Below are 61287 nucleotides of genomic sequence, written 5' to 3' on the forward strand. Positions count from 1 at the left end.
CCCCATTATCCCAGAAACCCGAGACCCACTCCAATTTGCATATCGCCCAAACAGATGTTGCAATCTCTATTGCACTCCACACTGCCCTTTCCCACCTGGACAAACGGAACACCTATGTGAGAATGCTATTCCTTGACTACAGCTCAGCGTTCAACACCATAGTACCCTCAAAGCTCATCACTAAGCTAAGGACCCTGAGACTAAACACCTCCCTCTGGAACTGGATCCTAGACTTCCTGACGGGCCGCCCCCAGGTTTTAAGGGTAGGGAACAACACGGTGGCCCCTCAAGGATGTGTGCTCAGTCCCCTCCTGTACTCCCTGTTCACTCATGACTGCACAGCCAGGCACAACTCCAACACCATCATTAAGTTTGCTGACTACACAACAGTGGTAGGCCTGATCACCGATAACAATGAGACAGACTATAGGGACGAGGTCAGGGACCTGACCATCTGGTGCAAGGACAACAACCTCTCCCACATTGTGATCAAGACAAGAAGATGTGGGCTACAGGAAAAGGAGGACCGAGCACGGCCCCATTCTCTTTGATGGGACTCTAGAGGAGCAGGTTGAGAGCTTCAAGTTCCTTGGCGTCCACATCACCAACATACTAAACTAACATGGTCCAAGCACATCAAGGCAGTCATGAAGAGGGCACGACAAAACCTATTCCCCCTGAAAAGATAGAAGCTGTTTTTCAGTCTCTCAGTCCCAGCTTTGATGCACCTGTACTGACCTCTCCTTCTGGATGGTAGTGGTTTGAACAGGCAGTGGCTGTTCGGGTGCTGTAGGTGTCTTGGAGGGCAGGTATTTTGCCCCCATAGATGAGTTGTGCAGACCCCACCACCCTATGGAGAGCCTTGCGGTTGAGGGACGTGCAGTTGCAGTACCAGGCTGTGATACAGTGGAAATTAAACTTTATAAGCCTTTTTAAACATTGAATACACTACAGGTTTGCATTTCCTGCTGTGCAGTAAATTTCCTGCAACAACAGGGTGATCAAAGTAAGTTCTGGACCATCCATGTTTCAGATTAGCACTGTTCCTGTTGGACTATACAGGAGTATAAAGTCAGCACACAATCCCCATCCCGCCTCTCTAACCTCTAGAGGGCAGTGATGAGACCCTATCTCCTGTGAAAGGTCCTGGGATTGAGTGGTGGAAACAACATAAATCACGCGGTTCTAAAATTCTAAAACAAAGACAAATTCAAGGACATGGCAGACCTCCCTCGGTTGAAGGAATTAGTCTGTTTTTCATCAGAGATTGGCGCTGTGGACATTTTTTAACATGACAAATCCCAATCCGCCTGCCATTGCATTTACATTTTAGTAATTTAGCAAGACACTCTTATCCAGAGTAATTTACAGTAGTGAATGCATACATTCCATGAAGCACTACCACACTAGGGTTAGTTTAAGGCTAGGGTTGGGATTTCTTCACTGTATCAGAACTATTGTCCAGGGTTTGGTAAGATGATTTGGTAGCAGTAATGTAGATCCAGCCCCTCTGCTGCTGCTAAACTCCGTGGGGTGCTTTTAGAATGTTGTTCAAAACCTTTGAAATCTTCTCATCCTTATTTTTCCTTCGTGTTGTTTTGATATTTGACCCAGCAAACGATGTATGCTGCAGCAGAACACATTGAAAGTTAAAAGCCCTTCACAATTCACAATGTCTAAAAGATTCACATTTTATCAGTACTTTTTACCCCTCGATTTATTTGCTTTGAAGTGCCTCTTAATGCACAAATTAATATTTTGTTTCAGCTACACAAATAAATCCTAGCTTCAAAGCACTACTTGTTAATAATGAAACAGTACTATCTCGCAATAAGAAAGTCATTTGAAAACCATAGAGTAATTCTTCTAAGGAGGATCAGATATAAGTTCTACAAGAAAGCCGTGCGATAAACCACTCTGTGGACTCTGTACTATATCAATGTCACCAATGCCACTCAGTAGTTGGCTACATACCAATGCAAGGCTTTGTAATGACGGTACAATGGTACAACACTGTCACATCACCAGTCTTAATGGAGCAGGCATCTCCAGTAACACTAATAATCCCAACCTTACCTGTGAACACCATTACACCAATACTCTGAGCAGCACTATAAGTCGATTCAGCTTTCTGTAAGTCAAAGTCATCCCAGCAAACCAAAATTGTTTCTCTGAAAGTTCCCAAAACATTCATTAGGTTGTGGCCAATGTTCTCATAACTTAAAAACTGTCCAGTTGTGCTGATGATTATATAATGTTTGTATAAAACATTCACATGATGTTACAAGAACATTCCCAGAATGTTGAGCTCACGTTTTGTTTGCATCAGTATCTTCTAAAAACATTACTGGTACATTGTGTTATTACATTACCTGGAAACCTCATGAGAATGTTTGGGGAATGTTCTTCTGGTGGTTCTTACAGATGTTTTGCACAACATTTCTGTGAATGTTAGGAGACCATTACAAGTATATTTATTACACAGTTTTATCAAAAACGTTCTTTGAAGTTTCTGGGAATGTTCCCAGTTTGCTGGGAGAACTCTCCCTCCTCCTGGTGCTGAGAGGACTTAGCAGGACCAGAACAGTACCCAGGTCTCAGCACCAAGGCATCAGGGTGGAGCAGTGAGGGGACCATCAGTCGACCCACAGTGAGATATGACACCCTGAGAGCAGCCTGCATGTCGCTCTGAGCAAAGACCTGTTTGGCAGGCAGGTGGGTGCAATGCGGACAACGGATCTGCTGAAACCACGTAAATTGTGATACGCCATCCTCTGTTATCACATCGTTAAAGCGTATGCTCACAACACAGAGAGTGTCGACTGATGCCTCACAAGATTAAACTTGATAGATAATCTATGGGCTTCGTACAATTATTCAGGTGACATTTCATATCAACCAGAGGCAACAAAAAAACAGCAGTGAAGGTTCTGGAAATAATAAAGCAACTTCCTTGGCATCATTTCTCCAATAACCTCTGCCCAAAATTGTTTTCCACAGGAAATTATTCGACTTTGTTTTCAAGGCTAATGTACATTTAATGACGGTTTATCATTCAATTGAACAAAATCAGCATTTCATTACACTTCAACTTCACTGCTCTGTTCTCAAAAGGGAATTTTGAAAAGTGGTGCGTCATGTGCCTTTTGAAGGCCAACCATTATTAATGGAGATATTTTCTTGATTATCCAGCCTGCTGTTTATTAATAAAGGGAATATCATAATATATATAAGATTTTCACTAAGACACTGGTAGTTTAATTTGTTGAGGTGCTACAGATCCTTAGACATACACAGAAGGCTCATAATAGATTTCAGTGCACTGCAAAATATCCAGACAGGATCAGGTTCATGATATAAACCTTAGCCATTTCAGAATGCCATTTCAGTAGCAGGCTCATCTGCGGATGTAAGGCTGATCACACCCAGAATAATTTTCCTCCCACTGTGTCAAAGCCTAGTGTTAAATGATAAGGAGAGCTTTGCCAAATGATTTACAGTGAAGAGACTCAAAGGAGAAGAGACTCAAAGGAGACCTCAAGTATCCTGTCTCTTCGCTGTTTGATCCCTGTGCTCTCCGCTCTCACTCATATGTGTTGGCCGGGGCACAAGTATTTCCCTTTCTTAATTTGTCCCATGACAGCTTGACATCCCCCATGATTACAGCTGGGAGTGTTTCCAGTACGTGACCTAACAAGTAAACACTGAGGCCTAGATGTTACTTCATGACTAAGAGGAAAGCTAAATATACAGTAGTCTACAAGCTTCACTCAGTCAACCTTACAGTCAGTCAACCCCAGATCCACCCCTGTGCATATGACTAAGCCATATGCATATGGCACCTCAGTCCACTGTCCCTACATGTGGTCTGTAAATGTGGGTAATTCCCAGTGGAGTGTGTTGTATGTTGTGGCTGTTTGTTCTTAAAAACATCCGCATCTAAAATAATGTAAAAAATGATTTGGTCATAGCAATTTGATTATTATCCTCATAGAAGATCACGATCGTAACTCAATTTTATAAACGTTCAATAAACCTGTATTGCATAGTGTATGATGTTAGCTATTTGATTAGCATAATGTTCAAAATTATAGTGTTTGTATTAGCGAGTCATTCCTAAATGCAGAGGTGCAGGTTGTAATTACCTTAGTTGTAACCAATTAAAGATAGTGTAGGGGCACTGAAACTCACTATATCATGCACCTCGTTAACACACAGGTCTTGTACTGTTTGTCTTACCTCTTTTAATCAGGCATTATACGGGTGGTTCTAATCCCGAATTCTGATTGGTTAAAACCTCATTCTAGCCGGTGTCTATTCCACAAGTTACCGCCGGCTAAATCTATGAAGTTAAACTGCCTATTTACTCTGTTCCAACTGACTGTGCAATCCACTGTCTCATCCCAGCCAAGTAATTTATAAACTTGATCTCCACTATAAAAAGCATCTAGACCAGTGGTTCTCAACCTGGGTTCGATCGAACCCCAGGGGTTCGGTGAGTCAGTCTCAGGGGTTCGGCGGAGGTCAAGACAAACATCCGATTCATATGATTCATGATGACACGCTCCGCTTGGCCATCATTGGCTGCAGGTGATCAAGATACATCGCTTGGCCTATCTGTGCTGCAGGGAATTTGGTGCGCTCAGTTTGTGACTGTGGTGATGGTACGTCTTGTGATTTCTTTCTTAATATTTTTATCCCTTCATACTTACTATGTCGAGCAAAAAAAGAAAGTGGTCGGACGAATATGTACAATATGGATTTACATGTATAACCGAACGTGATAGAAGTCAGTGTCCTAACTGCATGATTTGCAATGCCAAGTTGAGCAATTCTAGTCTAGCACCGGCAAAACTAAGAGAACACTTCCTTAAGCTGCATGGAGATGGAAAATACAAGAACACAACGCTCGCTGAATTCAAGGTGAAGAGAGCCAGATTCGATGAAAAGGCTACTCTGCCTGTTCTCGGCTTTGTACCCATCAACAAACCGCTCCTCACAGCATCGTACGAAGTTGCTTACCTGATCGCAAAGCAGGGCAAACCACACACCATTGGTGAAACACTCATAAAACCAGCTGTGTTGAAGATGGCAAATATCATGTTGGGAAAAGAGGCCGAAGTTAAGTTATCCCAAATTCCTCTTTCAAATGACACCATCAGCGACAGAATAGAGGACATGAGCAAAGACATCTTGGCTCAAGTAGTTGCAGATCTGATTTCAAGTCCGGCAAAATTCAGCCTTCAACTCGACGAGACCACAGAGGTTTCCAATCTAAGCCAGTTTGCTGTATTCGTGCACTATGTGAAAGACGACATGATAAAGGAAGAATTTTTATTTTGTAAGCCTCTTACAACAACAACTAAGGCAGCCGATGTGAAGAAACTTGTGGATGACTTCTTCAAAGACAACAGTCTTTCGTGGGATATGGTTTCTGCAGTCTGGTTTTGGTGCGCTAGTGAAACCCGATGCACCACACATTGTTACGCATTGTATTCTGCACAGGCATGCGTTGGCAACAAAAACCTTGCCTCCAAAACTGGCAGAAGTATTAAAAATTGTAGTGGAATGCGTGAACTATGTGCGAACTAGTGCTCTGCGACATCGCATCTTCAGTGAGCTGTGTAAAGAAATGGGCTCTGAATTTGAGGTACTTCTGTACCATTCTAACGTTAGGTGGTTATCCCGGGGACAGGTGCTGAATCGTGTTTTTGCCGTGCGTGTGGAATTGGCCCTGTTTTTGCAAGAGCACCAACATTGTCATGCAGATTGCTTCAAAATTCTGAGTTCATTCTCATTTTAGCGTACATGGCCGATATCTTCGCAGCTCTCAATCATCTCAATCAAAAGATGCAGGGCGGTGGAGTCAACATCATCGAAGCGGAGGAAAACCTGAAGGCTTTTCAAAAAAAGCTACCGTTATGGAAACGACGAACAGAGAACAATAACTTCGCAAACTTTCCCCTGCTGGACGACTGTGTAAGTAAGATCGAAGATGTATCTGGAATCGGAGACATTTCTGTACCCGCTGAACTGAAGCAAGCAAATGCCACGCACTTAGATGAGCTTGCAGTCTCTCGACGGATACTTCCCTACAAGAGAGTCATATCCAGCATGGGTGAGACAGCCGTTCACGTTTAGTGTTGAGACAACAGATGTCAATGATGAATACCTCGATGAAATCATTGAAATTCAGCAGAGCCAGGTTCAACAGCAACTCTTCAGAACAACGCTTTCAACGTTTTGGTGTCAACAAATGGTAACGTACCCTGTTATTGCTAAGAAAGCTCTGGAGATTTTCATACCGTTTGTTACAACATATCTTTGCGAGCAATCCTTTTCGAGGATGCTGGACATAAAAAAGAAGAAAAGGAACAGACTTTGTTGTGAAAATGACATGAGAGTGGCACTGGCCAAGGTGAAGCCGCGCATTTCTGAACTGGTCTCTGAAAGGCAACAGCAGAAGTCACACTGATTTGCAGTAAATATTCATTGTTTTTGTGTGAAAATGTTTTGATGATTTTGTTCTTTGAACACAGTGATGTTGATGCACGGTTCATTTTGTGCACCAGTCAAATATATACCTATGTTTTGAATTTGATTTTTTTTTTCAATTAAGAAGGGTTCGGTGAATGCGCATATGAAACTGTTGGGGTTCAGTACCTCCAACAAGGTTAAGAACCACTGATCTAGACATTATCTCATATTTCTTTTAGACTAACATTTAGCTTTCAACAACCAAGATTTGTATAAACCTTGCTGTCTGTCTCTCCGACATTTACTAAATTGATTCAATAGTCTAATTCGAACTCCAGTATACACAAAGAAATGTCAATTGAATAAAGGTAAAACGAAACGAAGTGCAGATACTTTGCAGTCTAACCAACTTCAGTTTGAAGTGATTGTGTTAGATGTGTTGTTGGCTAGCTCTTCTGAGCAACAGTGTCCTGACGAGAGAACACATTTTCTATGCCAGGCGAAATTGCGCCTCATTAGCTCATTTTGTTGTGGATGTATCGAAATGAATGTCACTAGAAAACAGCTTAAACAAATGCAAATGCACCTACTTTGCTGTTATTCTGGCTGCTTTCTGACATGGCTGAAAGTTAGCTGTAGTTGTCAAGCAAGGGATAAGAACATATCTCTCTGAGATATATAGGAATAGAAATGGTCAAGATGTCACACAGGGGAGGGGACATTTAGAGTAAACTTCGTCAAAGGGAATCTTTCTGGATCCACAGGCTCAACACACTGTCACCTCTTGGCGAAGAGTTCTACTTGAAACTGTTTTTATAGTGTCAACATGTCCACACTTTTTTAAAATCCTAATTAAAAAATGTATGTATATATATATACATATGTATATATATATATGTGATCGATATCTACAGTGATATATATATATATTACTGTAAATATGAATCACATTCCTTGTTCATATATTTTGAAAAACTAAATGCATGCTCCTCAACCGTCCGCTCCCCGCACCCACCCGCCCGCTCGACTAGCATCACTACTCTGGACGGTTCTGACTGAGAATATGTGGACAACTACAAATACCTAGGCGTCTGGCTAGACTGTAAACTCTCCTTCCAGACTCATATTAAACATCTCCAATCCAAAATTAAATCTAGAATCGGCTTTCTATTCCGCAACAAAGCCTACTTCACTCACGCCACCAAACATACCCTCGTAAAACTGACCATCCTACTGATCCTCGACTTCGGCGATGTCATTTACAAAATAACCTCCAACACTCAACTTAGCAAACTGGATGCAGTCTATCACAGTGCCATCCGTTTTGTCACCAAAGCCCCATATACCACCCACAATTGCGACTTGTATGCTCTCATCGGCTGGCCCTTGCTACATATTCGTCACCAGACCCACTGGCTCCAGGTCATCTATAAGTCTTTGCTAGGTAAAGCTCTGCCTTATCTCGGCTCATCCGGTCACCATACCAACACCCACCCATAGCACGCACTCCAGCAGGTATATCTCACTGGTTATCCCCAAAGCCAACACCTGCTTTGGCTGCCTTTCCTTCCAGTTGTCTGCAGCCAATGACTGGAACAAATTGCAAAAATCGCTAAAGCTGGAGACTTATATTTTCCTCACTAAGTTTAAACATCAGCTATCCGAGCAGCTAGCCGATCACTGCAGCTGTACATATATTTTTTTTCTATTGTGTTATTGACTGTACGCTTGTTTATTCTATGTGTAACTCTGTGTTGCTGTTTGTGTTGCACTACTTTGCTTTATCTTGGCCAGGTCGCAGTTGTAAATGAGAACTTGTTCTCAACGAGCCTACCTACCTGCAACCAATAGCTTGCACTACTCACTTCAGTCATTGGGAAGGAGATCAGTTCTACCATAAATAATTACTGAACATTAGGAGAATTGTAATCACAGAAGCTATTTTCTGCTAAGTTTTACATGCGAGTGCAAACAAGTCCATCCCTATACGGCCTTACCCAAGGGTGGAGATCATGCTTGGGACAGGTGGCAACTTTTTCCATGTCAGCTTTTCCACACTGGTGTCAAAATGTCTCATGTCTGCTGGGGTGGTCCAGAGTTCCACAGATTCCTGCATAGCATGTGGATTCATATCTGCTGTTCCCTGAGAACTGTCTAATATAATCCAACATTGCTTTACAGGAACGTGTGCCACTAAGTGATTGGCTTTATTCCAAGACTATGTGACAGTTGTACTTTATGCACTCATCACAGCGGTTAAACTGATGGTGTCTCTCCTCCCAGCTGGTCCATACGCTGATGCCTGGATATCCCAGGGGCTCTATCTAGGGACAGGATTCTTTCCTGACTATGTGACTAGACCAGGAAGAAACAGTGAACCTCGTTATTCCTAGTCAGTTCACAAGGTCAGTAAAGTCTCTTGGGCCTGCTCATATCTGCAAGTGCAGGGATACAGGACATCTGACTGAGCGACACCCTTAACTGTAGGGAATGTAGCAAGGGGCTCTGGATCTGTGCCCGGTGGTGGGTCCCCCAGCCAGCTGCATGGACCAGGGGCACAGACAGACAGGCCTTCTTTCAGACACATTGCTCCTTTTATGCCTCACACACTAAGGCATTGATCTAGGATGTCTATCTACGCTACAAGTCACAACTAAGGTCTGTGTGGAGTTAATGCAACATTTATCTTACAAAGGTAATTTGCATAATATAAATGAATAATGTCAACATATTATCGAGAACATTATATTCTTAAGTACCCGATCGCTCCACACAAAGTATGAAAACTTACAAAATATTCACATTGCTCTTTGAAACCTACATTCTTTGCCCCAGACACTTGGGTACTCCGTGAGGAAGTTCCCTGTAGGCCCAGTGGAGTTTGGATGGAGCACTAGTTTACTCTTTCCATCAGTGGGCTATGGCTCCAACAGTGAGGTTGATATGACAATGTTGGGATTGTATTCTGTGTATATGGTCCAGTGTAGCTCAGTTAGTAGAGCATGGCGCTTGCAACGCTAGGGTTGTGGGATTGATTCTCACGGGGGACCAGTTTGAAAATGTATGCACTCACTACTGTAAGTTTCTCTAGATAAGAGTGTTTGCTAAATGACTATTTGTTTTTATTTAAATGTACTAGGGGGAGGTGATTATGACAGGGCCTAAGAGTGAGAGAGCACAGCCTCTTCTGTCTCTCTCAGTCACTCTGGGGTTCTGCTCAGTAATCACTATCAGCCCTGGTCTGCCTGCTTGATATTCACTGCAGTCCTCCTGTACTGTTGCTGATCCACTGCCCAGTGTAAACTCTGAGACAGATAAGGGAATGTCAATGTTAGACTGTAGCCTAGTCATGCCAGGTTGGTTTGTGATTTTATTTTTTACCTTTATTTAACTAGGCAAGTCACAAGTTCTTATTGACAGTGACAGCCTAAGCTGGGCCAATTGAGCGCCGCCCTATGGGACTCACAATCACAGCTGGTTGTGAAACAGCCTAGATATGAACCAGAGTGTCTGTAGTGACACCTCTAGCACTGAGTAGCAGTGCCTTAGACCGCTGTGCCACTTGGGAGGTCCAAATGTATTTTGTATGGCATGAGGATGAATTTCAGAGGAATTGGTAAAGGCATAAAACAGATAAAACAGACACCAGGCTTGTGAAGTTCAGGTTCCTCTCAGATGTACATGTTTTACAGACCTCTTCTAGGCCATGCCAGTGAACATAGATCTCCTCAGCATGGTGTGTATGTTTCATAAGTTCAGCTGTTTAGCTATAGAGGGACTTCCTTGGAGCTACTCTGTTGAGATTAATGAATCCCCCCCGCTCTGACCATAGGGAGGTAAGGCCACCTGCGCCGTCACATTACAGACCTGCCGAGCCGTTTGAAAGCATCCTGTTTCCTATGAGTGCAATGCCCTTGGTTTCCTCTGACTCAATTTGACTTTGTAATGATTTACTTAGATATTCATCAGAGTCATTGTGAGGCACTATAATGAAAGTTATGCAGACATCATGATGTTTGTTTAGTATGATATTTACATCTAATTAAAGCCTGATAATCTGAAATAATATCTTACAGTACGTATTGTTACCATTGTCATCAAGAACCCCAATCATTTAATGTGCTGATGTACCTGGTGGACACATCAGTGAAGTAAGAAGAAAGTCAAGATCAATATTCACAAATCACTCTTTCTATTAACTATTAGGCTAAAGCACTCATGTGTGATTAAGAACACATAGGCCTAATGGTTTCATTGTTTGTACACCTGACACTGTTTGTTCTCCAGAGATGGACTTGATGTATAGGTTGGCTCAGACATTATGAGACTGGGGACCTCCTGAGTGGTGCAGGGGTCTAAGGCACTGCATCGCAGTGCTTGAGGAGACACTACAGATCTGGGTTCAATCCTGGGCTGTGTTGCAGCCGGCTGTGTCCGGGAGACCCATGAGGCGGCACACAATTGGCCCATCGTTGTCTGCGTTAGGGGAGGGTTTGGCCAGCCGGGATGTCGTGTTGCGCTCTAGCAACTCTTTTTTCCTCCAACACATTGGTGCTTAATCGAGCAGGGTTGTGTTTTGGAGGATGCATGGCTCTTGACCTTCGCCTCTCCCGAGTTGCAGCGATGGGACAACACTGTAACTACCAATTGAGGAGAGTAAATCTGGGAGACTATGATATTATGTTTGGTAGTGTTACATAAGATAGAAGGTTACTTAAGACAAAAACAAAAGGAAGGTCAGGGTGGATGGATGGGTGGGCGTATAACATAAACGTCTAGCTATCACGGACAACTTTCGAATTTGAGCTAATTAGCAACTTTGCAACTCAGCCGGCTAACCTCGCAACCTAGCTAACGTCAGCCACAACAAATTGGAATTCGTAACATATCATATGTTTTGCTAATTCGTAACAAATGTACAAATTGCAGTTCGTAACATATTGTATGAATTACAATTCGTAGCATATCATACGAAATGGATGATGGACATTCACAAATAAATACATACCATACGAAACGTAACATATCATACTAAATGGAGCATACGGATTTACATGCAGAATAATACAAATGTTCTGAGACCACGTTAAAATGATGGACAGTTATTCTAAGACTGTCATCTACCGGGGATTTTTAGCATTGCACTTCAAAATATATATAATTTGAAATGTCATAACCTTCAAATGATGGCAAAAAATAAGTCAGTTTTCCATCCTGGAAAAAATCCTAATCCAGAAGCCAGTGGATGGTCGCTTGGTATAAATGTCCTTTCAAAAAGCCTTTTTACAGGATCTTTCCAGCCAGACCATAGTACCTCTTAGGTTCTTGGTAAGAGTCTGCAGCATGACCAAATGTTTAACTCTACCACACATTACTTTGTTACTTCAATTATTGGTGAATATGTATCAAACCAGGTGACCTATTTTTCATTGGCATTCATAAACATTCCATTGTTTACTTTCTCTTTACTGTATATATCATTGATGAACAAATCATGTAATTGCAGATCAGAACTATTTATACAGCCCAGCACAGCTATAGCTTAAAGAAGAGTCCAGTCAACAGCGCCCTCTAAAGGCCCTGGTAGAGTCCTACTTACTGGAGCGCTACTCTCTGACAAACATAATGGACCAAGTCCCCAAAAATGTTTTTTCATGTAGGTTTAAGATTAATATACTGGACAGTAATGAGAATAGGAAGATATCTTCTTAATCTTCTGTTCATGCAGAAGGTTTTCATTGAAACTTAACTATTATGTGCTGAAGAAATGTATCTAATAAAATGATTTGATCTATGAAAACAATATAATTAATTACAGTTATAATTGAAATTGTAATCTTATGTTCTGTGCAACATATGTTAACTATCCTCCATGAGGACTTTTAACCCAAAATGGGTATGATACTGCATCATCCATCTTTTGGGGATTCTCTGTTATAAGAGAAACATATTTTTTTCCCACTACATTTGTGTAGTGATGTCACTTTATATGTCTTTGATAAATAGTTGCATTAAATTAACGTCATTAATTGACTCTTGCAGTCTATATCTTATTCACAGGTAACTCAGACCTCCAAATGTGCAGGCATAGGCATATAACTGTTCTAATACCTTTGGGTGCTTTTCCTGCACAACGCATCACCAGGGGCAAACTACCTGCCCTCCAGGACACCTACACCACCCAATGTTACAGGAAGGCCATAAAGATCATCAAGGACAACAACCACCCGAGCCACTGCCTGTTCACCCCGCTATCATCCAGAAGGCGAGGTCAGTACAGGTGCATCAAAGCTGGGACCGAGAGACTGAAAAACAGCTTCTATCTCAAGGCCATCAGACTGTTAAACAGCCACCACTAACATTGAGTGGCTGCTCCCAACACACTGACTCAACTCCAGCCACTTTAATAATGGGAATTGATGGGAAATGATGTAAAATATATCACTAGCCACTTTAAACAATGCTACCTAATATAATGTTTACATACCCTACCTTATTCATCTCATATGTATACGTATATACTGTACTCTATATCATCTACTGCATCTTTATGTAATACATGTATCACTAGCCACTTTAACTATGCCACTTTGTTTAGATACTCATCGTATATGTATATACTGTACCCGATACCATCTACTGTATCTTGCGTATGCCACTCTGTACCATCACTCATTCATATATCTTTATGTACATATTCTTTATCCCCTTACAGTTGTGTGTATAAGACAGTAGTTTTGGAATTGTTAGTTAGATTACTTGTTGGTTATTACTGCATTGTCGGAACTAGAAGCACAAGCATTTCGCTACACTCGCATTAACATCGGCTAACCATGTGTATGTGACAAATAAAATTGGATTTGATTTGATTTTAACTTGCACAATGATTGTTCTCTGCCACGTCCAACAACAAGTAGCACCACATTGTGGCACCACGCACAATTTCGAGCCATTTTTGGTTTGATCTCATTGTTCAAGATCAATTACTAATCAATTTGTTCTTTAAATGGCTTTAAATTAAAGTTATTAAGACAAAACAAATTGTGCCCACACTTTCAGCGTTAATGGTGTTGTATTATCATCCCACTTGGCACACAGTGGTTGAATCAACGTTGTTTCCACGTCATTTCAATTAAGTTATGTTGAACCAAAGTGGATACACATTGAGTTGAAGTATGTGCCCAGTGGAATGGCTTCATTCAAATGCTCAATTGCTCAATTTGGCGTTCACTATCTCTAGCGACATCACACATTTCCATGGTAATTCTGATAGTGTAATTAGACTTCAGGTAGGCCTACATACCATGACATAAAGCTTCATAACTTACATCATAAACTCCCTGTGCATGTGATGGAAATGATGTCACCATTGCACTTGATACTAAGCAATGTTGTGCTGCTCTTTTTATTGACTTGGCCAAAGCTTTTGATACGGTAGACCATTCCATTCTTGTGGGCCGGCTAAGGAGTATTGATGTCTCTGAGGGGTCTTTGGCCTGGTTTGCTAACTACCTCTCTCAAAGAGTGCAATGTATAAAGTCAGAACATCTGCTGTCTCAGCCACTGCCTGTCAGCAAGGGAGTACCCCAAGGCTCGATCCTAGGCCCCACACTCTTCTCAATTTACATCAACAACATAGCTCAGGCAGTAGGAAGCTCTCTCATCTAATTATATGCAGATGATACAGTCTTACACTCAGCTGGCCCCTCCACAGATTTTGTGTTAAACGCTCTACAACAAAGCTTTCTTAGTGTCCAACAAGCTTTCTCTGCCCTTAACTTTGTTCTGAACCCTTCCAAAACAAAGGTCATGTGGTTTGGTTATAAGAATGCCCCTCTCCCACAGGTGTGATTACTACCTCTGAGGGTTTAGAGCTTGAGGTAGTCACATCATACAAGTACTTGGGAGTATGGCTAGACGGTACACTGTCCTTCTCTCAGCACATATCAAAGCTGCAGGCTAAGTTAAATATAGACTCGGTTTCCGCTATCATAATCGCTTCTCTTTCTTCCCAGCTGCCAAACTAAGCCCGACTCAGATTACCATCCTACTCATGCTACATTACGGAGACGTAATTTATACATCGGCAGGTTAGGGTGCTCTCGAGCGGCTAGATGTTTTTTTACCATTCTGCCATTAGATTTGCCACCAATACTCCTTATAGGACACATCACTGCACTCTATACTCCCCTGGAAACTGGTCGTCTCTGTACACCCGTTGCAAGACCGACTGGTTGATGTTGATTTATAAAACCCTGCTAGGCCTCACTCCCCCATATCTGAGATACCTACTGCAGCCCTCATCCTCCACATACAACACCCATTCTGCCAGTCACATTCTGTTAAAGGTCCCCAAAGCACACACATCCCTGGGTCACTTATCTTTTCAGTTAGCTGCATTTAGCGACTGGAACGAGCTGCAACAAACACTCAAACTGGATAGTTTTATCTCAATCTCTTCATTCAAAGACTCAATCATGGAAACTCTTTCTGACAGTTGAAGCTGCTTTGCATGATGTATTGCTGCCTCTACCTTCTTGCCCTTTGGGCTGTTGCCTGTGCCCAATCATGTTTGTACCATGTCCTGTGCTGCTATCATGTTGTGTTGTGTTTTGTCACTTCTAGGTTAGACTACTGCAATGCTCTACATTCCGGCTACCCGGATAAAGCACGAAATAAACTTCAGTTAGTGCTAAATACGGCTGCTAGAATCCTGACTAGAACCAAAAAATTTGATCATATTACTCCAGTGCTAGCCTCTCTACACTGGCTTCCTGTCAAAGCAAGGGCTGATTTCAAGGTTTTACTGCTAACCTACAAAGCATTACATGGGCTTGCTCCTACCTATCTCTCTGATTTGGTCCTGCCGTACATACCTACACGTACGCTACGGTCACAAGAGGCAGGCCTCCTAATTGTCCCTAGAATTTCTAAGCAAAAAGCTGGAGGCAGGGCTTTCTCCTATAGAGCTCCATTTATATGGAACGGTCTGCCTACCCATGTCAGAGACGCAAACTCGGTCTCAACCTTTAAGTCTTTACTGAAGACTCATCTCTTCAGTGGGTCATATGATTGAGTGCAGTCTGGCCCAGGAGTGGGAAGGTGAACGGAAAGGCTCTGGAGCAACGAACCGCCCTTGCTGTCTCTGCCTGGCCGGTTCCCCTCTTTCCACTGGGATTCTCTGCCTCTAACCCTATTACAGGGGCTGAGTCACTGGCTTACTGGGGCTCTCTCATGCCGTCCCTGCAGGGGGTGCGTCACCTGAGTGGGTTGATTCTCTGTTGTAGTCATCCTGTCTGGGTTGGCCGCTCCCCCCCCCCCTTGGGTTGTGCCGTGGCGGAGATCTTTGTGGGCTATACTCAGCCTTGTCTCAGGATGGTAAGTTGGTGGTTGAAGATATCCCTCTAGTGGTGTGGGGGCTGTGCTTTGGCAAAGTGGGTGGGGTTATATCCTTCCTGTTTGGCCCTGTCCGGGGGTGTCCTCGGATGGGGCCACAGTGTCTCCTGTCCCCTCCTGTCTCAGCCTCCAGTATTTATGCTGCAGTAGATTGTGTCGGGGGGCTAGGGTCAGTTTGTTATATCTGGAGTACTTCTCCTGTCCTATTCGGTGTCCTGTGTGAATCTAAGTGTGCGTTCTCTAATTCTCTCCTTCTTTCTTTCTCTCTCTCGGAGGACCTGAGCCCTAGGACCATGCCCCAGGACTACCTGACATGATGACTCCTTGCTGTCCCCAGTCCACCTGGCCATGCTGCTGCTCCAGTTTCAACTGTTCTGCCTTACTATTATTAGACCATGCTGGTCATTTATGAACATTTGAACATCTTGGCCATGTTCTGTTATAATCTCCACCCGGCACAGTCAGAAGAGGACTGGCCACCCCACATATGCTCTTTCTAATTCTCTCTTTCTTTCTCTCTCTTGGTGGACCTGAGCCCTAGGACCGTGCCCCAGGACTACCTGACATGATGACTCCTTGCTGTCCCCTGGTCCACCTGACTGTGCTGCTGCTCCAGTTTCAACGGTTCTGCCTTGTTATTATTCGACCATGCTGGTCATTTATGAACATTTGAACATCTTGGCCATGTTCTGTTATAATCTCCACCCGGCACAGCCAGAAGATGACTGGCCACCCCACATAGCCTGGTTCCTCTCTAGGTTTCTTCCTAGGTTTTGGCCTTTCTAGGGAGTTTTTCCTAGCCACCGTGCTTCTACACCTGCATTGCTTGCTGTTTGGGGTTTTAGGCTGGGTTTCTGTACAGCACTTTGAGATATCAGCTGATGTACGAAGAGCTATATAAATAAATTTGATTTGATTTTGATTTGTTGCTGCCATGTAGTGTTGCTACTGTGTTGTTGCCATGTTGTGTTATTATCATGCTGTGTTGTCATGGGTTGCTGCCTTGATATGTCTTAGGTCTCTCTTTAAGTAGTGTTGTGGTGTCGTGATGTGTGTTTTGTCCTATATTTTTTTTATTTATTTTAATCCCAGCCCCCATCCCTGCTGGAGGCCTTTTGCCTTTTGGTAGGCCGTCATTGTAAATAAGACTTTCCTAGTTAAATAAACATTAAATAAAAAATAAACAATAAATTAAGAAGATAATTACTTGATAATAACTGCTCAATACATTCATCTTAGACCAAAATTGATAATTGTAAGCATTTGGCATGATGTTGAGCTAAAATGTTGTCATAGTAACGAGAGGGAAAAGGAAACAAGAGCAAAGTAATTACATTTATTGTATTAAAATCGAGTCAATGAGTCACATTATAGATAACACCTTAACTTAAGGTGCAAATAAAGTGATTCAATGTCACAACAAGAACTTGGATAAATCTCCAAGACATGATACTCCATCAGAGTAAAGACACACAGAATTGTTTGAAATGAACAAGGGTTTTACAATGAGAAAACATCTGCAGTAAATACATTTTTCAGGTAATAAAACAGATAAAATAGTGATAGTCACAGAGTGATGATAACATAATACCCAGTTTGGGTAAATCATCCTCATAGAGAAACATTGATGCTATAACTCGGGTTTAACATTATCAATGCTTCACAGAAGATACTGAATACAATGTAGTGGTAAAAAAAAAATGTTGCTTATACATTTTGACCTAAAAACAGATCTGTCATGGACAATCACAAACAGATTGATCCCATTTTTGGGTTAAAATTCCTCATCTAGGACCATTAAAGCTATTAAAGCTAAGCTTAATCATGAATAAAAACATGATCAACATAGTCAAGGTTACGATTTCAATGAACACGACAACAATATTGTTTTCATACCTTCCACATTTTTCTCAGAAAAATGCTTTTACTTCAAAACAACTGAAATAAAAAGTCTCAATCACTGCAAGACATTTAAAAATGCTATATGCTCAGATGATGAGGAAGATCTCTGATCACTGTCCATCACATTAATGTTAGACCAACATGGTCCATTGACTTTGTTTGAGAGTGGAGTTCCAGTCTGTAGGACTCAACCAGAGACTCCAGAGGGTGATGTTGACTTGACTCTTCTCTTTGCTGATGCTGGGCTGTGGAGCTGAACTAAGGCAGGTCCTGTTCTTATCAGAGGATGGATGCAGGCTCTAGACGTGGCTCAGCAGTCTTTTCTGGGTTTGTGTCTTCACCTCATCCTTGGTCAGGAAGTGCACAATCTCTTTTAATTGATTCTTCAATTTACCTTGTTCGTCAGTCAGGTGCTCATTCGAGTAGATCACAGCTGAAGTGATTGTAGGTTCCATGGTTGGATCTCTGTGCTGGCCTCTGTGTAGAGTGAATCTGATTCCTACTGGCTTCATCTCTCCTATATATAGTCCATAATCTTCATATGAATGTGTGGGTCTTGAGCTTGTTGGAGTTTCTCACAGTCTGTAGCCAATATGTGAGCTTGGGGGGGACAATGAGGAATGTGGAGCTGCCACATGCTCAGTGTTCTTATTGCTGGGGGACAATGGTCACGTCTCATGGAACAGGTGGAATGGTGAGGAAGGGGGGGGGGGGGGGGGGTGGAGAGAGACTCAGAGTGTTGTGTGAATCTGGTGACCGCCAGATCTGCTGCCTGATGTTGGAATCAATGATGCTGAGAGAGCAAGTATGTTTATTTGCAGAGAAATATTGCTTGTGGTTAAGTTCACAGGTTCGATATTGTATTAATATCATGAGGTCTCGAAAGTCAGAATTAGTAATTATATGGTCAAGCACTCTGGAGTCTAGAGGTAGCAGATGTTTCCTCTGTCTTGAAGCTACTGGTCAGTGTGAGTAGATAGCTGATAGCTGAGTCATGTGTGCCGTGATCAATGCACTACAAAAGCTGCTCAGTGAACCCTCAGTGACGGCTATTGGCTCTGTGTTGTATTATAGACAGAGTATGACATCACAGACCATCTGGATTCTGGAGGGAAACACTTGATTTTATCCTAAAAGTGTGCTGCAAGACATATACTGTACTTGATCAGTGTTCATTTCTACGTTATGTTTGTGCCCTGGAGAAACTGATGTATTCAGCTATTGTTTAATTCCCTTCTATAAGTGTGGCTATTCCCCAGTGACTCTGGGTGTTCCCCAGACAGACGGGTGCTGGTCGGACTGATGTTGATGATGACACTAGACTGAGACTCTGCTTTCCAGAGCTTTCCCACACTCTGCCCATTGACAGAGCTTCCACCTAACAACAGAAGTGTGCCTTGTTAAATGTTAATTCATCTCTATACAAGCAGTTCCCATTAAAAAAAAAATCTGACGTGCATGTATTAAGAATGTAGTAAATACACATATTTGGACTATCGGAAGATATAGACTTGTACAGCATATGGCCATTCAGAGATGGTCAAGAATGGACTGAAAGCTGAATATATTTCAAACGTGTACATTTTAGTTATAAGATTTATAATCTTCGATACAACATTCACATTTTAGCAGACACTCTGATCCAGGCATATACTTTCATACTTTTTTGTTGTTGTACTGATCACATGTAGGTAAATATTGTGTCAATGTGTCAACGTGCGGGGGCACCGGTGCCGAGGTAGTTGAGGTAATTATGTAAATGTAGGTAGGGTTAGTAAAGTGGCTGTTGTGTCAACGTGCGGGGGCACCGGTGCCGAGGTAGTTGAGGTAATTATGTAAATGTAGGTAGGGTTAGTAAAGTGGCTGTTGTGTCAACGTGCGGGGGCACCGGTGCCGAGGTAGTTGAGGTAATTATGTTGTAGGTAATTATGTAAATGTAGTTGTAGGGTTTAGTAAAGTGGCTGTTGTGTCAACGTGTGTCAACGGGGGGGCACCGGTGTCGAGGTAGTTGAGGTAATTATGTAAATGTAGGTAGGGTTAGTAAAGTGGCTGTTGTGTCAACGTGCGGGGGCACCGGTGTCGAGGTAGTTGAGGTAATTATGTAAATGTAGGTAGGGTTAGTAAAGTGGCTGTTGTGTCAACGTGCGGGGGCACCGGTGTCGAGGTAGTTGAGGTAATTATGTAAATGTAGGTAGGGTTAGTAAAGTGGCTGTTGTGTCAACGTGCGGGGGGCACCGGTGTCGAGGTAGTTGAGGTAATTATGTAAATGTAGGTAGGGTTAGTAAAGTGGCTGTTGTGTCAACGTGCGGGGCACCGGTGCCGAGGTAGTTGAGGTAATTATGTAAATGTAGGTAGGGTTAGTAAAGTGGCTGTTGTGTCAACGTGCGGGGGCACCGGTGTCGAGGTAGTTGAGGTAATTATGTAAATGTAGGTAGGGTTAGTAAAGTGGCTGTTGTGGCAAAGAAGGGGGCCGAGTGATAAATGGCAGAAATTGGAGTGACTCTAGGGATTCTGGGATAATGGTGTTGATGTGAGCCATGACCAGCCTTTCAAAGCCTTTCATGGCTACAGACGTGAGTGATACGGGTCGGCAGTCATTTAGGCAGATTACCTTAGTGTTCTTGGGCACAGGGACTATGGTGGTCTGCTTGAAACATGTTAAGCTAAGCTTTACCACTGTCACATAGCCCCTGATCCCACAGCCCTGGGTGCAATATGTGAAACATAAAAATAGCTGCTACCTATACATGATTTTGTAGCATTTTGATGCAGAGGTGGTATAATTCATATCTAGAATTCTATGATGAAAGCGTACTAGTGAAATTCCTTCTCACCCCTCATCATACAGGGTACAGGAGTCTGAGTCTATTGTCCCAAAGCGGGACTGTGAGTGAGTTTTCCTTGGTTTCCCACACTCTCTCCATTCACTCTCAATGGTGGAACAATAGAAGTGTGCCTTATTATAATGCATGATATTAGGTATTCAGTTCAGTCCAGTTTCTAGGCAACCATTAAAAATGCTTCAATTACCAAAACAGCATCTGGTCGTAGAGAAGGTTCCCTGAAAAACCTGGCTTGGAGGAAATTATTTTAGTTAAAGAACAGTCAGCACTATAGAGTAGCACATGTCTTGGTTCTGACCTAAATTGAATCAATGAGAGACAAGTGACATGTTGATTTTAGCCATCACCTTAACCCTAACCTTAATCCTACCCCTAGTTTTACTGTATGTCCACACCCCTTCTGAACCCTAACACTAACATCAACCCTAACTCCAGCTTCATGTCCACACTCTGTTTCAACCCTAACCATAACCCTAACCATAACTCCAGCTTCATGTCCACACCCTGTTTCAACCCTAACCATAACCCTAACCATAACTCCAGCTTCATGTCCACACCCCGTTTCAACCCTAACCCTAACTCCAGCTTCATGTCCACACCCTGTTTCAACCCTAACCATAACTCCAGCTTCATGTCCACACCCTGTTTCAACCCTAACAATAACCCTAACCATAACTCCAGCTTCATGTCCACACCCTGTTTCAACCCTAACCCTAACTCCAGCTTCATGTCCACACCCTGTTTCAACCCTAACCATAACTCCAGCTTCATGTCTACACCCTGTTTCAACCCTAACAATAACCCTAACCATAACTCTAGCTTCATGTCCACACCCTGTTTCAACCCTAACAATAACCCTAACCCTAACTCCAGCTTCATGTCCACACCCTGTTTCAACCCTAACCATAACCCTAACCATAACTCCAGCTTCATGTCCACACCCTGTTTCAACCCTAACCATAACTCCAGCTTCATGTCCACACCCTGTTTCAACCCTAACCATAACCCTAACCATAACTCTAGCTTCATGTCCACACCCAGTTTCAACCCTAACAATAACCCTAACCATAACTCCAGCTTCATGTCCACACCCTGTTTCAACCCTAACCCTAACTCCAGCTTCATGTCCACACCCTGTTTCAACCCTAACCATAACTCCAGCTTCATGTCCACACCCCGTTTCAACCCTAACCCTAACTCCAGCTTCATGTCCACACCCTGTTTCAACCCTAACAATAACCCTAACCATAACTCTAGCTTCATGCCCACACCCCGTTTCAACCATAACCCTAACTCCAGCTTCATGTCCACACCCTTTTTCAACCCTAACCATAACTCTAGCTTCATGTCCACACCCTGGGCCTTTTCTTCTTACATGCTGACCACACAGCTCACGTCTCGTGCCTCAACGAGATTCTGCGTTGCCAGGAACTAAAATAGAACTTGGTTATATTTGTGATGTTTGATGCACTGTACGTCCCACCTCTCCCATCTCCTCATTGGTTTTTAGGACAATATACCCATGTTCCATCTCCTCATTGGTTTTTAGAACAATATACCCATGTTCCATCTCCTCATTGGTTTTTAGGACAATATACCCATGTTCCATCTCCTCATTGGTTTTTAGGACAATATGCCCATGTTCCATCTCCTCATTGGTTTTTAGGACAATATACCCATGTTCCATCTCCTCATTGGTTTTTAGGACAATATACCCATGTTCCATCTCCTCATTGGTTTTTAGGAGCATATACCCACGTGGGTGATTGAAATATGAACTGAGGTCCACACTCCAGTACAATTGGTAGTGGTAATGCACCTTAAAGTGGTGTCCAAAAGCCATGCTAAGTCAGAAGAAGAAGCCTGAAGGAAGAGAGATTACTAGAAACAAACTCGGTTTACCCTTTTATCTGTGGATTAATTGTTGGAGTAGAGGACCTTGTGCATTTCAGGTAGGATAACAACTCAATGTTTATATCACAGGACAAAATAGCTGGCAACAGCAAGCTAGCTAGCTGAATTTCCATAAATGTTCATGCTTTTCGGCCTGTCCCAAAACTAATAAGGTTGGTTCAGAGTCTGTTTTGATATTTCAACATGTGATTCCTTTAGGTGTCTGACATGCTGACCGCACGCGTGATGGTGCAGCATGTGATCAGCATGTTAGACACATACAGCCATCACTATTTCTGTTTCTGCTCATTACTGGGACCACTGTAGATTACTTGATTGCGATGCAATATTTTAATCTTCCAAAACTTCATTACCAATCATTGCAAAAGTAAGTAAGACCTTATACAGTAGATCTGTGTTGTTGTCATGCAGGTGAAAGAGGACCCAAAAGCGACTTAACAGAAACAGAGTTTATTTAAATCCAAAACAGGGAATAACAAAAATCCTCTAGTCTGTAGAGGGGAATAACTAGAGAAGCGGCCACAGACTGCAGGTCGCTTCGGGTAGGCGCAGGCCGTAGTTGATAGAGCCACCTGCTCACACGCAGCATCTGATGAAGGCAAAAAACACGACAGGACAGGGCGAAACGCAATCACAGCATGGTGAATACAAAACAAGGAACCGACGGGACAGGAACGGATCACAAAGGAATAAATAGGGACTCTAATCAGGGGAAAGGATCGGGAACAGGTGTGGGAAGACTAAATGATGATTAGGGGAATAGGAACAGCTGGGAGCAGGAACGGAACGATAGAGAGAAGAGAGAGCGAGAGAGTGAGAGAGGGAGGGGGAGAGAGAGGGATAGAAGGAGGGAAAGAACCAAATAAGACCAGCAGAGGGAAAACGAACAGAAGGAAAAGCAAAATGACAAGACAATATAAGACAAAACATGACAGTACCCCCCCCCACTCACCGAGCGCCTCCTGGCGCACTCGAGGAGGAATCCTGGCGGCAACGGAGGAAATCATCAATCAGTGAACGGTCCAGCACGTCCCGAGACGGAACCCAACTCCTCTCCTCAGGACCGTAACCCTCCCAATCCACTAGGTATTGGTGACCCCGTCCCCGAGAACGCATGTCCATGATCTTATGTACCTTGTAAATAGGTGCGCTCTCGACAAGGACGGGAGGGGGGGAGGGAAGACGAACGGGGGGTGCGAAGAAAGGGCTTAACACAGGAGACATGGAAGACAGGATGGACGCGACGAAGATGTCGCGGAAGAAGCAGTCGCACAGCGACAGGATTGACGACCTGGGAGACACGGAACGGACCAATGAACCGCGGAGTCAACTTACGAGAAGCTGTCGTAAGAGGAAGGTTGCGAGTGGAAAGCCACACTCTCTGGCCGCAACAATACCTTGGACTCTTAATCCTGCGTTTATTGGCGGCTCTCACCGTCTGTGCCCTGTAACGGCAAAGTGCAGACCTCACCCTCCTCCAGGTGCGCTCACAACGTTGGACAAACGCTTGAGCGGAGGGAACGCTGGACTCGGCAAGCTGGGATGAGAACAGAGGAGGCTGGTAACCCAGACTACTCTGAAACGGAGATAACCCGGTAGCAGACGAAGGAAGCGAATTGTGAGCGTATTCTGCCCAGGGAGCTGTTCTGCCCAAGACGCAGGGTTTCTGAAAGAAAGGCTGCGTAGTATGCGACCAATCGTCTGATTGGCCCTCTCTGCTTGACCGTTAGACTGGGGATGAAACCCGGAAGAGAGACTGACGGACGCACCAATCAAACGACAGAACTCCCTCCAAAACTGTGACGTGAATTGCGGGCCTCTGTCTGAAACGGCGTCTAACGGGAGGCCATGAATTCTGAATACATTCTCAATAATGATTTGTGCCGTCTCCTTAGCGGAAGGAAGTTTAGCGAGGGAATGAAATGTGCCGCCTTAGAGAACCTATCGACAACCGTCAGAATCACAGTCTTCCCCGCAGACAAAGGCAGACCGGTAATGAAGTCTAAGGCAATGTGAGACCATGGTCGAGAAGGAATGGGAGCGGTCTGAGACGACCGGCAGGAGGAGAGTTACCCGACTTAGTCTGCGCGCAGTCCGAACAAGCAGCCACGAAACGGCGCGTGTCACGCTCCTGAGTCGGCCACCAAAAGCGCTGGCGAATAGACGCAAGAGTGCCTCGAACACCGGGATGACCCGCTAACTTGGCAGAGTGAGCCCACTGAAGAACAGCCAGACGAGTGGAAACAGGAACGAAAAGGAGGTTACTAGGACAAGCGCGCGGCGACGCAGTGTGCGTGAGTGCTTGCTTAACCTGTCTTTCAATTCCCCAGACTGTTAACCCGACAACACGCCCATAAGGAAGAATCCCCTCGGGATCAGTAGAAGCCACAGAAGAACTAAACAGACGGGATAAGGCATCAGGCTTGGTGTTCTTGCTACCCGGACGGTAAGAAATCACAAACTCGAAACGAGCGAAAAACAACGCCCAACGAGCTTGACGGGCATTAAGTCGTTTGGCAGAACGGATGTACTCAAGGTTCTTATGGTCTGTCCAAACGACAAAAGGAACGGTCGCCCCCTCCAACCACTGTCGCCATTCGCCTAGGGCTAAGCGGATGGCGAGCAGTTCACGGTTACCCACATCATAGTTGCGCTCAGATGGCGACAGGCGATGAGAAAAATAAGCGCAAGGATGAACCTTATCGTCAGACTGGAAGCGCTGGGATAGAATGGCTCCCACGCCTACCTCTGAAGCGTCAACCTCGACAATGAATTGTCTAGTGACGTCAGGAGTAACGAGGATAGGAGCGGACGTAAAACGTTCTTTTAGAAGATCAAAAGCTCCCTGGGCGGAACCGGACCACTTAAAACACGTCTTGACAGAAGTAAGAGCTGTGAGAGGGGCAGCAACTTGACCGAAATTACGAATGAAACGCCGATAGAAATTAGCGAAACCTAAAAAGCGCTGCAACTCGACACGTGACCTTGGAACGGGCCAATCACTGACAGCTTGGACCTTAGCGGAATCCATCTGAATGCCTTCAGCGGAAATAACGGAACCGAGAAAAGTAACGGAGGAGACATGAAAAGAGCACTTCTCAGCCTTTACGTAGAGACAATTCTCTAAAAGGCGCTGTAGAACACGTCGAACGTGCTGAACATGAATCTCGAGTGACGGAGAAAAAATCAGGATATCGTCAAGATAGACAAAAACAAAAATGTTCAGCATGTCTCTCAGAACATCATTAACTAATGCCTGAAAAACAGCTGGCGCATTGGCGAGACCGAACGGCAGAACCCGGTACTCAAAATGCCCTAACGGAGTGTTAAACGCCGTTTTCCACTCGTCCCCCTCCCTGATGCGCACGAGATGGTAAGCGTTACGAAGGTCCAACTTAGTAAAGCACCTGGCTCCCTGCAGAATCTCGAAGGCTGATGACATAAGGGGAAGCGGATAACGATTCTTAACCGTTATGTCATTCAGCCCTCGATAATCCACGCAGGGGCGCAGAGTACCGTCCTTCTTCTTAACAAAAAGAACCCCGCCCCGGCCGGAGAAGAAGAAGGCACTATGGTACCGGCGTCAAGAGACACAGACAAATAATCCTCGAGAGCCTTACGTTCGGGAGCCGACAGAGAGTATAGTCTACCTCGAGGAGGAGTGGTCCCCGGAAGGAGATCAATACTACAATCATACGACCGGTGAGGAGGAAGGGAGTTGGCTCGGGACCGACTGAAGACCGTGCGCAGATCATGATATTCCTCCGGCACTCCTGTCAAATCGCCAGGTTCCTCCTGAGAAGTAGGGACAGAAGAAACGGGAGGGATGGCAGACATTAAACACTTCACATGACAAGAAACGTTCCAGGATAGGATAGAATTACTAGACCAATTAATAGAAGGATTATGACATACTAGCCAGGGATGACCCAAAACAACAGGTGTAAACGGTGAACGGAAAATCAAAAAAGAAATAGTCTCACTGTGGTTACCAGATACTGTGAGGGTTAAAGGTAGTGTCTCAAATCTGATACTGGGAAGATGACTACCATCTAAGGCGAACATGGGCGTAGGCTTATCTAACTCTCTGAAAGGAATGTCATGTTTCCGAACCCATGCTTCGTCCATGAAACAACCCTCAGCCCCAGAGTCTATCAAGGCACTACATGTAGCACCCGAACCGGTCCAGCGTAGGTGGACCGACAAAGTAGTACAGGACCTTGATGGAGAGACTTGAGTAGTTGCGCTCACCTGTAGCCCTCCGCTTACAGATGAGCTCTGGCTTTTACTGGACATGAATTAACAAAATGTCCAGCAACTCCGCAATAGAGGCACAGGCGGTTGGTGATCCTCCGTTCCCTCTCCTTATTCGAGATGCGAATCCCTCCCAGCTGCATGGGCTCAGTCTCAAAGCCAGAGGGGGAGATGGTTGCGATGCGGAGCAGGGAAACACCGTTGATGCGAGCTCTCTTCCACGAGCCCGGTGACGAAGATCTACCCGTCGTTCTATGCGGATGGCGAGAGCAATCAAAGAGTCCACATCTGAAGGAACCTCCCGGGAGAGAATCTCATCCTTAACCACTGCGTGGAGTCCCTCCAGAAAACGAGCGAGCAGCGCCGGCTCGTTCCACTCACTAGAGGCAGCAAGAGTGCGAAACTCAATGGAATAATCCGTTATGGACCGTTCACCTTGGCATAAGGAAGCCAGGGCCCTAGAAGCCTCCCCACCAAAAACTGAACAGTCAAAAACCCGAATCATCTCCTCTTTAAAGTTCTGGAATTTGTTAGAGCAATCAGCCCTTGCCTCCCAGATAGCTGTGCCCCATTCTCGAGCCCGGCCAGTAAGGAGTGAAATGACGTAAGCAACCCGAGCTCTCTCTCTAGAGTATGTGTTGGGTTGGAGAGAGAACACAATCTCACACTGCGTGAGAAAGGAGCGGCACTCAGTGGGCTGCCCGGAGTAGCAAGGTGGGTTATTAACCCTAGGTTCTGGAGGCTCGGCAGGCCAGGAAGTAACAGGTGGCACGAGACGTAGACTCTGGAACTGTCCAGAGAGGTCGGAAACCTGAGCAGCCAGGTTCTCCACGGCATGGCGAGCAGCAGACAATTCCTGCTCGTGTCTGCCGAGCATGGCTCCTTGGATCTCGACGGCAGTGTAACGAGCGTCTGAAGTCGCTGGGTCCATTCCTTGGTCGGTTCCTTCTGTCATGCAGGTGAAAGAGGACCCAAAAGCGACTTAACAGAAACAGAGTTTATTTAAATCCAAAACAGGGAATAACAAAAATCCTCTAGTCTGTAGAGGGGAATAACTAGAGAAGCGGCCACAGACTGCAGGTCGCTTCGGGTAGGCGCAGGCCGTAGTTGATAGAGCCACCTGCTCACACGCAGCATCTGATGAAGGCAAAAAAACACGACAGGACAGGGCGAAACGCAATCACAGCATGGTGAATACAAAACAAGGAACCGACGGGACAGGAACGGATCACAAAGGAATAAATAGGGACTCTAATCAGGGGAAAGGATCGGGAACAGGTGTGGGAAGACTAAATGATGATTAGGGGAATAGGAACAGCTGGGAGCAGGAACGGAACGATAGAGAGAAGAGAGAGCGAGAGAGTGAGAGAGGGAGGGGGGAGAGAGAGGGATAGAAGGAGGGAAAGAACCAAATAAGACCAGCAGAGGGAAAACGAACAGAAGGAAAAGCAAAATGACAAGACAATATAAGACAAAACATGACAGTTGTAGTCTACAGTCAATATGTTGATTACAGGAAAGATCAAGAACAATAAAAAATGATTTAATTTCATTATTTGGGGATTTATTGACATTGACTCAAGGAGTCGCATCATAGACACCTAAATATAAGGTGAATAGTTTATGTGATTACACATCACAACCAGAACTTGGATCAATCTCCAAGACATATGATACTCGAACAGAGTAACATATTGTGCAAAATAAATTGAGGTTTCACATTGAGAGAGAACATTTTCTACCCGTTACAATAAACACATTATTAAAATAATTTGAGCAACATTTTCACACAAAGTCTGATCTTTAAACAAATAAATTATTTCTTATCACAGAGTGATGATAACAGGTACAATTCCCAGTTTGGGTAAATAATCATCATGGAGAATCAGTGATTCTGTAGCTCAAGTTGATCAATAACAAATGGTTAACTAATACTGGTACATACCTCACAGAAGATGCTCAATATAATGTTAATATGACCATATCGTTACAACAATTAAATTGTAACAAAATAGCTTATTCTTGATAAGTGTTGACCTTTAAACAGATCGGTAACAGATCATCACAAAAAGATGGAAGATATAATACACATTTAGGGTTAGAAGTCCTCATGGAGGACAGTTGAAGTTGATCATTAATAAGCAAATTATCAACATAATCAACACATGATGATGCTTCACAAAACAAAGGTTATTAACATTACAAAAATGCAGTGTTCGCAGATTTCAGTGTTTTATATTAGATAAACATGTTAACTTGTTCAGTACAACTGCAATGAAAAGTTTCAATCGAAACAACTTTTAACATCCTGCACAAGCAGAATATGAAGAAGATCTCTGATCACTGTCCATCACATTAATGTTAGACCAACATGGTCCATTGAGTTTGTTTGAGAGTGGAGTTCCAGTCTGTAGGACTCTACCAGGGCTTCCAGAGAGCAGTGTGGACTGGACTCTTCTCTTTGCTGGTGCTGTCCTGGGCTGGGAGCTGAACTGAGGCAGGTCACTCTCCCTTCTGTTCTTATTAAAGGATGGATGCAGGCTCTGGAAGTGGCTCAGCAGTCTTCTCTGGGTCTGTGTCTTCACATCATCCTTGGTCAGGAAGTGCACAATCTCTTGGACACAGCTGGAGTAACCCTGATTGAATGGTGCTGAGGAGGAGCTCACTGACGGGTTCTGTTGCTATTATCTCCAGGATGTCGGCTTTCTCCTTTTTGAAATCTGGCTGCTGGTTGAGGCTCTCTCCAAGAGAGACTTGAGCTGCTCAATGCTGTTGTTGAAACGATCTCTGCGTAACTTCTCAACCACTGGCTTTCTTATCTGCAAGAAGAGGAGAGTCATTAATAATATTATTCTGGATACAACAGATCTGACATGAATGGATGATATCTAGAAGCAAAAACTGAAACAATGCAACACTATTTGTAACTAAATGTACCTTGTTGGTCAGAGTCAGGTGCTCATTAGAGTAGATCACAGCTGAAGTGATTGTAGGTGCCATGGCTGGATCTCTGTGCTGTACTGGTCTCTGTGTAGAGTGAATCTGATGTTTAATACCTTCATCTCTCCTATATATAGTCAATAATCTGCATATGAATGTGTGGGTCTTGGGCTTGTTGGAGTTTCTCACAGTCTGTAGCCAATGGGTGAGCTTGGAAGGACAATGAGGAATGTGGAGCTGCCACATGCTCAGTGTTCTTATTGCTGGGGGACAATGGTCACGTCTCATGGAACAGGTGGAGAGGTGGGGGGGGGTGGAGAGAGACTCAGAGTGTTGTGTGAATCTGGGAAGCCAGTGACCCTTAGATCTGCTGCCTGATGTTAGGATCAATGATGCTGAGAGAGCACACACTCATCATCACGACTTACACGTTTGAGACTGACGCAGATCCCCTGCGTGAAAATGTTTTTTTTTAATGGTTGCATACCTAAGAGAATATAGTTTCAAAATAGAGAAATTAAGTTGCAATTAGATTCTTGGAAATGGAATAGGCCTTTCTAAAATTTGTTTCATGGAGAATTTGAACATGAGGTTTTAACTATAGTAATTAGATTCCGTTCATTTTTTTTAAAGCAGAGCCTTTTAAAACGTAATAATGTGTAGTAAAAAGTAAGTTGACATTCACCCCCTGGTATATTTATGTTGCAATACTGCTCTTGTGTCTGTGTATTCACAGATTTGACAGACTACTGCCAGAGGTAGTGAAGTCTGGAGGTAGCAGATGTGTCCTCTGTCTTGAGGCTGCTGGTCAGTGTGAGTAGAGGACTGATCTGAGTTTCCCACAGTCCTGTGTGCTGTGATCAATGCACTACAAAAACTGCTCAGTGGAGCATTAGTGACAGCTTTTGACTCTGTGTTGTGCTATAGACCGAGCCTGACGTCACAGACCATCTGGATTCTGGAGGGAAAAAACAACTACAGGCTCCTTCCATACTGTTTGACAATCAGATATTTATTACATTTTATTCCAGAATTGTTTTTTTGCAGACTACATTAAAATAACATTATACTCTATCTACTCCCTGATGTTGGGATCAATGATACTTACAGAGCACACGCTCATCATCACATCTTATATGTGTGACACAGAACCTCTACATTAAATGTACAGTGTAACTTAGTCCCCAACTACAGTATAAAGCCATTGTTGAATGTATAGTGTTTCAATGCTTTAGCACTTATTCAGTCACATTTTATTATCTCACAATGGATTTTACCGCTGACAAAAATATATGCCTGTATATAGAACAAATATTTATAATGTTCTGTCTTGCTGAATTTAGTTTCAATTCCATTTCTTTCTTTATTGAGTCAAATTAGCTTCCACTAAACAACAGAAATGTTCCTTGTTAAATGCTAATTAATCTCTACACAAGCAGTTCCTGTCAAAACCCTGGGGGGAATGTTTTTTTAAATCAGACATACATCAATTAAGAAGGTAGTAAATACAAACCTTTTGAATGTCGGATGATATAGACTTGTATAGCATATGGCGGATCAGAGTGAGTCAAGATTGGACTAAATACTTTAGATCTTTCAAGGATATACGTTTTAGATATAAACTGTATCATCTTTGACTCTACAATCTGATCATGTGTAATATAATGTATTTCCTGATCTGTTACCTAATTCCTCTTAAACCTTGTCATAATTTTAAAAAACACTTGTGCAGTCCTATAATTCGTTGTCTAATTTCAACTGGTGAAGCTAAGCTTTACCACTGTCACATAGCCCCTGATCCCACAGCCCTGGGTGTAATATGTGAAACATAAAAATAGCTACTACCTATTCATGATTTTGTAGCATTTTGATGCAGAGGACATATCTGTGATATAATTCATATCTAGAATTCAATGATGAAACCTTACTAGTGAAATTCCTTCTCACCCCTCATCATACAGGGTACAGAAGTCTATTGTCCCAAAGGCAGTCTGTGAGTGAGTTTTCCTTGGTTTCCCACACTCTCTCCATTCACTGCTCTCAATGGGGGAACAATAGAAGTGTGCCTTATTATAATGCATCATATTAGGTATTCAGTTTCGTCCGGTTTCTAGGCAACCATTAAAAATGCTTCAATTACCAAAACAGCATCTGGTCGTAGAGAAGGTTCCCTGAAACTTGGATTGGAGGAAATTATTTGAGTTAAAGAACAATCAGCACTATAGACATGTCTTGGTTCTGACCTAAATTGAATCAATGAGAGACAAGTGACATGTTGATTTTAGCAATCACCTTAACCCTAACCTTAATCCTAACCCTAGTTTTACTGTACATCCCTTCTAAACACTAACCACAACCCTTACTCTAGCTTCATGTCCACAACCTGTTTCAAACCTAACATAACCCTACCATAACTCTAGCTTCATGTCCACACCCTGTTTCAACCCTAACCCTAACCCTACCATAACTCTAGCTTCATGTCCACACCCTGTTTCAACCCTAACCCTAACCCTACCATAACTCTAGCTTCATGTCCACACCCGTTTCAACCCTAACCCTAACTCTAGCATATACCCACGTGGGTGATTTAAAGATGAACTGAGGTCCACACTCCAGTCCAGTCCAAAACTAGGGTTAGAAACTCTAGACCACCTTTACTCCACACACAGAGATGCATACGTAGCCTAGTGGTTAGAGCGTTGGACTAGAAACTGGAAGGTTGTGAGTTCAAACCCCCGAGCTGACAAGATACAAATCTGTCGTTCTGCCCCTGAACAGGCAGTTAACCCACTGTTCCCAGGCCGTCATTGAAAATAAGAATATCTTCTTAACTGACTTGCCTGTTTAAATAAAGGTAAAATTAAATACAAAGCTCTCTCCCGCCTTCCATTTGGTCAAATCTGACCATAATTATATCCTCAATATTCCTGCTTACAAGCAAAACCTAAACCAGGAAGTACCAGTGACTTGCTCAATACGGAATTGGTCAGATGAAGCGGAGGCTACGCTACAGGACTGTTTTGCTAGCACAAACTGGAATATGTTCCAGGATTCATCCAATGGCATTGAGGAATATACCACCTCAGACATCGGCTTCATCAATAAGTTAATCGACAATGTTGTCCCCACAGTGACCGTACGTACATATCCCAACCAGAAGACATGGATTACAGACAACATCCGCATCGAACTAAAGGCTAGAGCTGCCACTGTCAAGGAGCGGGACACTTATCTGGACGTCTATAAGAAATCCTGCTATGCCCTCAGATGAACCATCAAACAAGCAAAGTGACAATACAGTATTAAGATTTAATCCTACTACACCGACTCTGACGCTCATCTGATGTGACAGGGCTTGAAAACTATTATGGACTACAAAGGGAAACCCAGACGCGAGCCTACCAGACGAGGAAAATGCCTTCGCTTCGAGGCAAGCAACACTGAAACACGAGAGCTCGATGACTGTGTGATAATGCTATTGGTAGCCGATGTGAGCAAGACATTTAAACAAGTCAAGATTCTCAAATAAAGGTGACATAAAAAATACATTTAAAAGACAAGGCCGCTGGGCCAGATGGATTACCAGGATGTTTACTCAAAGCATCCGCAGACCAACTGGCAAGTATCTTCACTGACATTGTACACCTCTCCCTGACTGAGTCTGTAATACCAACATGTTTCATGCAGACCACTGTAGTCCCTGTGCCCAAGGAAGCGAAGGTAACCTGCCTAAATGATTACCGCCCCGTAGCAATCCCGGATACCCTAGACCCACTCCAATTCGCATCCGCCCCAACAGATCCACAGATGACGCAATCGCAATTGCACTCCACGCTGCCCTTTCCCACCTGGACAAAAGGAGAATGCTGTTCATTGACTACAGCTAGGCGTTCAACACCATAGTACCCAAGAAGTTCATCACTAAGCTAAGGACCCTGTACTCCCTGTTCACCCACGACTGCATAGCCAAACACGACTCCAACACAATTAAGTATCCTGACGACACAAAAGTGGTAGGCCTGATCACCGACAACTATGGGACAGCCTACCTATAGGGAGGAGGTCAGAGAACTGGCAATGTGGTGCAAGGAAAACAACCTCTCTCTCAATGTGAGCAAGACAAAGGAGCTGATCATGGACTACAGGAAAAAATGGGCCGAACAGGCCCCCATTAACATCGACGGGGCAGTAGTGAAGAGGGTCGAGAGTTTCAAGTTCCTTGGTGTCCACATCACCAATTATCTATCATGGTCTTAACACACCAAGACAGTCTTGAAGATTGCACGACAAAACCTATTCCTCCTCAGGATACTGAAAAGATGTTGCATGTGTCCCCAGATCCTCAAAATGTTCTACAGCTGCACCATCGAGAGCATCCTGACCGGTTGCATCGCCGCCTGGTATGAGAACTGCTTGGCATCTGACCGTAAGACGCTACAGAGGGTAGTGTCAGAGGAAAGCCCATAAAATTGTCAGACTCCAGTCACCCAAGTCATAGACTGTTTTCTCTGCTACCGCACGGCAAGTGGTACCGGAGAGAAAAGTCTAGGACCAAAAGGCTCCGTAACAGCTTCTACCCCTAAGCCATAAGACTGCTGAACAATTAATCAAATGGCCACCAGACTATTACATTGACCCTCTCCATTTATGTTGTACTCTGCTGCTATTCACTGTTTATTATCTATGCATAGTCACTTCACCCCTACCTACATGTACAAGTTACCTCTAACCTGTAGCCCCTGCACACTGGTACCAGTACCCACTGTATATAGTCTTGTTATTGTTATGTTATTATATTATATTTTTTACTTAGTTTATTTGATAAATATATTCTTAACTCTTCTTGAACTGCACTGTTGGTTAAGGGGTTGTAAAGTAAGCATTTCACGGTAAGGTCTACACTTGTTGAATTCGGCGCATGTGACAAATATTTTGATTTGAGTTGGTAGTGTTAATGCACCTTAAAGTTGGTTGCCAACTGCCATATAAAGTCCAAAAAAGAAGCCTGGAAGAGGAGAGATTACTAGAAACAAACTCAGTTTACCCTTTTATCTGGATTAATTGTTGGAGTAGAGAACCTTGTTCATTTCGGCTGAAATAACAACCCAGTGTTTATATCCCAGACAGATTAGCTAGCAACAGCAAACTAGCTAGCTAACTTTCCATATGTTTCATGCTTTTTGACCTGTCCCCATGAATAAGGTTGGTTCAGAGTTTGTTTTGATATTTCACCTGTGTGTCCTGATCGTGTCTGGTGTGGGTGGACAAAATCATCATGCGCGTGTGGTCAGCATGTGGTCAGCATGTTAGACACATAAAGCCATCACTATTTCTGTTCCTGCTCAAAACTGGGACCACTGTAGATTACTTGATTGAGATAGAATATTTTAATCTTCCAAAATGTCATTACAAATCTTTGCAAAAGTAAGTGTGACCTTATAGAGTAGATCGGTGTTGTAGACTATATTAAATATGTTGATGACAGTAGAGAGAAGGAAAGATCAAGGACAATAAAAAATGATTTAATTTCATTATTTTGGGATTTATTGATATTGCCTCAAGGAGTCGCATCATAGACTTGAACACCTACATATAAGGTGAATAGTTTAGGTGATTACACATCACAACCAGAACTTGGATCAATCTCCAAGACATATGATACTCTAACAGAGTACAGGACATTTACTGTCTTTATAAAAGACAAAACAATATATTGTCTATAAAAAAACAAATGAGAGAACATTTTCTCCCCTTTTCAATATCCACATTATTCAAATAATGTGGGCAACATTTTCCCACACAAGGTCTGATATTTAAACATTTCATTTGATTTCTAATCACAGAGTGATGATAACATGTACAATTCCCAATTTGGATAAAAAATCATCATGGAGAATCAGTGATTCTGTAGCTCAAGTTGATCAATAACAAATGTTTAACTGATACTGATATATACCGCACAGAAGATGCTCAATATAATGTTAATATGACCATATCACTACAACAAAGTTGTAACAAAATTGCTAATTCCTCCATACGAGTTGACCTTTACAAAGATCGATAATGGAGTGCAACAGTCTGAGTCATAACACCCATAAAAACCTAGAGGTCAAGCAGCGAAATGGTTCCAATTGTTTTTCCAACATTCATTTTTCCTGTATGGGATTTTAGAAACACTTAAACATGTAGTGTTACCCTGGTGTGACATTTTGATAACCATGAAAATCTATCTAGGACAAGGTGATTTTTATCAATATATTTTCCTGCATTTTCCCCCCAAATTAAATGCTAATTAGCTGCTAATCATAAAGAACTACAAATGCCGTGATGATCTGGACCAGACTGCCGAATCAAGGCAAAGGTAAGAATTTCTGGGTTAACTATCTAATGTTAGCTAAATGTACTAATGAATACATTGGCTACATTGGCTACATTTCTTTATGCTACATTTCTCTTTTGTGGAAGTTTTAAATTGACACAATAACTGTTAGCAAATGTGTCAGCTCGAGATGACGTGCAGGAGCTTGCAGGGATTTGTAGATTTGCATGATGTCTACTTTGATGCTGATTGTCATTTTTGAATCCGAGAGCAAATACAGATGAAAGTCACCTTGTCCGAGAGAGATTTTAAATGGTTAGCAAAACGTTATGCCAGGGTAAGCCTACACAAAACGTTATGCCAGGGTAAGCCTAAACAAAACGTTATGCCAGGGTAAGCCTGCACAAAACACAGCCCTTATCTTTTGTGTTTCTAAAATCCTCTATGGGAAAAATAAATGGTGGGTATTATGACACCTCCACTGTGGGCCTCTATAGACAATCAAAAAAAAGATTGAAGATAAAATACCCATTTTGGGATAAAAGTCCTCATGGAGGACAGTTGAAGTTGATGTTACTCATGAATAAACACATAATCAACACATGCTTCACAAAACATAAAAGTTTTTAACATCACAAAAATGCAATGTTCGTAAAAAAAAATGCTTTGTTTTACTTGTTCAGTACAATTGAAATTAAAAGTTTCAATTGAAACACAACTTTTAAAACAACCTGCACAAGCATAATATGAAGAAGATCTCTGATCACTGTCCATCACATTAATGTTAGACCAACATGGTCCATTGAGTTTGTTTGAGAGTGGAGTTCCAGTCTGTAGGACTCTACCAGGGCTTCCAGAGAGCAGTGTGGACTGGACTCTTCTCTTTGCTGGTGCTGTCCTGGGCTGGGAGCTGAACTGAGGCAGGTCACTCTCCCTTCTGTTCTTATCACAGGATGGATGCAGGCTCTGGAAGTGGCTCAGCAGTCTTCTCTGGGTCTGTGTCTTCACCTCATCCTGGGTCAGGAAGTGCACAATCTCTTGGACATACCTAAGTAACCCTGATTGAATGGTGCTGAGGAGGAGCTCACTGGCTGGTACTGTTGCTGTCTTCTCACGAACCAAACTGTCATCACTAAGATGTCAGCTTTCTCCATTTTGAAATCTGGCTGCTGGTTGAGGCTCTCTCCAAGAGAGACTTGAGCTGCTCAATGCTGTTGTTGAAATTATCTCTGCGTAACTTCTCAACCACTGGCTTTATTATCTGCAAGAAGAGGAGAGTCATTAATAATATTATTCTGGATACAACAGAGCTGACATGAATGGATGATATCTAGAAGCAAAAACTGAAACAATGCAACACTATTTGTAACTCAATTTACCTTGTTGGTCAGAGTCAGGTGCTCATTAGAGTAGATCACAGCTGAAGTGATTGTAGGTGCCATGGCTGGTTCTCTGTGCTGTACTGGTCTCCATGTAGAGTGAATCTGATGTCTAATACCTTCATCTCTCCTATATATAGTCAACAATCTGCATATGAATGTGTGGGTCTTGGGCTTGTTGAAGTTTCTCACAGTCTGTAGCCAATGGGTGAGCTTGGAAGGACAATGAGGAATGTGGAGCTGCCACATGCTCAGTGTTCTTATTGCTGGGGGACAATGGTCACGTCTCATGGAACAGGTGGAATGGTGGGTGGGGATGGAGAAAGACTGAGTGTTTGTGTGAATCTGGTGACCCCCAGATCTGCTGCCTGATGTTGGAATTAATGATACTGAGAGAGCACACACTCATCATCACAACTTACATGTGTTAATAACATTGATCCTCTACATTAAAACATTTGGTGATACAGAAGACCTTTTGATTGTTGAATATCATGCTTTTTTATACAGAGGAGTCATGTTTTTTTAACTAGGCAAGTCAGTTATGAAGAAATGTATATTTTCAATGACAGCTTAGGAACAGTGGGGTCACTGCCTTGATCAGGGTCAGAATGACAGAGTTTTACCTTGTTGGCTCAGGGATTCGATCTGCAACGTTTCGGTTACTGGTCCACCGCTCTAACCACTAGGCTACCTGCCACCACACTAAACACGGGCAGATGGGTTTGACCTTTCTGATTGCACTGTTATGAATGTGTTGTGGTCTGCTACAGGTCCATGTCAAGGTAGGGCTGTTAATCAAATCATTGCACTCTGAATAAGAAATATGACGTGAAATGTCTGTCAAACTACTTAAGATAAATTATAAGACCATTTATTTGGCTTCTAACTGATAAGGATTAAACTGATCAATTACGGTTTTCTCATTAGAGAAAACAAGTTTTGTCTGCACACTTTCACCACTTCTTTATACTGAGAGTGGAGGGAAATAACCGTCACTCTGGAGTCCAGAGGTAGCAGATGTGTCCTCTGTCTTGAGGCTACTGGTCAGTGTGAGTAAATAGCTGATCTGAGCTTCCCACACTGAGTCCTGTGTGCTGTGATCAATGCACTACAAAAGCTGCTCAGTGGACCCTCAGTGACAGCTATTGGCTCTGTGTTGTACTGACAGATGACATCACAGACCATCTATATGACATCACCATCTGGATTCTGGAGGAAAAGACTAGAACACTTGATTTTGTCCTAAAGGTGTGCTGCAAAGCATATACTGTACTGCATTTGAGTTCATTTCTACATTATTTCCTTTTAATCACATTGATTTTGGATTTTATTTGTATGTTTATGTTCAAATTGCTTTATGTTTACATTCAGATTATGATTTTGGAGAAACTTAATATTCAAATTAAAAAGTTTAAAATAAAGTATGCACAGTTTCTCACAAATTATATTTTAGATCTAATATCATGTTTCTTGATCCAGCTTCCACCCCATAGGAAGACAGACGAGAAAGAAAGAGTTAAACCCTGGAGAAAGTGATGTATTCAGATATTGTTTAATTCCCTTCTGTAAGTGTTGCGATTCCCCAGTGGTGTTCCCCAGACAGTCAGGTGCTGATGATGACGCTAAAGCTTGACTCTGCCCATTGACAGAGCTTCCACTAAACAACAAAAGTGTCCCTTGTTAAATGTTAATTCATCTTTCACAAGCAGTTCCCATCAAGCCCTTGGGGGTAAAGCTCATTACTGAAATATTTTTCTTATGAAACAGAAAGACATTGTTACAGAGAATCAATTCAAATTGAAAGCATGTTTGTGCGGCATGTTTCACTTTCAACCACACCTCACATACAAACGGCATAAAAACGGAACATATTACATTCATCTTGAAGAAGATGTAAGTATTGCTCGAATATGCTTAAAAAAAGCAAATGATTTAAATATGTCTTGAACCTTTTTAGTGATAATGTAAATATTTTATCAGATTTCTTCCTGCAAGACACAAAATACAGAACATTTTTGGGATCATTAGCAATAGATCCATTAATTTTCCCAGAGATTCAAACCCAATCTAACTTCTGACGGTCTAGGTTAGAGGTCCCAGTCTCTTGCCCCAAAGGGGCTCTGTGAGTGAGTTCTCCTCGGCTTCCCACACTCTCTCCATTCACTGCTTTAAATGGAGGGACAATAGAAGTGTCTTATTGAACATCACATTATGCAGCCCTGCAGACCTAAACCTTTATAGCACTAAGATGACAGTGCCTGTTTTGGCCTAACACCTGGAATAACTGATATCATGAACAAACAAAAAAGAAATCAATGATATGCAAAAAAATGATTTCCATAAAACAGGTGTTTCAGTAAAAACAACACAACCATATACCTCTGGGACTCATGGGATCAATTATCTCTTACACACTGTTACGTTCCCCAGCAAGACAACCGAAAGTTGTCGCTCAAACAGAAAGGGAAACAAACAGAGTCACTGATAATAACCAAAACGAAGCAGGTGGGGTTTTAGGGAGGGCTGAAAAACACTCATGGGGGTGTCAACTGAAAGTTGACTAGCAACAACAACTGGTACCTAAAAAGACTCCCACCATGAGCGCCCACTACACTTTCCCAAGAAGAGGTAAACAAAAGAACCCACACCAAACTTAAAGACAGGAAGTAAAAACAAAGTGGCGCAAAACAAAAACAGGGAAAATCAGCTAAAGGATTGTTTGTCTAAAAATCAAATAGAGAGAGCCAGCTAAAGGTGTTCCCCCCACATCTCTCAAGACAACTGTAGCACTGGACCAGCCTCTTAAATTGCACCTGGGACAGCACATTCCCACCCTCCCAGTAACGAGATGACAAACCAGCACATGTGTAATTAAAAAATATATATATACTGTATATTTAACCTTTATATACAATGATGGCCTACCCCAAACCCAGACATCGCTGCGCCAATTGTGAACCGCCCTATGGGACTCCCAATCACGGCCGGATGTGATACAGCCTGGATAACACATTTTGTTACATACAGCCTGTAACACATATTGACACCAATCGGGGAACCCCACCTGCTGACGCGCTAACTTCCAAAATATAAATGGAAAAACTCAAGCCTGTAACACACACTTCATTATACTTTAGTGACGTGTTAAATGAACAGCCTAAATTGTTAGTTAGTCATGTCTGACTCATCAAACCAATTCATGTAAAGTAATAATATATGAGTAGAAATGTATTTTATTTTACTCTGTAGATTTTGAACTTAGCACTAAGAGGTGAATGATATATATCTATATATATACATTTAGTGTGTCCTTCTTTCAAGCTCATTCTGTGCAGTCTTGGCTCACGGTAGGCTTTTCTTTCTTCAGCCCCATATAGCTACAGTGACCTCCAGAAGTATTGGGACAGTGACACATTTGTTGTTGTTTTAGCTCTGAACTCCAACACTTTGGATTTGAAATGATACAATGACTATGAGGTTAAAGCGCAGACTGTCAGCTTTAATTTGAGGGTATTCTCATCCACATCGGGTGAACCGTTTAGTTTTTATACATATGCGACAAACTTTTGGTCCCCATTTTAAGGGACCAAAAGTATTTTGACAAATTCACTTTTATAGTGTATTAATGTAGTGTCATTTTGAAGTCACTTTTATTGTAAATAAAAAATAGAATGTCTCTAAACACTTCTACATTAATGTGGATGCTACCATCATTACAGATAGTCCTGAATGAATAGTGAATAATGATGAGTGAGAAAGTCACAGCAGCACAAAGTAACATACAGTATCATACCCCCAGGACATGCTAACCTCTCACCATTACAATAACATGGGAGGTTAGTATTCTTTTTTTGGGGGGGGGGGGGGTAAAGTAACTTTCTCACTCATCATCATTAATGATTCATTCAGAATTATCTGTAATCATGGTAGCATCCACATTAATGTAGAAGTGTTTAGAAACATATTATATTCTTATTTACAATAAAAGTTACTCCAAAATTACACAATACATTAACATGAATTTCTATTGGGCACAAAATAATCTTAAACACAACCCAAACAAACAGCAAATGCGTCCAACAAATCATTAAAGTCACAAAGCTTAATGTAGTCATTGCCTGCTATGAATATGGAACCAAATACTTCCCGTTTTACGACTTTAATACACATGTGAGTTTGACAAAATACTTTTGGTCCCCTAAAATCTACAAAAGTGCTGTAATTTCTAAACGGTTCCCCCGATATGGATGAAAATACCCTCAAATTAAAGCTGACAGTCTGCACTTTAACCCCATAGTCAATGTACCATTTATTTGTTTATTTCATTGTACCAATACTTTTGGAGCTCGCTGTATATGTGGAATATCATAAATCAGTAGTGTAACTCTATTGGAAGCTTGTTCAGTGATAAGGCGAATGAAGTAACAGACAAGAGGATTTCATTTGATTTGTGTCTTTATTCAGACTGACTCACTGAATTACATCATCGAATACCTTGATTTAAGGTAAATATTTCAATAGAAACAAAGTGATTAAACATCTCAACCAGAACTTGAATAAATCTAAGACATATGAATCTAAGTATCATATGATCATAAGACTTATGATACTCTAACATAGTATAGGATACACAGTTTAAAATAGAGGTTTTATAAGAGAGAACCGTTTTCAATCATAGGAAGTATATACATCAATATCATAATAAAATGTGAGCAACATTTTCGCACATAAAGTCTGATCTTTAAAAATTAAGTTGTAACAAAATTGCTTATTCTTGAATACGTGTTGACCTTTAAACAGATCGGTATTAGACCATCACAAAAATATGATTAAATACCCATTTTGGGTTAAAGGTCCTCATGGATGACCATTGAAGTTGATGTTTATCACGAGTAGACAACTGATCAACATATGCTTCACGAAACATAAAGGTTATTAACATTACAAAAATGCAGTGTTTGTAGACTTCATTGTTTCCATAGCCAAAACTTTTAACTTGTTCAGTACAACTGAAATTAAAAGTTTAAATCGAGACATAACTTTTAAAACAACCTGCACACGCATAATATGAAGAAGATCTCTGATCACTGTCCATCACATTCATGTTAGACCAACATGGTCCATTGACTTTTTCTGAGTTGAGCTTTAGTCTGTAGGACTCTACCAGGGCCTCCAGAGGGCGATGTTGACTGGACTCTTCTCTTTGCTGATTCTGAACTGGGCTGGGAGCTGAACTGAGGCAGGTCACTTTCCCTCCTGTTCTTATCAGAGGATAGATGCAGGCTCTGGAAGTGGCTCAGCAGTCTTCTCTGGGTCTGTGTCTTCACCTCATCCTTGGACAGGAAGTGCACAATCTATTGGACACACCTGGATTAACCCTGATTGACAGCTGCTGAGCAAGAGGAGGAGCTCACTGGCTGGTTCTGTTGCTGTCGTCTCAGGAAGCAAACTGTCATCTCCAAGATGTCGGCTTTCTCCAGCTTGGAGTCTGACTGCTGGTTGAGGATCTCTGGACCCAGGAGAGACTTGATCTGCTCTATGCTGTTGTTGAAATGATCTCTGCGTAACTTTTCCACTACTGGCTTTCTTAGATGCAAGAAGAGGAGAGTCATTAATAACCTTATTCTGAATCCGACAGAGCTGACATGAATGGCTATATTCTAAAAGCAAATACTGAAACAATGTGACACTATTTGTAACTCAATTTACCTTGTTGATCAGAGTCAGGTGCTCATTAGTGTAGATCACACCTGAAGTGATTGTAGGTGCCATGGTTGGATCTCTGTGCTGTACTGGTCTCCATGTAGAGTAGATCACACCTGAAGTGATTGTAGGTGCCATGGTTGGATCTCTGTGCTGTACTGGTCTCCATGTAGAGTAGATCTGATTCCTACTGGCTTCATCTCTCCTACATATAGTCCATAATCTGCATATGAATGTGTGGGTCTTGGGCTTGTTGGGATTTCTCAGCCTGTAGCCAATGGGTGAGCTTGGAAAGACAATGAAGGAATATGGAACCGCCACATACTCAGTGTTCCTATTGAGGCGGGACAATGGTCACATCTCAGGGGAGCAGGTGGAGGGGGATGGAGCGTGTCTCACAGAATGCTGTGTGAATCTGGGAAACTGGTGACCCCCAGATCTGCTGCCTGATGTTGCAACCTGGTCTCAGAGCCTTTCGTATTATTCTGTATGTAAATACATGACACTATTTAGTATGTTACGTTTCATATGCTATGTATTAATTTGTGGATGTCCATAAATTCAGGAGTTATGTTAAAGGGTTACGGTTAGGGGAAAGGTTAGCTAAAAGGGTTAAGGTAAGGGTTAGGGGAAAGGTTAGCTAAAAGGGTTACGGTAAGAGTTAGGGGAAAGGTTAGCTAAAAGGGTTAAGGTAAGGGTTAGGGGAAAGGTTAGCTAAAAGGGTTACGGTAAGAGTTAGGGGAAAGGTTAGCTAAAAGGGTTACGGTAAGGGTTAGGGGAAAGGTTAGCTTAAAGGGTTACGGTAAGGGTTAGGGGAAAGGTTAGCTAAAAGGGTTACGGTAAGAGTTAGGGGAAAGGTTAGCTTAAAGGGTTACGGTAAGGGTTAGGGGAAAGGTTAGCTAAAAGGGTTAAGGTAAGGGTTAGGGGAAAGGTTAGCTAAAAGGGTTAAGGTAAGGGTTAGGGGAAAGGTTAGCTAAAAGGGTTAAGGTAAGGGTTAGGGGAAAGGTTATCTTAAAGGGATACGGTTAGGGAAAGGTTAGCTAAAAGGGTAGTAAGTGGATGCAAAGTAGCTAAAAAGTAGTAAGTTGTCAATTGTGCTTATTAGCTAAAATGCTTACGTTGTCTGTGGTGAGATTTGAACTCGCAACCTTTGGGTTACTAGATATTCACGCTATACACCCACCCACCGTCTAAGTAAATGTCTGTCTTATGTAATCATACTAAACATATCATACTAATTTCAATGTCCCTGATTTACATTTCCTATGTTATGTCTAGTCTATGAGACCAGGCTGGATGTTGGGATCAATGATACTGACAGAGCACATGCTCATCAGCACAACTTACTGGCTGACGCAGATCCTCTACATCAAACGGATGTGTTTTTGATGGTTGCATTTCTATGTGAATATTGTTTCAAAATAGGGAACCTACAGTTGCATTTAAGTTATTGGAAATGGAATAGAACTTTATAGATTTTATACATATTTTTAACATAATGTTCTAGCTATAATAATTTATTTATGTTGCAATACTGCTCTTGTGTCTGTGTATTCACAGATTTGACAGACTACTGCCAGAGGTAGTGAAGTCTGGAGGTAGCAGATGTGTCCTCTGTCTTGAGGCTGCTGGTCAGTGTGAGTAGAGAACTGATCTGGGTTTCCCACAGTCCTGTGTGCTGTGATCAATGCACTACAAAAACTGCTCAGTGGAGCATTAGTGACGGCTTTTGACTCTGTGTTGTGCTATAGACCGAGCCTGACGTCACAGACCATCTGGATTCTGGAGGGAAAAACTACCATAGGTTCCTTCCATACTGTTTCACAAGCATGTATTTATTACATTTTATTCAGGTAAACAAAAAATATCAGACTATATTACTGAATAATATTCTCTGTCTGTTTGGTGGAAAAGTACATTGTTATTAATGTTTAAATTGATGTGAGGAATGATGTTGCCAATAACACTGAACTGTGACTCTGCTCGCCAGAGCTTTCACACATTTTGTCCATTGACAGAAATACCTTCAAACAATAGAAGTGTGCCTTTATTAAGCTATTTTGTCTCTTAATACAATTCCCCAAAAGTGACTGGTGAGTAGCTTGTTAGTTATTAAATATTACTCCATTTCAATATGACTGAACTGCAAGTGTGCTAGGTACAAGAGTATAACAAAATAGCAATATTGCAACTACCATTATGAATAACCAGTTAATTACTTATGGTATTTTAAATCAGGAAACCAATTAGTGTAGTGTTGTGATTTTTCAAAAGTTGAGCATGTTACTGACTTGACTTTAGACACAACAACATCTGGATATTCTGATACACATATTAACAGAATAGTTGCATTGTAGTAAGTCAGGAGTAAATGTGTACTTATGTGGGTATTGTGGTTTTAGCCATATACAGTCATTGATGCTTGAACAAATTCCGGCATAAAGCTTGCTGGACAGCAAAAGGTTTTCTGAAGTTTGTGGAACTGCTTAAGGTGCATAACACTTTAGGTATAGTGTGTTTATTCATGCACTATCGAAGTTATCCACTTATGTTCAGGTAGTACGTTCTACATTGAAAGGATTTACACTATTTTTTATATATATAAATGAATGTCAATGCCAATGTATTTGTTTTAGAACAGACCTGACCTGTACTGTATGTGCATTCACTTTTATGTTTCTTATCCTTCAATGAATATTTTCTATGCGATAAAATTGACCAGATGTTGGATACTGTAGAGGTATGAATGACCCTACATATTCATCAGTTGTATATCATTGAGTTTTTCTGTCATTTCTTGTCAAGAGCATAAAACTGGGAGAACAATTCATTCCTCCATGAGACACATATATAGCATATACCTAATGATGTCATGCCATATTCCTCATCCCTCTGAGGTTTGAATGCAATATGAAAAGAGAAGTGAAATATATTATCAAAATATTTATTTAGTCTTTGAATGAAACATGTTAGGCACATTTGACAACCCTTTAGGCACATTTGTGTATGTGTGAAGCCATTAATAAGTCATTGAAAACAAAATAAACAATATGCTTTAACATTAAAATCATAGCATTTCCCATTAGTATAAAGGAAAGCAGGGTTCAAATTATACATTGACTCACATACCCTAAGAAAGTGGGATAAATCAATGGTCATATTTTCAATACTTCTACTTTATGACAAGAGTGGCCAGCACTCTGTATTTCAAACTCTGAGAACAAGTGTTTACAATCAGAGTAACCAACTCCGCTCTCTTTCAAGTAGCATAGATCAACAAATTCATCCAAAGGTGACTTTCCCAGGGAAAGGATAGAGCAGTACAACTGCTTATAACAATGCATGCAATGCATTTCCAAATCATTTCTAGAGAATTTGCAACACACACAAAACTAAGCTTCACAAAATCATTGTACTTTTAGACAAAATGTATTTAAAAAATATTATTCATTTAGCTATGTCTCTCTGTCAGTTGCGATCCAATATCTGCCAATCAGTTGCAGTCTGTCTATAGCAGCATCACAAGAGAATACATTAAGCCAAGGCCACAGTTAATCACAGCAGGGTCTGTGAGCTCTGACTGGTAATCTCCACGTCCATGCATCTATCAGTTCATTGTTCGAAGCAGAGTGGTACAATGTCCTCCTCTGGAGTGGGAAAGAGACGCAACATGTCCCTAGAATATTTGGAATAGCCGGTGGGTGACAGCAAGACCTTCTTGGGAGTGAAAAACAACACGGTTTTCTCCAGAATAGGAGATATGGGAGATGTAGAGATCCCGTTCTGTAGGTGTTCTCCAATAACTATCTTGAGTTTCTCCACGCCGCTGCTGCACTTCCTCTCCAACAGAGAGAGTTTACATCTGAAAAACAAGACAAGACACTCATGAACATCTCTTCTCACAAATAGGTTTTATTCATTTTGAACTCTTATGACCTGAAGTATTTCAGTGTAATTGATCATGAGCTTACCTAATGTGCTGATCTTTCACATTCATGCTGCCCTGAAGAGCAATGTCCAAGTAGGCAGGCATTTTCAGATGTTGGCCTTGAGTTTTCAGCTCGGAAATCAAGTAGAGATGTTGATCTTGCTAGGTCTTGATGGTGGTCTGGAGTTAGTGTTCTGATAGCTCCTCTGTTCTGCTGTGTTGCTGCTGTTCTTGGCTCAGCTGATGCTAAGAGCATATTCGATAGTGAACTCTGCAACTCCACTCTGTATTTATGTGCCTCCTCTCGCGCTGTCTCATGCTCTGCAGCCAATCAGAGGGCTCTGAAGGTGGGACAATAGTCTGTGGGAATAATAGCTGATTCCGCACAGGACAGGTGGGATGTTCTTTAAACCATATGCAAAAGAGGGTGGCCACGTTAGTCCCTGAGACCGTCTCTTTATACCCATGAGTACTCAGAAAAAGACTGTTCCCCATGTCAAGTTGTGATACAAATCAACAAAATGCAAATGTGACACATGCTAGGATCACCAGTCTTTTTCATCCTACAGCATCTAACTATCATTGCATTAGATCCCAAATCACATAATGACGATAAATGTGTGTAATAGTAATATTTCTGAAATGGCCTTTTCATGGGAACTTGGTCATGGCAAGAGTCTACTAGATCAGCTAACCAATCCTATTTGCTAATGGCCCAGATACATAATCAACTTTTGGCGTCTCCATAAAATGGTACATTTTGTAAACTTTCTCTTCAATATATATTTTAAGATTTTCTTCTGTAGAAATATTTAACAAAATATTGTGCAATTCATTAAATTATTCTTAATCTGAGTTATCAGGGATACAGATGGTTTGTCTGTTGGCACTAGACTGCCTTACAAACCAATCTCTCTCCCAGCATGGCTGGCTGTGCATGGGAACAGCCAGTGGGTCTTTGTGAGAGCAGACACACTTCTATTATGTCTCGGGGCTCAGCAAACTGCATTCAGAAGTGTGGGAAGCCGTGTGTCCCTGTGGCTCCCATCTCCAAAGAGAGGAGGGCGTGCGACTGGGGCACGCTCAGCGTTGTGCTGTAGAGCCAGCTGTGCTGTGGAGCTCAGAGGAGGTAAGTGTGCTGCCTGGGGCTCCTGGGAAACTTGAGTGAGTAGACAGACAGACAGACAGACAGACAGACAGACAGACAGACAGACAGACAGACAGACAGACAGACAGACAGACAGACAGACAGACAGACAGACAGACAGACAGACAGACAGACAGACAGACAGACAGACAGACAGACAGACAGACAGACAGACAGACAGACAGACAGACAGACAGACAGACAGACAGACAGACAGACAGACAGACAGGTCATCATCAGCTCACAGCTGATGCACTCTGATGGAGTCACAATACCTGTGAGGTCATCAGCTAGAGACTTGTTTCTAGATTTCATCCATTCATGTCAGCTCTGTTGTATCCAGAATAATATTATTAATGACTCTCCTCTTCTTGCAGATAATAACGCCAGTGGTTGAGAAGTTACGCAGAGATCGTTTCAACAACAGCATTGAGCAGCTCAAGTCTCTCTTGGAGAGAGCCCCAAACCAGCAGCCAGATTTCAAAATGGAGAAAGCCGACATCCTGGAGATGACAGCAACAGAACCAGTCAGTGCGCTCCTCCTCCTGCTCTGCAGCTGTCAATAAGGTTTACTCCAGCTGTGTCCAATAGATTGTGCACTTCCTGACCAAGGATGATGTGAAGACACAGACCCAGAGAAGACTGCTGAGCCACTTCCAGAGCCTGCATCCATCCTCTGATAAGAACAGGAGGGAGAGTGATCTGCCTCAGTTCAGCTCCACAGCCCACCACCAGCAAAGAGAAGAGTCCAGTCCACACTGCTCTCTGGAGGCCCTGGTAGAGTCCTACATACTGGAACTCCACTCTCAAACAAACTCAATGGACCATGTTGGTCTAACATTAATGTGATGGACAGTGATCAGAGATCTTCATATTCTGCTTGTGCAGGTTGTTTTAAAAGTCTTGTTTTGATTAAAAGTTGTCATTATAATTGTACTGAAGAAGTAAAAAAGTTTTTACAAAGAAAATGTCATGTTATAACCTTTGTTTGTGAAGCATATGTTGATTACGTTGACCATGTGCTTATTAATGATCAACATTAACTTCAATGGTCATCCATGAGGACCTTTAACCCAAAATGGGTATTTAATCATATTTTTGTAATTATCTGTTACCGAACTGTTTAAAGGTCAACACGTATTCAAGACAGTACAATTGTTGTAACGATATGGTCATATTAACATTATATTGAGCATCTTCTGTGAGGTATGTACCAGTATTAGTTAAACATTTCTTTTTGATCAACTTGAGCTACAAATCACTGATTCTCCATGATGATTATTTACCCAAACTGGGAATTAAACCTGTTATCATCACTCTGTGATTAGAAATCAATGAACTGTTTAAAGATCAGACTTTGTGGATGAAGATGTTGCGCACATCATTAATGGTGTGTATATTGTAGAGGGGAGACATTTTTTTTCTCTCAACATAAAAACCTTTATGTTGTCTTTTATAAAGACAGTAAATGTACTCTATACTCTGTTATAGTATCATATGTATTGGAGATTTATCCAAGTTCTGGTTGTGATGTGTAATCACATAAACTATTCACCTTATATTTAGGTATTCAAGTCTACGATGTGACTCTTTGAGTCAATGTCAATATATCCCAAAAAGAATGAAATAATTTGTTATTGATCTTTCCTTCTCTATACTGTCATCCACATATTGATGGTAGAATACAACACAGATCTACTGTATAAGGTCATACTTACTTTTGCAATGATTTGTAATGAAGTTTTGGAAGATTAAAATATTATATCTCAATCAAGTAATCTACAGTGGTCCCAGTATTGAGCAGGAACAGAAATAGTGATGGCTGTATGTGTCTAACATGCTGACCACATGCTGACCATCACGCACATGTTGATTTTGTCCACCCACACCAGACACGATCAGGAACTGAAGGGTTGAAATTTCAAAACAAACTCTGAACCAACCTTATTCATGGGGACAGGTCAAAAAGCATGAAACATATGGAAAGTTAGCTAGCTAGCTTGCTGTTGCTAGCTAATTTGTCTGGGATATAAACATTGGGTTGTTATCTTAGCTGAAATTAACAATTGTAACGGCGTTCTTCGTTTGTAGAAAGAGAGTCGGACCGAAATGCAGCGTGGTGGTTACTCATGTCTTTAATGAAACAATCGCGATACATGAAATAACTTCTACAAATGCAAAACAACAAACGGAACGTGAAAATCTATTACAGCCTATCTGGTGAACACTACACAGAGACAGGAACAATCACCCACGAAATACAAAGTGAAACCCAGGCTACCTAAATACGGTTCCCCATCAGAGACAACAAGAATCACCTGACTCTGATTGAGAACCGCCTCAGGCAGCCAAGCCTATACTAGACACACCCCTAATCAACCACAATCCCAATGCCTACAAAAACCCCAATACGACAATACAATAAACCCATGTCACACCCTGGCCTGAACAAATAATTAAAGAAAACACAAAATACTAAGACCAAGGCGTGACAACAATGTCCACTACTCCAACAATTAATCCACAGATAAAAGGGTCAACCGAGTTTGTTTCAAGTAATCTCTCCTCCTTCAGGCTTCTTCTTCGTTGAACCTTATATGGGGCTAGGCAACCAACTTTAAGGTGCATTACCACCACCAACTGGACTGGAGTGTGTACCTCAGTTCATCTTTCAATCACCCTTGTGGGTATATCGTCCTAAAAACCAATGAGGAGATGGGAGAGGCGGGACTTGCAGCGAGTCAGGCATCACAAACAGAACCAAGTTACATTTTATCACCTGGCAACGCAGAATCTCGTTGAGGCACGAGACGCGAGCTGTGTGGTCTGCATGTAACAAGAAAAGGCCCAGGGTGTGGACATGAAGCTAGAGTTAGGGTTATGGATAGGGTTGAAACAGAGTGTGGACATGAAGCTAGAGTTAGGGTTATGGATAGGGTTGAAACAGAGTGTGGACATGAAGCTAGAGTTAGGGTTATGGATAGGGTTGAAACAGAGTGTGGACATGAAGCTAGAGTTAGGGTTATGGATAGGGTTGAAACAGAGTGTGGACATGAAGCTAGAGTTAGGGTTATGGATAGGGTTGAAACAGAGTGTGGACATGAAGCTAGAGTTAGGGTTATGGATAGGGTTGAAACAGAGTGTGGACATGAAGCTAGAGTTAGGGTTATGGATAAGGGTTGAAACAGAGTGTGGACATGAAGCTAGAGTTAGGGTTATGGATAGGGTTGAAACAGAGTGTGGACATGAAGCTAGAGTTAGGGTTATGGATAGGGTTGAAACAGAGTGTGGACATGAAGCTAGAGTTAGGGTTATGGATAGGGTTGAAACAGAGTGTGGACATGAAGCTAGAGTTAGGGTTATGGATAGGGTTGAAACAGAGTGTGGACATGAAGCTAGAGTTAGGGTTATGGATAGGGTTGAAACAGAGTGTGGACATGAAGCTAGAGTTAGGGTTATGGATAGGGTTGAAGCAGGGTGTGGACATGAAGCTGGAGTTATGGTTATGGTTATGGTTAGGGTTAGTGTTGAAATAGGGTGTGGACATGAAGCTGGAGTTAGGGTTAGGGTTGAAACAGGGTGTGGATATGAATCTAGAGTTATGGTTAGTGTTGAAACAGGGTGTGGATATGAATCTAGAGTTATGGTTAGTGTTGAAACAGGGTGTCGACATGAAGCTGGAGTTAGCGTTGATGTTAGTGTTAGGGTTCAGAAGGGGTGTGGACATACAGTAAAACTAGGGTTAGGGTTAAGGTTAGGGTTAAGGTGATGGCTAAAATCAACATGTCACTTGTCTCTCATTGATGAAATGTAGGTCAGAACCAAGATATGTGCTACTCTACAGTGCTTACTGTTCTTTAACTCAAATCATTTCCTTCATTCCAAGTTTTTCAGGGAACCTTCTCTACGACCAGATGCTGTTTTGGTAATTGAAGAATATTTAATGATTGCCTAGAAACCGGACGAAACTGAATACCTAATATGATGCATTATAATAAGGCACACTTCTATTGTTCCCCCATTGAGAGCAGTGAATGGAGAGAGTGTGGGAAACCAAGGAAAACTCACTCACAGACTGCCTTTGGGACAATAGACTTCTGTACCCTGTATGATGAGGGGTGAGAAGGAATTTCACTAGTAAGGTTTCATCATTGAATTCTAGAAATTAATTATATCACAGATATAATGAATTATAAGGACTGCACAAGTGTTTTTTTTTATTATTACAGGGTGTAAGAGGAATTAGGTAACAGATCAGGAAATACATTATATTACACTTTATACAAACATGATTACATTGTAGTAGTCCTGTGTAACTCAGTAGGTAGAGCTTGGTGCTTGAAAAGCCAGGGTTGTGGGTTCAAGACCTACAGGTGATCAGTACAACAACAAAAAAAGTATGAAAATATATGCCTGGATAAGAGTGTCTGCTAAAATGTGAATGTTGTATCGAAGATTATAAATCTTATATCTAAAACGTAAATGCTTTCAATATCTTCAGTTTTCAGTCCAATCTTAACCATCTCCAATCTTGACCATCTCTGAATGGCCATATGCTGTACAAGTCTATATCATCTGTTAGTCAAAATATGTGTATTTACTACATTCCTAATTTATGTATGTCAGATGTATGTATTTTCTCCCCCAGGGGCTTAATGGGAACTGCTTGTATAGAGATAATAATAATATAATAATAATATATGCCATTTAGCAGACGCTTTTATCCAAAGCGACTTACAGTCATGTGTGCATACATTCTACGTATGGGTGGTCCCGGGGATCGAACCCACTACCCTGGCGTTACAAGCGCCATGCTCTACCAACTGAGCTACACAGGACCATGAATTAACATTTAACAAGGCACACTTCTGTTGTTAGGTGGAAGCTCTGTCAATGGGCAGAGTGTGGGAAAGCTCTGGAAAGCAGAGTCTCAGTCTAGTGTCATCATCAACATCAGTCCGACCAGCACCCGTCTGTCTGGGGAACACCCAGAGTCACTGGGGAATAGCCACACTTATAGAAGGGAATTAAACAATAGCTGAACACATCAGTTTCTCCAGGGTTTAACTCTTTCTTTCTCCTTCTCTTCTGTCCTCCTTTCGGGTGGAAGCTGGATCAAGGCACATGATATTAGATCTAAAACCAAATGTGTGTGCAACTGTGCATGAATGACTTAGAAATGTTCATTTTAATATTAAACTTCTGCAAGATGTAAATCTGAATGTAAACATGACTTAAATGTACATGTAAACATATAAAGCAATTTGAACATAAATGTACAAATAAAATACAAAATCATTGTGGTTCAAATTAAATAATGTAGAACTGAACACTGATAAAGTACAGTATATGTCTTGCAGCACACACTTAGCATAAAATCAAGTGTTGTAGTGTTTCCCTCCAGAATCCAGATGGTCTGTGATGTCATACTCTGTCTATAATACAACACAGAGCCAATAGCCGTCACTGAGGATCCACTGAGCAGCTTATGTAGTGCATTGATCACAGCACTCAGTGTGGGAAACTCAGATCAGCTATCTACTCACACTGACCAGTAGCCTCAAGACAGAGGAAACATCTGCTACCTCTAGACTCCAGAGTGCTTGACCATATAATCACTAATCTGACTTTCGAGACCTCATGATATTAATACAATATCGAACCTGTGAACTTAACCACAAGCTATATTTCTCTGCAAATAAACTTACTTTATATTTTCGAAAGACCTCATATTTGACTCAAAAAAATAAAAATTAAAAAAAGAATTTCAGCAGAACAGAAAATTATAAATATTTTTTTACTTTTCATCTATGAAAAAATGTAAACCTATACAATATATAATTTTTGTCAGCGGTCACATTCCTTGTTAGATAATGTGATGTGTTTAAACACTATACATTCAACAATGTCTTCATAGGTGGGGGCTAGGTTACACTGTACATTTCATGTAGAGGATCTGCGTCAGTCTCAAACGTGTAAGTCGTGATGATGAGTGTGTGCTCTCTCAGCATCATTGATCATAACGTCAGGCAGCAGATCTGAGGGTCACTGGTTTCCCAGATTCACACAACACTCTGAGTCTCTCTCCACCCCCCCCTCCCCACCATTCCACCTGTTCCATGAGACGTGACCATTGTCCCCCAGCAATAAGAACACTGAGCATGTGGCAGCTCCACATTCCTCATTGTCCTCCCAAGCTCACCCATTGGCTACAGACTGTGAGAAACTCCAACAAGCCCAAGACCCACACATTCATATGCAGATTATTGACTATATATATAGGAGAGATGAAGGCATTAGACATCAGATTCACTCTACATGGAGACCAGTACAGCACAGAGAACCAGCCATGGCACCTACAATCACTTCAGCTATGATCTACTCTAATGAGCACCTGAATCTGACAAGGTAAATTGAATAATCGAATTAAAGGAAATTCATCCAATTTGATTAATTATTTATTAGTTTCAATAATGCCCAATTTCAGCATAAGATCAGCTCTTCTTGTTGTTAACAAAGCCATTGATGGAGAAGTTACACAGATATCGTATCAACAACAGCATCGAGCAGCTCAAGTCTTTCCTGGGTCCAGAGATCCTCACCAGCAGTCGGACTCCAAGCTCCAGTTTTCTTGCTGAGACGACAGCAACAGAACCAGCCAGTTAGCTCCTCCTCCTGCTCAGCAGCTGTCAATCAGGGTTACTCCAGTTGTGTCCAAGAGATTGTGCACTTCCTGAACAAGGATGAGGTGAAGACACAGACCCAGAGAAGACTGCTGAGCCACTTCCAGAGCCTGCATCCATCCTCTGATAAGAAAAGGAGGGAGAGTGACCTGCCTTAGTTCAGCTCCCAGCCCAGTACAGCACCAGCAAAGAGAAGAGTCCAGTCCACACTGCTCTCTGGAGGCCCTGGTAGAGTCCTACAGACTGGAACTCCACTCTCAAACAAACTCAATGCACCATGTTAGTCTAACATTAATGTGATGGACAGTGATCAGAGATCTTCTTCATATTCTGCATATTTTATTTTAAAAGTCTTGCTGTTATTAAGACTTATTTTCTGTTGTACTGAACAAGTTGTAATGTTTTTCTAAGAACATGATCAAATTGATCAAATTGAATAATAACATTTATGTTTTGTAAAAACGTGTTGATATTGATCATATGTTCATTCATGATCAACATGATCAGCATCAACTTCTATGGTCCTCCATGAGAACCTTTACCGCAAAATAGGTGTTATATCATCAAACTGTTCGTGATTTTCTATGATCTGTTTTAAGGTGAAAAGGTATGAGTCAACAATGTTTTACAACAGTGATATATCATTATTGACATTGTATTGAGCATGTTCTGTGTCGCATGTATCAGTTATATATGTGATCATGTTCAACCTGAGCTACAACATCAATGGTCCTCCATGAGGACTTTGAACCCAAAATGTTGTTACAACCACTATTTTGTAATGATATGGTCATATTAACATTATATTGAGCATCTTCTGTGAGGTATATATCAGTATTAGTTAAACATTTGTTATTGATCAACTTGAGCTCCAGAATCACTGATTCTCCATGATGATTATTTACCCAAACTGGGAATTGTACCTGTTATCATCACTCTGTGATTAGAACTAATTGATTTGTTTAAAGATCAGACTTTAAGTGTGAAATTGTTGCTCACGCTGTTTGAATGATGTGGATATTGTAAAGGTGAGAAAATGTTTTATTTTAATGTGAAACCCTTGTTAGTTTAAACAATGTTGTCTTTTATAAAGACAGTTATTGTGTCTCCTATAGTCTGTTGGAGTATAATGTCTTGAAGATGTATCCACGTTTTTAATGTGATGTTTGATCACTTTATTTCTGTTGAAATATTTACCCTGAATGTGGGTATTCTAGTCGGTCTGAATAAATATACAAATCATCAAATGAAATGTTCTTCTCTGTTCCTTTATTATTGTCTTCACTGAGACGAGCTTCCAATACGGTTACATTACTGATTTATTCATTTCCATATGTAGAAGCAAAAAAGCCTACTTTGACCCAAGACTGTACACAATGATCTTGAATGCATTAGAATACATCACTGAATCTACATATTCCTTTATACCTCTAGGTGAAGCAAAATCTACCAAGTAAGGTAAAAATTCAAAAGATATTTATATCCATACATAACTACTTGACATTCATTGTTTTATTTGACATGTGAAATGAAATATAGAGAGATAATTCATCTTAATTATGAGTTTCCCAGGAGGCATGACTGTTTTTTCTTGTTGCTGATGTCCCTGTTTTACATGTATGTTCAATTACATTTTCATCATTTTTAGTCTGGTCCTGATATCAGTGATTCCAGGTGTTGGGCCAAAACTTGGTACTGTCATCTAAGTTCTCTAAAAGTTTAGAGCCGATGTGCCCCCCAAACTCAGTAGCTTACGTGATGTGTCACTCTATGCTGCAATGGATTATTTTTTTGTATATTCATTGCCAAAAACATCTGACGCCTCTTCCCGATAGCAAAATATGAACCATCTGGCATGTGAAGGATTCTCTACTCTACAATGTTTTTCTCCCTCCGCAGCAACTTCCCCCTCTGTGTGTGTGTGTGTGTGTGTGTGTGTGTGTGTGTGTGTGTGTGTGTGTGTGTGTGTGTGTGTGTGTGTGTGTGTGTGTGTGTGTGTGTGTGTGTGTGTGTGTGTGTGTGTGTGTGTGTGTGTGTGTGTGTGTGTGTGTGCGTGCGTGCGTGCGTGCGTGCGTGCGTGTGTGTGTGTGTGTGTGTGAAGTTGGGAGAGTTAGCTAGATGTTCATGACTATTTTAGTTTTGATAATTTTTTTATACAGCGTTAATGCCATACTTCTACATATTTGGTGAAAAGTCACGACAACCAAGCGACCACAGTACCTAAGTTCAACTCTGTCCACATATACGATTGTCAGAGTAGTGTACCACCATCTACATTGAGTCATTATCAGTTTCTATTCCTCTTTTGATTAGCAAAAAAAATTCTAAAAGTGTGTATTGTGAGTATGAACATGCAGAATCAGCCAGTGGTAGTGTTTCCCTCCAGAATCCAGATGGTCTGTGATGTCATACTCTGTCTATAATACAACACAGAGCCAAAAGCCGTCACTGAGGGTCCACTGAGCAGTTTTTGTAGTGCATTGATCACAGCACTCAGGACTCAGCACTCAAACTCAGATCAGTTCTCTACTCGGACCAGTAGCCCTAAGACAGAGGACACATTTGCTCCGGAATAGTGTGCTTGCCCAAATAACTACCATTGGTTTGACCAAATAACTATTTCTGAGTTTAGATTGATATAATATCGAAGCTAAAAACTTAAACACTAACTGAACTAATGAACAAGTTCTAAGTCTCAGGATGTCCACTTGCCTATACAATAAACAGGTAACTGGCAAAATAAAGGAAATATGAGTAAATGAGGGATACAAAGTGTATCGAAAGCAGGTGATACCACACAGGTTTGGAATTAACATCCCATCATGCTTCTGTGACGAAGACTGCTCAACTTGCTGGTGTTTCTAGATATGCCATGGGTGTTTCCCGATATATTTCACGATATGCCATGGGTGTTTCCCGATATGTTTCACGATATGCCATGGGAGTGTTTCACAATATGCCATGGGTGTTTCCTGATATATTTCACGAAATGCCATGGGTGTTTCACAATATGCCATGGGTGTTTCCCGATATATTTCACGAAATGCCATGGGTGTTTCACAATATGCCATGGGTGTTTCACAATATGCCATGGGTGTTTCACAATATGCCATGGGTGTTTCACAATATGCCATGGGTGTTTCCCGATATATTTCACGATATGCCATGGGTGTTTCACAATATGCCATGGGTGTTTCCCGATATGCCATGGGTGTTTCCTGATATATTTCACGATATGCCATGGGTGTTTCCCGATATGTTTCACGATATGCCATGGGTGTTTCCCGATATGTTTCACGATATGCCATGGGTGTTTCCCGATATGTTTCACGATATGCCATGGGTGTTTCCCGATATGTTTCACGATATGCCATGGGTGTGTCACGATATGTTTCACGATATGACATGGGTGTTTCCCGATATGTTTCACGATATCCCATGGGTGTTTCCCGATATGTTTCACGATATGCCATGGGTGTTTCCCGATATATTTCACGATATGCCATGGGTGTTTCCCAATATGTTTCACGATATGCCATGGGTGTTTCACAATATGCCATGGGTGTTTCCCGATATATTTCACGATATGCCATGGGTGTTTCCCGATATGTTTCACGATATGCCATGGGTATTTCCCGATATATTTCACGATATGCCATGGGTGTTTCCCGATATGTTTCACGATATGGCATGGGTGTTTCACAATATGCCATGGGTGTTTCCCGATATGTTTCACGATATGCCATGGGTGTTTCCCGATATATTTCACGATATGCCATGGGTGTTTCCCGATATGCCATGGGTGTTTCCCGATATGTTTCACGATATCCCATGGGTGTTTCCCGATATGTTTCACGATATGCCATGGGTGTTTCCCGATATATTTCACGATATGCCATGGGTGTTTCCCGATATGTTTCACGATATGCCATGGGTGTTTCACAATATGCCATGGGTGTTTCCCGATATATTTCACGATATGCCATGGGTGTTTCCCGATATGTTTCACGATATGCCATGGGTGTTTCCGATATGCCATGGGTGTTTCCCGATATATTTCACGATATGCCATGGTTGTTTCCCAATATGTTTCACGATATGGCATGGGTGTTTCACAATATGCCATGGGTGTTTCCCGATATGTTTCACGATATGCCATGGGTGTTTCCCGATATATTTCACGATATGCCATGGGTGTTTCCCGATATGCCATGGGTGTTTCCCGATATGTTTCACGATATGCCATGGGTGTGTCACGATATGTTTCACGATATGCCATGGGTGTTTCCCAATATGTTTCACGATATGCCATGGGTGTTTCCCGATTCCCGATATGCCATGGGTGTTTACCGTATGTTTCCCGATATTTCCCGAATAATGTTTCACGATATGCCATGGGTGTTTGAGACACCTGCTCAGGCGCAGGCCGTAGATATATTTCACGATATGCCATGGGTGTTTCTAATCAGGGGAAAGGATCGATAAATGATTTAGGGGAATAGGAACACGATATGCCATGGGTGTTTCACAATATGCCATCATCGGAGTGTTTCCCTCAGGATAATCCACTAGGTTTCCCCGTCCCGACGATATGCCAAATGGGTGGACGGGAGGGGGGAGGGAAGACGAACGGGGTCCTTAACACAGGAGACATGTTTCACGATATGCCATGGGTGTTTCCTGATATGTTTAATCCTGCGATATGCCATGAGTGTTTCAAACGATAGGGAACGCTGCCATGGGTGTTTCCCAATATGTTTCCGATTCTGCCCAGGGGAGCTGCCATGCCATGGGTGTTGGCCCTCCTGCTTGATATGTTTCAAACGATAAAACTGCCATGGGTGTTTCTGAATACATTCTCAATAATGATTTGTGCCGTCTCCTTATGTTTCCGCCTTAGAGAACCTATCGATATGCCATGGGTGTTTCGGTCTGACGATATGTTTCACCGATATGCCATGGGTGATTCCCCGGGATGATATGTTTCCCAGATATGCCATGGGTGTTTCACGATATGTTTCACGATATGTTTCACGATATGCCATGGGTGTTTCCCGATATGATTCACGATATGCCATGGGTGTTTACCGATATGCCATGGGTGTTTCCCGATATGTTTCACGATATGCCATGGGTGTTTCCAGAAGTAAGATATGATTCACGCCGATGTGCCATGGGTGTTTCCCGATATGTTTCAGCGAAATATGCCATGGGTGTTTCCGCTGATATGTTTCACGATATGCCATGGGTGTTTCCATCATTAACTAATGATATGATTCAAAATGCCCTAACGATATGCCATGGGTGTTTCCCGATATGCCATGGGTGTTTCCACGATATGCCATGGGTGTTTACCGATATGTTTCAGGAGGAGTGGTCGGATATGCCATGGGTGTTTCCAGATCATGATATACCATGGGTGATTCCATTAAACACTTCACATGACAAGAAACGTAGGATGGATTTACTAGACCAATTAATAGAAGGATTATGACCATGACCCAAAACAACAGGTGTTTCAAAAAAGACATAGTCTCACTGATAGATGTTTCAAATTTGATACAATATGCCATGGGTGTTTCCCGATATGTTTCACACTGATATGCCATGGACCGACATAGTGATTCCTGAGTAGTAGCGCGATCCGCTTATGATTTCTGGACATGATATGCCAGCAACTGGGTGATTCTGTTCCCTCTCCTTATTCGATATGTTTCAGTCTCAAAGCCATATGCCATGGGTGTTTCCCGATATGTTTCCCGATATGCCATGGGTGTTTCCAAGAGTGCGATATGGAATAATCCGTCCGTTCACCTTGGCATATGCCTCCTCACCAAAAACTGAACTTCATCCCAATATGCCATGGATGACATAAGGGGAAGCTGAATCTGTGTTTCACGATATGCCATGGGTGTTTCCCCCCGATATATGTTTGGAGAGAGAACACAATCTCAATTTGGGCTGCCCGGAGTAGGGTGTCTGGGTTCAGTCACCAGATCTCATCCTCTGGAACTGTCCAGAGAGGTAACTTCTTGAAAGATTCTGCTCGTGTCTGCCGTGGCACCTGAGACAGTGTTTTCCACCACCATCAACAAAACATAAAAGGGAAAACAACTGGAGAAGCGGCCACAGACTATGGAATTTCACCTGCTCACACGTGATGAAGGCACAAAACACGACAGAACAGGGTGATCACATCCCTCCAATAGAGTTCCAGACACTTACAAAGGAATAGAATCGGGAAAGGATCGGGAACAGGTGTGGGAAGACTAAATGATGATTAGGGGAATAGGAACAGCTGGGAGCAGGAACTGAGAGAGGGAGGGGGAGAGAGGGATAGAACCAAACAAGACCAGCAGAGGGAAACGAATCTGGGGAGCACAGGGACAAGACATGACA

The 61287-nt window shown here is 42.1% G+C and overlaps 5 pseudogenes; 2 read left to right on the plus strand and 3 right to left on the minus strand.

Annotated features, from left to right (window-relative positions):
* Positions 1-29119: 29119 nt before the first annotated feature.
* On the minus strand, positions 29120-29786 carry LOC124002354 (annotated as a pseudogene).
* Positions 29787-36776: 6990 nt separating this feature from the next.
* LOC124002514 lies at positions 36777-37487 on the minus strand (annotated as a pseudogene).
* A 5100-nt stretch (positions 37488-42587) lies between these two features.
* On the minus strand, positions 42588-43199 carry LOC124002602 (annotated as a pseudogene).
* A 4796-nt stretch (positions 43200-47995) lies between these two features.
* Positions 47996-48986, plus strand: LOC124004191 (annotated as a pseudogene).
* Positions 48987-54539: 5553 nt separating this feature from the next.
* On the plus strand, positions 54540-56126 carry LOC124004338 (annotated as a pseudogene).
* The last annotated feature ends 5161 nt before the right edge of the window (positions 56127-61287 follow it).

Source organism: Oncorhynchus gorbuscha, linkage group LG18, assembly GCF_021184085.1.
Source record: "Oncorhynchus gorbuscha isolate QuinsamMale2020 ecotype Even-year linkage group LG18, OgorEven_v1.0, whole genome shotgun sequence".
In the NCBI taxonomy this organism is placed as follows: domain Eukaryota; kingdom Metazoa; phylum Chordata; class Actinopteri; order Salmoniformes; family Salmonidae; genus Oncorhynchus; species Oncorhynchus gorbuscha.